At 37.9% G+C, this 72089-nt stretch overlaps 2 protein-coding genes across 4 annotated transcripts; both read left to right on the forward strand.

Moving 5' to 3' along the window:
- Positions 1-10793: 10793 nt before the first annotated feature.
- LOC131050485 (uncharacterized) lies at positions 10794-17733 on the forward strand. 2 transcript variants are annotated; one of them, XM_057984676.1, is made up of 3 exons: positions 10794-10830; positions 11020-11212; positions 15976-17733. In XM_057984676.1, the coding sequence occupies exons 2-3, from the start codon at positions 11024-11026 to the stop codon at positions 16414-16416; spliced, it is 630 nt and encodes a 209-aa protein (XP_057840659.1). In that variant the 5' UTR covers positions 10794-10830; positions 11020-11023; the 3' UTR covers positions 16417-17733. The 2 variants fall into 2 exon arrangements, 1 of the variants encoding a protein (XP_057840659.1); XR_009106957.1 differs by lacking the exons at positions 10794-10830; positions 11020-11212 and adding an exon at positions 11225-11517.
- A 6566-nt stretch (positions 17734-24299) lies between these two features.
- Positions 24300-45174, forward strand: LOC131050455 (uncharacterized). Of its 2 annotated transcripts, none has more exons than XM_057984637.2 (3): positions 24300-24607; positions 24691-24883; positions 41930-45174. In XM_057984637.2, exons 1-3 carry the CDS (start codon positions 24516-24518, stop codon positions 44933-44935), a joined length of 3291 nt encoding a protein of 1096 aa, XP_057840620.1. In that variant the 5' UTR covers positions 24300-24515; the 3' UTR covers positions 44936-45174. The 2 variants fall into 2 exon arrangements, with proteins under 2 accessions (XP_057840620.1, XP_057840621.1); XM_057984638.2 differs by having other exon boundaries at positions 24301-24607; positions 41939-45174.
- Positions 45175-72089: the final 26915 nt, after the last annotated feature.

Raw genomic sequence — 72089 nt, forward strand, 5'->3', positions numbered from 1 at the left:
GCACATTCCCGAGGTAGATAGGGATAGTCTTCTTCATGCAAGATCCTTCACGCGTGCAACACGATCTGTTCTTTGTTATACTGCTTACTCATTACACAAAGATCACCGGTTGAGCCATACAGGCTTGAAGCACTTCAACCGGAAACCCTGAAGTGGAGACTATCAACCGGTAGTCATATAACGCTTCCATGTGCCGGTTCCCATAACCATATGCCGGTTCATCTTGAACAAGCACACCACTTCACTTTGGCACAGATGCTGGTTCACAGTGTTATACTAGTTCTCACATATGCCAGTTCATACCTCTTCAACATATTGACATCAATGACAACATACAATGTCATTCTGTCCACAAACCGGTTTACATAATGCCAACAATCTCCCCCTTTGGCATTGATGGCAATATACAAAGATATCTCTCCGCTTCACATTTTCTCCCCTAATTTTTGCAGATATCTTCTCCGCTTGACATCTTCTCCCCCTTTGACAACAATGCCAAAGTGGAGGCACAAGCTTCTTGGTTCCATTATGCTACTCCCCCTGAGGAGTAGCATCCTTCAACACATCAATCCTGAAGAAAGATTTGACTATGCAATACATGACTGATGTGGAGAATATACCTTTAGTTCACCTCTTGAAGGGGAAATACCCCTAATTCACCTCTTAAGTGTGTAAATGTAGTCTTTGGAAGAGGCTTGGTGAATATGTCTGCTAACGGCTCCTTACTGGACACATGCTCCAGTGCAATCTCTTTGTCCTGAACCTTTTCCCTTAAGAAATGATACTTAATCTCAAAGTGCTTGGTTCTAGAATGTAAAACTAGATTCTTTGAAATATTGATAGCACTTGTGTTATCATAGAATATACTTACCGGTTCAGGTACAGGGATTTTGAAGCCTTTTAGTACATGCTTCATCCAAATTGTCTGAGTGCAGTTCATGAAAGTTGCAACATACTCCGCTTTCACTGTAGACTGAGAGATACAACTCTTCTTTTTACTCATCCATGAGACCAGTCTACCACCAAGGAAGAATGCACCACCGGTTGTGCTCTTCCGATCATCTACATTACCAGCCCAATCAGCATCTGTGAACACTTTCAAGTTGAAGTCCTTACTATATGGATACCACAATCCATAGTCAACAGTTCCCTTCAAATACCTAAGAATCTGCTTGACTGCAACCAAGTGGGATTCTCTTGGACTTTTCTGGAACCTTGCAGTAATGCCAACTGCATGTGCAATATCTGGTCTGCTATGTATTACATAATGCAACTTACCTATCATTGATCAGTATTCCTTCTCATTAACCAATGTAGAGTCATCCTCTTTGGATAGTTTACAACCGGTCACCATCGGTGTACCAACCGGTTTGCTATCTTCCATGCCAAAGGTCTTCAACACCTCTTTGACATATTTGGACTGAGTGATAAAGATTCCATCCTTCATCTATTGAATCTGTAGTCCAATGAAGAACTTAATCTCCCCTATGAGTGACATCTCAAACTCTTCCTTCATCTCATCGGCAAACTCATGACTTATCTTGTCATCACCACCAAAGATAATGTCATCAACAAATACCTCATAGATCAGGATCTGATCTCCTTCAGACTTCAAGTAGATATTGCTATCTTCACTTGTTCTCTCAAATCCAATCTTCACAAGATGGGAATGTAGGCGCTCATACCATGCCCTAGGTGCTTGCTTTAGACCATATAAGGCTTTATGTAGCCTACATACCATGTCATTGTCTTCAGATAGGGCAAACCCATCTGGTTGCTCAATATACACCTCCTCTTCAAGTACACCATTTAGGAATGCAGATTTTACATCCATTTGATATACTTTGAAGCGTTTAAAAGCTGCATATGCAAGAAGTATACGAACTCCTTCCAATCTGGCTATAGGAGCAAAGGTTTCTCCATAGTCTTCTCCTTCTTCTTGAGCATATCCTTTGCACACCAATCTGGCTTTATTCCTAATCACTATGCCATCATCATTCAACTTGTTTTTGAACACCCATTTGGTGCCAATGACATTTTTATGCTCTGGTTTGGTTACCAAGGACCATGTACCATTTTTCTCTATCTGGTCAAATTCCTCTTCCATTGCCTTGATCCAATCTTCATCTTTATGAGCCTCTTTGAATGATTTAGGCTCAAATTTAGAGATCATACATGAGTTTTCTTTGATCTTTCTTCTTGTAAGGATTCCTGCATCCTTATCTCCTATGATTTGCTTAGGATCATGATTCAGCTTGACATACCGAGGAATGGTCTTGACTTGTTCTTCTTGCTTTTCCTCTTCATCCTCATCTTCATCAGTATCAGCATTCATCGGTTCAGGAACACTGTTACTGGTACTTGGTTGACTGATAACCGGTTCCCAGAAGGTTGCAACCGATTCATTTACAGCTTGCTCACTGTCGGTTTCCTCAGTTTTCTCAGAGGATTCATCAACTCTTACATTGATAATTTCCATAATTCTCTGAGTCCTATTGTTGTAACACTTGAGAGCTTTACTCTTGGTGAAATATCCTAGGAATATTCCCTCATCGCATTTAGCTTCAAATTTGCCCTGATGTTCACTCCTCTTGATGTAATATTTGCTACCAAATACCCTAAAGTAGCTAACCACAGGTGTCTTACCAGTCCGATACTCATAAGGAGTTTTGTCCTTACCTTTCTTGATGAGTACCCAGTTCATTGTGTAGACTGCAATGCTCACCGCTTCTCTCCAAAAGGTGTAAGCTACCTTTCCTTGAATCAACATGGTTCTAGCTGCTTCAACCACAGTCCAGTTATTCCTCTCTGCTAGGCCATTCTGCTGTGGAGTCTGAGGGGCAGACAGTTGCCTCTTGATGCCAAATTCTTCACAATACTTATTGAATTCACTGGAAGTGAATTCCCCTCCTTGATCAGTTCTGAGACACTTGATCCTTTTACCACTTTCCTTCTCCACTAATGCTCTGAAAGCTTTGAACTTCACAAAGGCTTCAGACTTATCTTTCAAGAATGTGACCCACATCATTCTTGAGCAGTCATTAGTGAGAATCATAAGTACCTATCACCTTGCACACTTCTAGTTTTCATAAGACCACACAAATCAGTATGCACAAGATCAAGCAAGTTGTCAGTAGTGAAACATTTACCTTTAAAGGTTGAGGAAGACATTTTCCCCAATTGACACTCTCTGCACAAGGTATTATCCGGTTTGCTTAGCACCGGCAACCCTCTAACTGCCTTGATCTTACTAGCCTTCACAATGCTATTAAAGTTTACATGGCAGAGTCTCCTATGCCATATCTAGCTATCATCAAACTTAGCCATAAGACATGTACTTATATTTGCATTCAGATGAAATAGGTTACCTTTGGTCTGCATGCCGGTGGCCACCAATTCACCATCTTTTCCTTTGATTCTGCAAACTCCATTCTTGAATTCCAGAGTGAGGCCACTGTCATTCAGCTGGGCAACACTCAGAAGGTTGTGTCTGAGACCATCAACCTAGTACACATTGTCAGCACTACTCTTTCCATTTAGAGAGATGGACCCTCTGCCTTTGACCATGCATGGTGCATCATTGCCAAAGCGAACCACACCTCCATCATACTCCTCCAAGGATAGAAACTTGCTCCGGTCACCAGTCATATGGTGAAAACAACCATTGTCAATGATCCACTCATTGGAATTATCAAACTGGGAGACAAGAGCCTTCTTGTCTGACACATCTTCTTTGACAACAACAAACACAATATCTTCATTTTCTTCATCCTCTGATTCTTCATCTGTGACACCTTCATCAGCTGCCACAAAACAGCTTCTCTAGTTTCCTCCTTTGAATTTCCTAAACCTTTCTGGTTTGTCCTTGTTATCACCATTAGGACAGTTTATGCAATATGTCCTATCCGATTATAAGAAAAGAATTTCAAAGGTAGCTTACCTTTGTATTTGTCGGTTCCTTTAGGAAGCTTCCTAGCAAGGAGAGCTTCAAATGCCATCAGAATCTCCTCATCGTCCATTTCTCTGCTCTGTCTAGGTTCACCACTAGTACTAGCTTCTTTTCCTTTTCTGGATGGTATAGCAGAGGCTTTAAAAGTTGATTCAGTCTTTTGAACACTGCCATCAAAACTATTTAGCTCATAAGCTGTCAACTTGGCTATGATGGAGTCCAAGGATACCTTAGTCTTGTCTATTGATCTCAGCTCCTGAATAGCAGCAACCCTTATTGCATACACCGACAATAGGGATCTCAGGACTTTGCTTACCACAGTGGAATCTTCTATTTTTCCACTTGCACTCTTGATTTCTCCAACAACTGTTTTGATTCTTATTCCATACTGCTGAATGGTCTCACCTTCAACCATCCGCATATCTTCAAACTTCCCTCTCAGGCTTTCTTCCTTAGCCTGTTTTACATGTTCATCACCACCATAGATATTTTCAAGAGCATCCCATACCTCTTTGGGATTTACCTTGTCCTGAACATCAATAAACTCAATGTCAGATAGACTACTAATAAGGGCTTCCATGACTTGCCCATTTTCTTGTATCTCTCTCTTTTGGTCATTGGTGAGAGTACTGGTAGGGACAACATAGACATTCTCAACATAACTCCAGTGTTGAGCACCCATGCTTCTGATGAATATCTTCATCCTATCTTTCCATATACCAAAATTTTTCCTGTTAAACTTTGGACCTTCCCTCTTCATCATTTGACTGGGATCTTTACCTCAAGCGGTTAAGCTTACAACACAAAGGACCTAGAGTGCTTTGATACCAATTGATAAATCAATGATGAACGAATAGTACCAAACCAGTACTGAGAGGGGGGGTGAATCAGTATAGGAAAAATACAGACCTAAACCGGTTCAGCAACAATCACTCCAAATGACTGGCAAACAGTGACACCAGTTTGAAACAGAGTGCAACTGGTAAAACTCAGAACAACTAAAACAATCATAAACCAGTTACTCACTGAGATTTTCACTCAACTTAGAACTACACTACCATTTCACCCTTATGTATGAACAGGTACTCTATCATCATATCTTCACAATAGCTAGTTCAACATGTTTTATTGACAGGCATAAAACACATAACCATCATATGCTTAACAGGTAATAAAAAAGCATCACACGATAAAAGCATCACACATGACACACATATTTTTTCACATGGAAACTCAACTGGGAAAAACCACTGTGGGGATGAATACCCACAAGCTTGTTGTTGAACTCTTTGGAAGTCCGCTCTGTTAGAAGCCTTGTTTGGTTAAAGATATTACAAAAGGTTCTGCTAGGAACCGATCCTGTTAGAGATCACCTGGTTAAGGGATGGCTACAATACCCGGTTAAGGGTACCTTGTTAGAGGATTTCAAGAACTCAATAGCTAAAGGATTTCTAGAGCTCTCTAGCTTTCCAGATCTCAATAACTTTGAGTTACCCTGTTAAGGGATTTACAGCAAGCTGGTTAAGGCTACCCTGTTAGGGGATTTTCCAACTGTTGAGGTGGTTAGAGATCAACAGGTATTACAATGATTTGGTAACAACACTCAATGCCAATGTAGATCCACTTAAGCTCCTCTTCACCTTCTGCACTTACACTCTACAGGTATCACTTCTCTCCTCTAGTCTGGCAAGGATCTCGTATCCCTTCTCTTGGATACTCACACATAGCTTTTGCCAACAACCTCCGAAAGAATCACAACATCGACCTTATAGGACAACAGACAGGTCGGTAGCATAAACCCTAAACCCTAGAACTGTTAGGTTAAGGAATTCAAATAGTTCAATCCTGATCGTTGATCATATTGTATTAAATGCAACAGATCTTGAATAAATCTCAAGACATTCTCCATCGTTCATTATCCACCGATTTCATGGTGGCTGATAATCCATCACGCGTTTTCACCGTTTACAAACTTCGCACATTCCCGAGGTAGATAGGGATAGTCTTCTTCGTGCAAGATCCTTCACGCGCGCAACACGATATGTTCTTTGTTATACTTCTTACTCATTACACAAAGATCACTGGTTGAGCCATACAGGCTTGAAGCACTTCAACCAGAAACCCTGAAGTGGAGACTACCAACCGGTTTTCATACAACGCTTCCATGTGCTGGTTCCCATAACCATATGCCAGTTCATCTTGAACAAGCACACCACTTCACTTTGGCACAAATGCCAGTTCACAGTGTTATATCGGTTCTCACATATGCCGGTTCATACCTCTTCAACATATTGACATCAATGACAACATACAATGTCATTATGTCCACATACCGGTTCACATAATGCCAACAAATCCAACTCCACAGGATCCAGTGAGCCAAAACCGGGACACATAGAAAGAAATGTTGAAACTGCAAACAAAAAACAAAACAGAAAGGAAAATGTTTTTGGTTGATGAAAGACTGCTATGAACTGGGGATGCTCCTGCATCATGTTGACACACCTTCTAGACACCACCAAAATAGTACCACATGCAACAACACTAACCAAAATCCTAAGATCGACCCAAAAATAGAACCTTTTAGCTTACACTGATATTCCAAATTCAAACTTCAATCTGGACCAAAAACACAACATGTAGACAACCACAAATTCAATATAAAGTATCAGTAAAACCATGATGACAGTTATCAAAATCATCAGATACATTTCCAACACAAACCAAACCAAACCAAACCATCAAGAAGCCATACTATTTAGTAGAATAGTCACAAGTAGCAACATTCCACCTCCAAACCAAACTAACATCAAATCTTTGAAAACACAACATTCCATCAATATTTGCCATAAAAAACACCTTTAAATAGTTTCCATGTGTTTGTACACCATCTACACACCCTATATTGTCATAGAATCACCACAATCTTTCACATAATCTTGTTGTCACTGCACAAGCCAATATGCTTTCAACATAGAAGCACTTGAATATCAGAAAACTGAAGATGACAATCACCATACTTTGACCACACAATTGTTTGCAATATACCTTCCACATTTCAGACCAAGACACTAGATTAAAACAACATATCAGTAAACACAAATTATCCACATATTCCTGAAAACACCTTTTTTCTCCATCATAGACATTTACCAACATACTGCATACAATAGCATGTGGTCAATCATACACCTTTGTAGTTGTACACATAAAAAATAGGTTAGTTAAGAACCCAAGTGTACCAATGAGACATTAGATTGAAAGATTTAAACAAAAGCATATTAGAAACATCAAATGCAACAAATCCTTCAAGAGCATCCCATTGTCCTCTATCTCCAAGGACCTATTGAGTCTATCGATTTAGTGCTCTCAGGTTATGCACAAGACTCACTTAGATGACAACTAAGAGAATGAGATTTACAAGATGGAGTGCAATTACACTAAGATGAGAGCTACTGCAAGATATAAACAAAGCTAATATGAAGCTAAGATGATGCTAAGCGTGATACAAACAAGATGATTTAAGCTAAAATGATACTAAAATGATAAGATAAAAAAAGCTAGATGGATGCACAAGCTAGAGATAATTTAGCATTAGTATGATGCAAAAATAAGAGATGATATTCATGCATGGAGATGGCTCTATTTATAGGCTTTCCAAGGCCAAGAGTGAGATGGCATGGAATCAAGGGCTGAGATTCAATCTGGCAAATTGGATGGTGAGGATGCAAAGATCATTTATGATGGTAGATGGAAGATGAAAATTTATTGCCAAGCCATGGGTGAAGGAAGCAACATGGAGTAAATAGGCATGGAGCAAGCAAGGTCCAAGTACCTAGATGCAAGAAGCAAGGAAGATTTGAGTACCCAGGAGTGTAAGACTTGAGTACCCTAAATGCATGTGCAAAGAAGGTTCAAATACCCAAGTGTAAGGCTTAGGTAATTTGGAAGAATGAACAAGCGAAGGCTCAAATACCCAAGTGTAAGGATTGAGTACTTTGGAAGAATGAACTAGCAAAGGCTCAAATACCCAATTGTAAGGCTTCAATACTTTGGAAGCATGGAGCAAGCAAAGTTGTAAGTACCCAAGTGTAAGATTCAAGGTACCTTTGATGTGAGCATTTTGACCAAATTAATTTGTAAATTAGCTATTTACTTGTCACATGTTGATGTGTCATAATGAAGTGGAAATATGAGTGGGGATGTGGATTTGTAGGAAAATGCAAGTGGCTGAGGGTGAATAGGATTTTAGAGAAATTTAGGAAAAAGTGAATTATATAATTAAATTAGAGAATTCAACCATATAATAGAAGAATATTTAAATGACCTTTGCATCCAAATAATTAAATGAGATAGATTTATGTGTATATAGTAGTATAGTAATGCAACCCTTGTATCAAACCTTAGTCCTCAACCTAATCATCAAAACTATATTAGGCTTAGCATTGTACTAGATCATATCTAGACCAACAAGTTTAAAATCAATGACAACAAAGACATATATGTGTAACAATATATTCACTACTTCATGGTGTATAGGTCCATGCAAGATATTCATATATTACTACATAGAGTGTTTTTCACATATTATCAATATTATATTCTCTCACCTATAATTCCTTTCTTATCACACAACTTTAGTTTTCTACAATTTATACCTTTTACCTAAGGCCAACCATGGATTTATGATATAAGCTCACTAACTTCTTATTTCTATGTGAAGGAAAAAATAAATGAACAACCAAAAAGCCTTTTCCAGGCTTATTTCATACAAGAAAACAAAATCATCAACTACAAGATCTCAAAATTGAAATTGTTACAAATCTTTCCTTCAATTCATATAAGAAAATGTGTAAGACAAATATTTTATAAATATTGTAGACAAGATTGCATGTATTTAAAAATTATAAAGACAATAAAAACTACACTTCCTTATATATGTTAACTTGCACATATTATTCTATCGACATAACTATTGCATCCCTCTTGGTGCAAGTGCTAGTGAATATAATAGTTTGTATCAATAACATATCCAATCTCATCTTGAGAGTGCAGTGTAAAGTGAAGGTGGTGAAAGCAAATGTGAGTTCTCAAACCCTAACAATGACACCATCTATTTCGGTAGAGGATGAAGGAGTTGTGCAAATGAAGATGAGGAAGATGGGGTTTTTAATGCCTTTCAAACCCTTATGTTGGGTTTTTCCTTTGAGTTTCAACTAGCACAGAGGTTGTTGATGACCATGAAGGTATTGTTGTGGTCAAAGAAAATGGCGATGAGGTCGATGTTTGGTGGGGGGAAGAAGAAGATTTTCCTTCTTCTCTATCTATCTCTAGATGCTTACCATTTGATGGGGATGATGCAATGATTTTTGTTGATGACCCAAATGTTGAGGAGGATATTAAACTTTTGTATATCCTCTTGGAAGCCTATTTGAAGGTGAATAAGATTGCTGGTATGGGAAAATATTAATTACAACCTTAGAAACACATAGTTGTTATCACCAAACATATTACTTACATATGCAAAAATAAATTGATGCTGAGTTTAATTGCATTGGATCAATAATTCATAAAAATTGGGTAATTTGACCACCCTTCGATGAGCAATGTACTTTGTTTTATAGATTTATATTGGTTAAATCTAATCAACAAAAAACAACATTGGGCTTTTAGATCCACAATGAACCTTGGTGGAGACTACCCTTTTATTATAGTGGCTTGTCATTAATAGCTAGTAAGTTGATGTATAATCACTTATTTGCTAATCAAAATGGTTGTAGTGCACAATGAGGTAAATATATGACCAACAAAAGTATTATTGTTTTTTAACAATACAATTATTTCTACCCTTAACATATTGAAATTCTATTTAAAAAATATTATTTTCGATTGGAATGGTCATAATTAATTAAGAAGTTAAATAGATGGTCAACATTATTGAGTAATATTGTTCTTTATGATATACATTACTTTTACTCATAAATAAAACTAGATTTACATCAATTGAGCTAATGCATTGCACTAATTCCATTTTAGAAGTACACTGCTTGTTATATTGGTGCTATTGAATAGACTATTTGATTGTTAGATAGGTATAAATTGATTAATGCATTGCATTAGTTATATCCATATGACCCTTTTGCAAGTCTCACAAAGAAAACAAATGCATTAATTGGTTTGAATATTACATACACCACTTAATAATTAATGTGTGAAATCAATCTCCCATACTATAGAGAAGTTCACCAAAATTCTTATATTTTTTATTAAAGAATACATTACATGACATAATTTGAATTGTTAAAAATAATTTAAATAAGAAAAGTACCTCACAAAAAATGATTCCACAACATAATTTGGATCACTAAGATTATATGAAAATCTTATAAGAGAAAAATTCTTACAATTTTTATTAGGAAAATGATCTATCATATTAATCCAATCATTAAAGATGATATTATTCTAGTGTCCATAATAAATGAAAGTATGATTCTAATTGAAAGTGGATAATGGATAAATTAAGAAAAATAGTCAAGATTTAAGAGGAACTACAAATGGCTTATAGCAATATTAGACAACCCGGTATTCTTTAAGGGAGGCACCTATTTGTGCTACAAACAAAGCATACATACCATATCCCTGTAAGATTTGAACTTGTGACCCCTCTTTCAAAAACACAAATTCTCCCCACTTTTTTAATTGAATCAATGAATAATAATTTTTTATTTTAATTTAAAGGATTTCTTTTTGAAACTCCTCCATCCAATTTTGAAATTCTCCACCTTTAAATTTCTAATGAAATTTCTATAAATAGAAGTTATATGTGCACGGCTAGGTTGGCTTTGTAAGGTGGCAAGGACGGAGAAATAACGCAAAGCTAGGTAACCAAGGGTTGAATACATAAATTTTGGTATAGGCTCTGCTGGTGAAATCCCTTGAATATTAGCGCCATTGTTATCTTGTAATCTGATTTGTTACTGAGAAATAGTTTGTTCTTTCTTTGTATTTTTTTTTCTTGGTTTGAATATATAAATAAAATCCTCCATAATTTAGCTGCATTGCTCCTACAGGGATATGGGTTCTGTTCTTTGTCCTCTGCTGAATGAGATGGAGTTGCAGGAGCTTGAACACCTCGAAAATGTCAAAATAGAGCTCCTCAAACAAGATTTCGCTCGAAAATACCATGAGCAAGTTGCAGAGCTGGAACTTGTCTTCAGACCAAGGCTTTATCAATCACATTTGCATGTTATATCACAACATGACGTTTGTATGATCTATCTTCATCTGCTATGGTAGTTCTCCACTCGGTGAAATCCTCTAAATATGAACATTTATACTAAAAAAACTCCATAATTTAGCTACATTGTTCCTACAAGGTTATGGGTTCTGTTCTGTTTCCTCCGCTGAATGAGATGGAGATGGAGGAGCTTGCACACCTCGAAAATGTCAAAATAGAGCTCCTCAGACAGGATTTCACTTGGAAATACCATGAACAACTCGCGGAGTTGGAACTTGCCTTCAGATAAAGGCTTTATCAATCGCATTTGCATGCTATATCGCAATACGAGGTTCGTATGATCTTATCTTTATCTGCTATGGTACTTCTCCACTCTCTTGATGATTGACTAGGAATTACAAATTGGTCACTACCAAAATAATTTAGCCTCTCTGAGAGTGACCAAATCCCAAGATAAAAAATTATGGAAATGTCAATGCATGGTCCTTTAGGTACTGGTAAGGGTTTATAGAAACTAGTATGCCTCTATCTGGCTTGAAACTTGGCAAACTCTACATGTAGAAACAAATCTATTTATATCCTTCCTTAATTGAGGCCAAATGTTTTTTACTTATCAAGCTGTAAGTTTTGTCCCTTCCAAAGTGACACCTCACCCATTTGAATACACCTTCCTCCTAGACCCTATGGAAATATAAAGTTGGAGTTCCTTAAATAGAAATCCATCAGCCAAAACATATTTATCATAGAACTCTTTGCTTGCAACTGCAAGATTGGTAAGAGCATCAGTAAGTTTGCTGAAACAGGGATCAGCTGCATCTACTTCATCTCTTCGAATCCATGCTGCAGGGATCATTAAGTTTCGTTTTTCCATTTACATGCTGCACCACAAATGTGTAACTTCGTAAAAGGAGACCTATTTGGCATGCTTATTGGATTACTTGGCTTGATAATTGATATATTTCAGTGTTTGATTGCCTGTCAACAAAATGGATTCCCTATGCATTATGTAGTGCCTCCATTGTTTCAATATTTGAACGATAACATACAATTCTTTATCATAAGTGCCAAACCTTTTCTAGAATCATTTATCTTTTCACTATAATTGACAATTGGTTTGCCTTCTTCCACATGCCACCAATTACACTGCAGAAGCATCACATTCAATCGAAAAGATTTTGTCAAACTCCGGTAAGGAAAGTATCAGAGCTTCCATCACCTTTTCAGTTGTTCAAATTTTTTCTCATCTACTTGAGTCCAGAAAAGGACTTCCCCTTGTGCAATTGGTCAATTTATTTATCACTTATCCTATTGAAATTTCTAATAAATCTTTTTTAAAAGTTTACAAATTCATTGGAACCCTGTAGGCCATTCAGGTATAGCTTTTGTCTTCTTTGGATCCATGCTGGCTCCATTGTTGAAATCACATTTCCAAAGAAAGCTAACTTGTCTCTACAAAATTCACTTTTCATGAGATCTACAAACAATCTTTCCGTTCAAAGTGGATCAAACACAGGCTTGGAAGTGTCTCAACTGTGCTTCCATGTTTCTACTAAAAATCAAAATGTTATGAAATAAATTATAAGAGTCCTTCGTATCCTTCCCAAATCTGGTTTTGATGATAGCCACTTATAAAATCAATCTTGGAGAAGTTCTTAACTTCTTATCATTGGCTAAGTAGTTTAATATGTCATCCATTTTAGGTAATGACAAATGTATACCAGATTTTTACTGTGATCTTGTTTATGGCTCTAGAGTCCATGCACAATCTCCATTTACTCCTTTTTTACGTGAGAGGAGAGCTGGTGTACATAAGAACTCATACTTTGCCTTAGAAACTCTTTCTCTAGCAATTCTCAGATTTGCCTTTTTATTTCCTCATTTTCTTTCAGAGTTAACTAAATTGCAGGCTGATTAGGAAGTTTTGATCCCGGTCAGAATGCTTAGCTAATAATTTTTGCACCTCTTGTGGGAGTTTGATCCCCTTGCTTCTCGGAGGCATAGTAGATAACAAGCTTCTCCTTTGGTTTGTTTGCATAATTCTTTATAAATCATTGACACAAGAGATGGAGCTGACATTTCAGATGCCCCTTCTTTCCATGGTCTAAGGAGATGTCCTTTATCCACATGTTGCAATACATAAGTATTCTCCTTGCCATAAAGGATTACTTTCCAATACATATTATCAGCGACAAATTGAAGCATCTATAGCTACCATGTCAAATAGCACTTTGCCTTTATTCAGATTAATTTTGAAAGCAACAAGACAAGGTTGATCCACAAGTACACTATGATCCTTCTTTAATCAAATTTTTTTACAAGGGTTTGATTTTGGAAAATAAGCAAGATGTAAATTGTTTACCATTTTTGTACCTACCAAATTGTCAATACGTCCAACATCTACAATCACCTTGCACACTTTGTCTTTACACTTGCATTTTCTTCAGAAGAAGTTCTTTCTCTTCCAATCAGCTTCTGAGGTCTCTTGTTTCTTGCTATTGAGGCTCTTTATAGCATCAAGTTCTCTTCTATCTCTGTTCAAGTTCTTGTGTTGGAGGTTCTTGTGCCCTTTTGGGGTTTCGAGGGCAACCTTTGGTTTTATGGGCTTCATTACATACAAAACCTCCAAATGGTTTGTGGTTATGAAAGGTTCGTCCTCTTCCGTTGCCTCTAAAGCCTCCTCTTCCTTTGGAGTTGGATTTCACATCCTTAACTTCTTTAGGCTCTTCATCCTTAGCCACGTTTTGAGGAACTGTCTTTTCCCCTCGAGTATGGTCACCTTTCTTGGTCAACAATTTACCTTTACCTCGATTGGGTTTCTTCTCATCTCAGAGCATATTGGTATGCTTCATCAACAATACATGGTGTGCTCATTTTGTAGTTGAGATTGTAACCCATTGAGGGATCTGGCAACAACCGGCTGATCATCTTCTTGCAAATCCACTTGCATTTGCAATCTCAAAAAACTGCTTTGAATATTCTAACATAGACAAATCCCTTTATCTCTAGTTTTGAAGTTGTTTGAACAATTTCTGTTGATATTCTGCAGGTAAGAATTTTGATCTCAATTTTCTCAACATCTTGGGCCATGGTTTGATTTTGAATCATGTCTTCTCCTGTTATTTTGGAGGTTATTCACCATAAGTCAGCGTGAGACTTTATTGTTGTTAATTGCAAACCTTACTCTCCTTGGGTCCTCTACATCTATGTTTTCCATGTCAAATTACTTCTCTAATTCTTGTAGCCAATCAATGAACAGATTAGGATTCACATACTTTTGAAATTTGAAGCCTTAGCCTTGACTTTAATGTTGTGTTTTGAAATATCTTCTATTGACCTCTCCATCTATCTACTGCTCCGTTAGCTCCAACTAGGGTTCCCTCATTCTCTTGTTCAACTTAAGATTAATTTTGCTAAAATCAGGCTTCAATTGCTTATAATCTTCTAAGCACTTCATCTACATTAGTCTGTGTCTGTCCAGCCATCGTCCTACCTCTTCATCGCCAATTCAAATGGACTCCTCTCTGGGCCATTTTATAGGTTGCTTTGATACTTAAACTAATGTAGCTGTTTCTGGTTTTTCAGTGAGAACTTTTTGGCTGGAACTATAGAAAATGAGCAAAAAGAACTATAAAAGTAGAAATATAAAATGATTTTCTGCAACAATAATAAAACTTTTATTTATGGACCTGAATTATGGCGTACATTCTCTTACATTATTTTTCACAGGCCAGCCTTCCCTCCTCCAGCAACCCACCAAAGCTAATAAACAAGAACCCCTGTTCCAGTATGGACAATTCTCTTAAATACCCATGACAGTTGCGTTTCCCAAAAATGTCAGATGCAATCAAAGTCCTATTTTTAAATTGATGGGAAAGTGGGAAATATCAGCATTAATTTGCTTGTTATACATCATCTTGTGCACTGCAACTAAGCCCATCACATCTAGGCTAACTCATTTTCCCTTGGGAAGATCAATTAGATCAATTACTGCCTTTGGAATTTTTCCAAAAACAGTCTGGAAGGGAGACTTACCAATAGACCTATTTATGCTGTAGATGAAAGCAGACTCAGCTCTCATACCAAAAACTAATGCAGATTTTTCTGCTCTAATATGATATTTTTAGCTGCAACTATAGATTGTTAGCAATAAAACTAAAAATAGCAGAAAAATAAAACAATTTTCCACAACAATAATAAAACTTTTAGTTCTAGGCCAATTTATGACCTACATTCTCTTAGGATATCTTCCTCAGATCAACCTTTCCTTCTTCAGCAATCCACTCTTAATAAATTAAAATGCGTATTCTAAAAAAGGGTAAATTCCCATAATTAATTACCTATGACAGTTAGATTTCCCTATTTACCGAGAATGACAAATGCAATAAAAATACTATTTTTCAATTGACAAGAACGTGGAAAATATTCAGTACTAATTTATCCATTCTAGATCTTATGCTGATCCACATTAAACATGAGTAAAATTAGCATTTTCAGGTCCTGACGTATTTCAATAATAATCCTGTCTATAAAGATAAAAAATGCCTTTGATTGTTAATTTGTTTCACTGTATTTTTGAAGTAATTAATCTCTGCTTTAAAGATGTTTGTAATGTTGATGCCATTTTAATGTCAAATTTGTATTGTAACTATCAGTTCATTTTTAAATGTCAGATTCATATTGAAAACTGATCCCAGAATTACACTTAAAAACTTGCCATCAGCATATGAAGCAATTTGGACAATTTTTTTTGGTCATGTTGCTCATTAAGTGGCCTATCTATACATTACAGGTCGAACCTACTAAGAACATGGGACAGAAGAGATCGAGACCTATTGATTTGGGATCGCCTGAACAACAAAAGAGAGACATAGCTGACAATCTTGATAAGAGGAAAAAGCAGAAGACAGAAAGGGGGATGTTAAGTAAGAAGTTGCAGAAGGATAGTTCAAAATCTGTTGATTCAAAATTGCCTGAGGGACCGGGATGGTGTTCAGTTTGTGAGGTTGACTGCAACACGGAAAAGGTTCTCAAGAGACACATACTGGTGAAGAAGCATCAATCAAATATAAAAATGTTCAAACAAGGCTCAGGAACAAGGTCTATTGGTTCAAAATTGCCTGAAAGACCAGGATGGTGTTCACTTTGTGAGGTTGACTGCAACACAGAGAAAGATCTTGAGCAACACATTTTGGCAAAGAATCACCAATCGATGTCAGAAAAGTTGGGATAAGGCTTAGCAGGTGAGAGAAAAAAATTCAAAGTAGCAGAAATCTCTAACAGAGCATAAACAAAAAGAGAGAGATATAATTGACAATCTTCATGAACAAGAAAAACAGATCACGAAAGAGGATATCCCTAGCAAGGATATGTTGGAATAAGACTCAGGAGATGGAAAAGAAGTGAATTCAAAACAGCGAAAATCACAAGCAGAACATCAGCAACAAGAGAGAGGTATGATTAACAATCTTGACAAAGGAGAAAAACAGATGATTGAAGGGGGTATATGTACTATGAAGATGCAACAAGATGGTGCAACATCTCTTGATTCGGGATTGCCTGAACGATCAGGATGGTGCTCACTGTGTGAGGTCAATTGCAACACCGAGAAAGGTCTTAAGCAACACAAGTTGGCAAAGAAGCATTGATAGATGTTTAAAAAGTTGGGACAAGGCTTAGCATGTGGGAGAGAAGAAAACTCAAAGCAGCAGAAGCAACAAGAGAGATATAATTGACAATCTTCATAAACAAGAAAATCAGATCACGAAAGAGGATATCCCTAGTAAGGACCTGCAGGATGATTGTTCAAGATCTTTTGATTCAGGATTTTCTCAACAGCCAGGATGGTGTACTCTCTGTAAGGTTCAGTGCACTAGTGAAAAAAATCTTAAGCAACACATTTTGGGGAAGAAACATCAGTCAAAGGTAGTGAGTGAGTCACATCCTTGATGTCTATGGATATAGTAGTAGCTCTTCCTGCTCCGAATGTAGCGAGTGAACCACATCCTGGACTGGGAATCCTCCCTACTCCTAAAGTTCCTAGCATATATGCTGCGGTTCCACCTCCGCCAATCTATAAAGGACAAAGAGGCAAATGCTCGACACCATCTAGAACTTCTATCTCTCAACCTTTAGAGGTTCCTTCAATTCCTCCTTTTCCTAGAGCAGAGGGGAAAAACAAATCAATGTTGAGTAATACCCAACCTCATTCTACAAAAGCTTCGAAGCGTAACCAACAAAATCGTAGTGCGAGAGAACGCCGACAAAGATGTCGTGTGCCAAGGCTCGTGAGCTTGCTGCAAGAAGTGAATCTTCTCCTAGGCAGTTGAATGTTGATTTGGTCCTGCCTTCTCAGCCTTCCTTATCATCACCCATCCCTTTAGAGGAGCCTTGGCATCATTTTTGGGTTACTTCATGCTATTCAAATTTAGTTTATTTTGCAATCCATAGTTCAAACTAAGAGATTGAATATAATGTACATTATTTTTTGAGGAGTTTTGTGAGGTCTAGAGCATACTTTATGCCATTATTACGAGAATAGAGTATATTAGTTGTTTTAGGAGGATGTTGGTGCCATAAGAAAGTCAATTATAAGAAAGAACTATTATTAGGACTTCAGAATAATAATTTTTAGATTATTAACTCCTATATTTATAAGAAATATGTTTGAAAAGGTTGTTTTCACATAAAGCAATGTCATTTTTATATTTAATAAAAGCATGTGCATGCATTTTCTTGCATATAAAGCAATTTATTTTAAGAAAGTGAGTTATTCTAAAAATAGGACTTGCTTGCATCTAGATTAAAGAATGCCAACTATACATACTTGTCCATGATCACACATAGTGAGTTGAGAGAATAATCCATTATTGCGGCAAGTTTAGGGGAGAAGTTAAAGAGGGTTCTCATTGAGGTTTACCACTTTGGGCATGGGCAATTTATGTTAGTATTTTAAATTTTGATAACCCAGTGGTATCCCCAACCTTTATGGTTTGCAACTTTGTCCAATGACCTCTGCAAGCCAAGGCTCAAACGCGACGTGCAACAAGTTAAACTCGGCCGAAGTGAATCGAACCTTGGACCTACATGGGACAACCCCAAAGCCTTAGCACAACCATGCCAACTGTTTGAGCTAGCGGGCGAACCCAAAATAAATTAATTGTTATATTGGTGCTATTGAATAGATTATTTGATTGTTAGATATGTATAAATTGATTAATGCACTACATTAGTTGTTTCCCCAGGTTGTTTTGCAAGTTTGATATAGAAGATAGATGCATTAATTGGTTTTAATTTTGTTGTTTGTAACTAGGTGAAGATGGGTTTGGATTGCCTTAAGGCTTCATCCGAACCCACTTAGGACTGGGCCCTATCCTAAAGGGTAACGTGCCCCAAGGTTAAGCCCAACCCTATCCTAAAACCCCACGCCACAATAACAAACATTGGCGCCAAAATGAAAGAGGCCGACTTGCAAAATAAAAGTTAAAGATGCATATAAATAAAAGACACTTTGCAAATCAATTTCACTCATCTTCATTTTCAGCGAATTAGCTCTGCCTGAAAAGTGCGAACTTACTCTTGGAGAGTGCGAAGTTGACCAGACTTATGCAAATTAGTTCTAGAGGACAAAGACAATTTTGGTGCAGAGATTAGAAGTGCAGATCTGTCATTCAAGAAGGAATCAGATTTGTAAAGCAAGCTAAGTATTGTATTTGTGCAATAAGAGTGAATACATAATCTGACCTGTGGGTCTTTAATGCTAAGTTTTTCCTCCTTGGAGGTTTTCTCAGGGTATTTGTGTTTGTCTCTTGGTTCCTTGTTCCATTCTTGAATTCACTTGATTATAGTTTACTAAATTACAAATCTGATTAATAAACTAGGGCATAATCAAATGTTACAAATCTAATTAATAAACTAGGGCATAATCAAATGTTACAAATCTGATTATTGATCTAGGGCACGAATTTAACATGGTATCAGAGCTAAGGTTATACTAACCCTCAGATTTCAGTAAGCTCTTACCTTCAGGTTGTTGTTCGCCTTTTATTAAGAAAATGACAGGGGTGAAGTTAGAGGGCATCATCGGGTCCTCATCAAGGAGTCATTCTTTAATTCATTAAAGATTGTGGAGATTCGAGTGAAGAACCAAAGAAGGAAGTAATTGATATTTCTCCTTTCAGATTTTTCAGATCTCTGGAATGCAAAGTATATACTGTGAAGTCATTACCTTATTCAGACCTTTAGAGTTGATTTTCAGAATTGGTCTAAACCCTAGGTTGGTATATATTTCATGATTCTTAACCCTTGATGTGATCCAATCCAATTTTAATAATGATCGAATCTTTGATGGTATGGTAGATTTATTTTGCTACTAGACATGCAACTACTATTTTGTATTGCTAACAAAATCAGTTGTATTTCCACCAATCTTCAAACCCTAGCTGACTGTGCTAAGGCACATCAAGAGGAGATTGCGAATTATGGCTTTTGAAGATAGACTGTAAAGATAGGTTCTTTTGGGAAGCTTTCGGTTCCAGTGTCAGTGTTATCTAAACATCAACGGGGTATTTTAAAAATTCTTTATTAACTTTGTGATGAGAGACCTTATGATAATTGAAGGTTAAGTATTCCCGTTGAATAACTTTGTCAATTTGTTTATATGGGGTTTCTTTGTCAAGTTGTAATAATAAGGGTTTCATAATCAATATTTGCTTCTTATGGGTTTGTGTTTACTTAGTTTTGTAAAACCCCAGTTGGGTTGTGTGAAAGGAAAATGATATTCTCTTTGAATTAACCCGTGATGGGCCAATCATGTTTTGAGGTTCCCTGTGATAGGTGTTTATCCTTGTAGGTCTACAAGCAAGTTTGTGCATGTGTTATCCCGAGTTACCATCCTTATATCATCCCTGTTGCATTCGAGCTCATGTCATTAAATGTTGTGACAAATGCAATCTTATTATGTGTCAGTTATCTGTTAAAATAACTGCATGACAAGTTGCTTTCAGTTATTTGGTTACGATGATGCTCTTTCCCACATAGTAGAAGTTAGAATGTATTGTTGTAAATAGCATATGTAGGAAGAGTGAAAGATGAACAAGTCAGTGGTCTCCTTTTGTGATTAGCATTGAGATCTCTTTAGGTTGAGGTAAGCATTTTACTCGTTAATTTTTTCTACTTCCACCAAAGCTGAATGTAATTAGGATCTTGTTTAGCAAAGTATGAAGATTTTGTTCTACTTGATATTTATCAATCATATGTATGTAGTCATACTATATCTTGTGATTGGGTTTCTAAGAAATCTAAATTTCAGTTGTTCAGTTTGAAAGATGATTTGGCTTATGTATTTTGCTTGCTTGAATCTCATGCCTGTTTTCTTTTATAAGTATATAAGAATCCTTTTAGGCATGGTTATTCGGATGGGAACTAGGTTGTATCTCAGCCTCTTAGGGTTAAAGATGAAGGTTTTTTGAAAATTCACCTTGCAGAAGGTGAAAGTAAGAGAAAAGCAAGTGGCATCTTCAGGTTCCTTTATTGATTCTTATTTGATTAAGGATTAAGAGGGAGTCCCATCTTCAATAAAGACTTAGTATTAAAGAATTGACAATCATTTAAGTCTAGGGTTTTGTAAAGTTCTAACTTCCTTTCTTAAAGTATTTTGGTTTTTGATGTGATGATTTAACTCTATTCTCATCATTGGAATATAAGGAATAATTAGCGCAAGGATCTAAATTTATTGTCTTCTAGGATTAGAAATATGTCAAGGATCTAACCAAATTATTCTTTTGATATTTAGAATAATGGATTGTAAACCTTTATGAAAGCTAACATAAAGATTGAGGATGTCTGTAGCAAAGTCTGATTTTGCAGATCCATCTGAAGACAAGCAGCTGATTGGTGGATGCCTCAACTAATTCATGATCAAGGTTGAAGAATGTTGTTGCTGCCAAGCATATCTTGTTGCATTTTGAAAATCTCAAATGATTGTGAGCAGAAGACTATAACCACCTCAAAAGGCTAACTCAGATTCCGAAGTGTCTCAGACAAGGGAAGTCACTTCAATCTCCTGTTGTAACTTGAATTCCCTATGATCTCTTAGGACTACAACAAACAGTCCTCAATCACACTGAGTACTGGTGAAGCTGAATTCATTGGAGCATGAAATGTATCAAGGAAATTGTGTGGTTTCTCAAAATCTTATTGAATGGTTTCTTATAATTATTTATTATCAGAATCGTATAGAGATTTCTAAAAATTCAGTGTCTTATGGCAGGATAATCTTGCGTTGCAAATGTTCTCACCAAGTCTTTTAAAGCTTGAGTACTTCAGAAGATAGACTTGGAGCTATAGAGAACACTGCCTTGATTGAGAAGGAGTCTCAACCTCAGTGATGCATTGTGTTTCATCAACCACCCTCTGCAGGTAATGTAAGGTGGTAGTGTAATCTTCTCAAGGGAAGAGTAATTGTTACCATCCTCTGCGGGCAATGTAAGATGGTAGAAAAGATGGAATTTCATCCTATGCTTGTGTGCTGGATGGAAAGTGTACTAGATAGAAGATTATGCTTATTCATTCTTTGCTTGTGTGCAAAATGGAGGACTATGGTTTATGTAACTTCATTCTATACTTGTGAGCAAGATGAAGGATTATGATGTTACATTCTTCTCTGAGAGAAGATTGAAATGGAAGCTCTTCATCATTCTTAGGCAATGGATGGTGTATATGCGTGATAGATATCATGGAAAGAGTCCATGATGTACATGTATATACTTGTGTTTATTCATGTCTTGCAGGTGTACATGATAAAAATCTGGATTCATCCTCTATAGGCAAGGCAAGATGGATATTATAAAAGGTTCCATGATGAGTTACCATTATATGATTTGGTTACTTATTACTTATGGTTACTGGCTACTTGTTGTGATCCTCTCTAAGGAGTGCTGGCTGAGTTCATATTACATATTGCACAATGAATGTATCAGGAAAAGTACTTTGGGTATCTACTTCAACTTGGGCTCTACAGTGATCTCTTGGGCATGTAGAAAGCAATCTTTCGTAGCATTGAGCACTGCAGAAGCTGAGTACATTGCAGCATCTGTTGCATCCAGAGAAGCAATGTGGCTTCGCAAACTCCTCGTCGAATTATTTGGTCAAGCTAGTGGTCCTACCACTATTCATTGTGATAATCAAAGCTATATAAAGATGTCAATAAATCCTGTGTTCCATGACCGGTCCAAACATGTGGAAACACACTATCACTTCATTCGAGATATGGTGCAAAGAGGCACCATTCAACTAAAGTACATTAGCACAGATGAACAGGTTGCAGACATCCTTACCAAACCCTTATCCAGAGTGAAGTTCGAAAAATTCAGAAACAAACTTGGTATTGTGGAAAACAGAACCCTGATTGAGAGGGAGCTCCAATCTCAGTGACTCTATTTGCAGCACTTTGATCATTTTTTGCTTGTGTGCAAGAATGAATTGTGTCCAATCTAAGCTTGTGTGCTAGATGGAAAATTGTAATTATGTAAAGATCCACTTGTGTATTACACTTTCTATGCTTGTGTGCTAGGTGGAAGATGTAATTCTATGCTTGTGTGCTAGATCCATTATATGCTTGTGTGCTAGATGGAACTCTAAAGGTTCAGATTATGTATTCTCTTCTTCCCTAGTTAAGAGGGAGTGTTGTTTGTAACTAGGTGAAGATGGGTTCGGATTGCCTTAAGGAAACATCCGAACCCACTTTGGATTGGGCCCTATCCTAAAGGGTAACGTGCCCCAAGGTTAAGCTCAACCCTATCCTAAAACCCCACGCCACAATAACAAACATTGGCGCCAAAATGAAAGAGGCCGACTTACAAAATAAAAGTTAAAGATGCATATAAATAAAAGACACTTTGCAAATCAATTTCACTCATCTTCATTTTTAGCGAATTAGCTCTGCCTGAAAAGTGCGAACTTACTCTTGGAGAGTGCGAAGTTGACCAGACTTATGCGAATTAGTTCTAGAGGACAAAGACAATTTTGGTGTAGAGATTAGAAGTGCAGATTTGTCATTCAAGAAGGAATCAGATTTGTAAAGCAAGCTAAGTATTGTATTTGTGCAATAAGAGTGAATACATAATTTGACCTGTGGGTCTTTAATGCTGGGTTTTTCCTCCTTGGAGGTTTTCCCAAGGTATTTGTGTTTGTCTCTTGGTTCCTTGTTCCATTCTTGAATTCACTTGATTATAGTTTACTAAATTACAAATCTGATTAATAAACTAGGGCATAATCAAATGTTACAAATATGATTAATAAACTAGGACATGATTAAATGTTACAAATCTGATTAGTGATCTAGGGCACGAATTTAACAAATTTTACATACACAACTTAATAATTAGTATGTGTGAGATTAATCTCCCATAATGTAGGGATGTTCACCGAAACCCTTATATCTCAATTGGTGTAATACATTACACTAATTCTATTTTAAAAATAAATTACTTATTATATTGATGCTATTGAATAGATTGTTTGATTGTTAGGTATGTATAAATCTAATTCCATTTAAAAAAAAAGTTATATTGGTGCTATCGAATAGACTATTTGATTGTTTGACATGTATTAATTGATTAACCCACTACATTAGTTATTTCCACTGGACCCTTTTGCAAGTCTCATAAAGAAGATAAATGCATTAACTAGTTTTAATTTTACATACACCACTTAATAATTAGTATGTGTGAGATCAAACTCTCATATGGAGGAAGCTTCACCAAAATCCTTATATTTTCTATTACAGAATTAATTACATGATGTATTTTGAATTGTTAAAAATAATTTAAATGCCAAAAAAGTTTCTACAAAATGATTTCATATATCAAAGAGTATTTGATTTAATAGCAAAGTCCGTTTTGTAAACATCTAGATGATGTTAAGTTTAAATAAAAATATTTTAATCATTAAAATGATCTGAAAATCTCTAGAAAAAAGTACTATCATATCCTTTGGAATGATTAAAGGTGATAGAAACCCACCGTCCAAAATGAATGGAAGTATGAATCATTCTAATTGAAAGTGGATTATAAATAAATTAAGAAAAGTATCTAGTCAAAGCTTAACAGGAAAATTAGGTGCAGTCGTCCCTCGGAAAGATCTCGGAAAGCAAGAGATGAACACGACATTTCAATGGATATTTGAAAATCGATAACTTCAGAAAGCGAACAATTAAATGATAACTTTCTTTTCATTTAAGGAATCTTTTCATCCTTTTGTATCGACCCTTTTATTCTTTATTTTTGAAACTCCTTAAGCCAATTTTTAAATTCTGTTTAAATTTTCTCTCTAATGAATTTTCTTTTAAAAAAAGTTATCTGTGCACTGCTACGCTGGCTTCGGTGGCAAGGACTGGAAAGTGATGGGAAGCTACGTGACCAAGGGTACAGGCTCTGCTGGTGAAATCCTTTAAATATTAGCATATATACTTAGTAAACTCCATAATTTGGCTGCATTGCTCCTACAGGGCTATGGGTTCTCTTCCTTTTCCCCTGCTGAATGAGATGGAGATGGAGGAGCTTGTACGCCTCGAAAATGTCAAAATAGAGCTCCTCAGACAAGATTTCACTCGGAAATACCATGAGCAAGTTGCGGAGCTGGAAATTGCCTTCAGACAAAGGCTTTATCAATTACATTTGCAGGCTATATCACAAAATGAGGTTTGTATGATCTATCTTTATCTGCTATGGTACTTCTCCACTCTCTTGATGATTGAGTAGGAATTAGAAACTAGTCAAGGACAGATTGGCTGCTTACAGATCAAACTGGCCTAGTAGCCGAGATCTGTTTAAACAATTTCGGGTAATCCCAAATGCCAGTTGGCAACCCCAGTGTTCTCTGCAAACTAAACTGGGTCATTGTTGGAATTTTGAAAAATTCTGGCAGCTGGTACATGGCAGCCCAAAATGGGCTGCCTATCTATTATGAGTCCTGGTGGTGATATGAAATATCGATTAGAAAACTTTGGTACACAGTTTGTTTTCAAGAATTGTTTTCTAATATTAGATTTGTGGTACCTTTTAGTGGATTATTTCATTGAGACCTATCAATCAAATGTACTTAATCAGTTAGTTTGGAGGGGATTTTTTCTTCACAGGCATGAGTTGAATTACAGAACTTCATCTTAATCCGTTTGACATCTGACATACTTCATTTGTAGACCACTTATGGGTTCACCTTATTGGAATAATTTCTATGGAAGACACATCCATACAAGGCTATTAAATGATTTAGCATATAAGGCTAATGGCTTTTTAAACATAATATTTTGCTTAAAGACAAGCTTCAAGAGAGGACCACTTTTTTTTGTGCAAGTTGATGCTAGGCAAGTGGTTTTTCTTTGAGAGAGGTTGATGCTGCTATCAATGAGCTCTATAAGGGATTGGATTTCACAATTTACACTGCATAAATGAATAGTTTGGGTTTGTATAATGTTATGCTGATGCATATTTTTCTGTTCTGCGATGAATTGTTTTAGCTGCAACTATAGACAATGAGCAATAAAACTAAAACAATTCTATAGTCTGTATCTTCCCCAGACCATCCTTCCCTCCTCCAGCAACCCACCAATGCTAATAAATAAAAATCTTTACTAAAAAATGGGCAAACAGCAGACACAATAAAAATCCTATTTTTAAACTGATAGCAAACTCGGAAATATTCAGGTTAAGTTTGTCCATTATACATCATCCTCCCCATCTTTTAGAAATTCTGAGCCTCCTAGTTCGGAGGAATCCAATTTCTAATCTTTTTGAGTTCCTCTTCAGGTACCTAAGTGTTGTTGAAGTCGGGTAATCTATGCCATTTTACCAAATACGTTTTATGATTCTTGAACAGAATCAACCTTATTTTCCTTGGGAAACGTCTGGCCCATAATCCTAGCAGGTTTAAATCTTATATTTATTCATTCCCTGCATTAAAGGGATAAATATCTGCGACATTAAATATAGGACTAATGCTGAATTCTTTAGGCGAGTCTATCAAATAGACTTTCTCATTAATTTTCTTTAGTATCTTGTATGGTCTCTTTATGCGAGTAAACCTTGACCTGTTCACCCTTGGGATACATCTTTCCTCTCTAATGCACATCTGCATTTCTCTTATACTACCCATTGGTTCTCTACAGATTTTGCCTAACCTGATGTTGAACAACCTGGATATGCCTGTTGACGTGTATTTTATACACAATCATACACAGAATAAAATACCCAAAGGCATCTTATCCTCTCTTGAATAAAGTCGCTAACTGCTGAAGATTTCGCAAGAAGGATCAGTTAGGATGACTCCAATGTTCTTGTAAGTAGGGTCTCTACGTGTGGATAAGCACCAGTGGTCGTTGTGATTTGCTGTGTCCTCAAGGGGCCTTACGTTGCCGAAGATTTTGCTAAACTAAACAAGCTTTCCAAAAAATAACAAAAGGATAGGGTTGCAAGAGGTCTAATCTAGTCTAACCCTAAGAATGACTTGATGTGGACAAGACTGTTGTGACGTTTTCACACATCGCCCCATTGCAAATGGGGACCCTTGCTTTTTTTTGCTCGTTTTTCGCTCGCTTTTCGTTTTGTTTTTTTAGGGTTTTGTTAGTCAGTCAGTTGTCTGGATTTAGGGTCAAGCCTTGGGGTTTCGATTACCGTCTTTTCAGGCCAGAATCCAGTCAGTTTTGAGAGCTTTTTTGAGCTTCTTTGTAGGATGCAATTTTTGAATGGAATAAATTCGCCTGAATGATCTATTTTCAATTGGAATTTTGAGTGCAGAGTCTGAATTTTTCTAAGTGTTGATGAGGAAACATGAATTTTGTCCAATTGAGTAATTTTGACCAAATTTTGACTTTTTTGATATTTGATCCTGGGCATGGGAAATGATTTGTTTTTGCCTTGTGAAGTGTTAAAATGTGAAAAATCATGTTATTTTGGCCTGTAGGAGCAAAATCGCTCCTGTCCCTCAGTGAAGGACGGGAGCTCATTTTCAAATATCTCACTATTCCTGCAGAGTCAAGACGAATTTCAAATTGGAAGTGATAGAGAACGGCGAGATCTTTCCATTGAATATAAATTGAAGATTTTCATGAGCACCGAAACGCCTCCAGGAGGAAAATCGCTCCTGTCCCTCAGTGAAGGACCGGAGCTACAAATCAAATTTTGCCTTGTCCTTGCGAGATTTCGTTGACTTGATGATTTGAAGAGGTCCAAAGGAAGATGCTTTACCAAATGAATATAATTTGAAGTGCTAACACAAAGGAGAATGGTCCAGAATGCAAAGTTCGCTCCTGTCCCTCTCCAAGGGACCAGGGCGAAGTACCTTATAGCTCCCGTCCCTCTCCCAGGGACCAGAGCGATGTCCTTCATTGAGCAAAATCCAGGCAAAAATCAAGACAAGTTTACGTCCAAAGGCAAGGAAGAGCGTGAGATGAACTCATTGAATACAAATTGAAGATTTTCAAACGTCCACAAGGGTCCCAAAATGCCCAGTTCGCTCCTGTCCCTCAGGAAGGGACCAGAGCGATTTTTGTTATAATTAATTTTCTTGCCAAGTTGCAGACGATATCAAGGCATAGATGAACGTTGAAAACATGACAAAATCATGGATCGCTCCTGTCCCTCTCCAAGGGACCAGGGCGATGAGGTACGTCCCTTTAGTTTTCATAATTTTGGCGCCAAAGAAACATTTCAAATTTTCCTTAAATGCTAAGTTCGATAAAATTGAAAATCCTATTTAAATTAGCATTTAATATGGCGTTGATCATTTATTAATTATTTTGCCTTTATTAAAAAATCGAAATTTATAAATTAAAACGAAAGGCATTTAATTAATCATTAATTAATTAATAAAAAATCGAATTGGAGCGCTCATATATGGAGGTCGGCCTTGCTATTTAATTAAAAAATCATTTTAAAAAATTGTTTTATCTCCAAGTCGGCCTAAGGGCATGGAGAGGTGCAAGCGCTTATATATGGAGGGTGAAATTGTCATTTTCACATCATCATTTTACCTTTCTACATGCGAATTGAGGAAGACAAAGGTAGTGCGAAGTGTGTTTGAGGAAGTGCGAATATCATCCAAAGGTAGCGCTGATACTTCCAAGGTGGTGCGATATTTGAAGATCTATATTGAGCGAATTTGCCAAGATTTCAAGGTCACGCGAAGGGCGATATTTGAAGATCACGTCAAAGACGAAGGTGGCGAAATTGATTTCTTGAGGAGATCACGTTGAAGCCATCTAATTTTGATTTTGCCTAGGCGATTTCCTTGTTTTGCATTTTAGAGTTAGGCTCTCAAGAGAGGTATGGCGATATGAATTTATTGTTTTGATTTTGAACGTTGATCGTCATAGCTTAAATTTTGAATTTTGAAATTTTGAATTTCAATAAGCTCAGTCGTTTTTAGGAAATGATTAATAAAGGACTTATCATTAAGTTTCCTAAAATTTGCTCTCTAATTTATGTTATGTATTGCAAAATCATGTTTCTAATTTTGAAATGTTGTGTAGGCATCAAATGGAGATCTCATCAAGGAAAATCAAGCCGGATCAAGGACGGTCTTCGCCAGGACGATCAAGTAAGGACATGGGCAACCTCTTTCAATCCAACGTTCCAAGGCGAGGTACATCATCATCCTGCACATCAAGGACACAAGGAGTTAGGACAAGAGTTAATTAAAGATAGCCTCTCAACGACATCAAATTGAATATCTAGCAAGCTACAAGTGTCAGATGAGGTGGCATCCCAGTCATCACTCCTCCAGTCAGTGTGGTCCACCTCAGCATGTCCAGATTCAATGTACTTAACTCATGGAAGGTGGCACAAACTCCGATGTACCTACCCCGGCTATCCATTGGTCGATTTTTCTAGAAGGGACATGTGTCCAAGCAATACAATTTTATCATTGGTCGAGCATTAAATGTTATGTAATGGTTGTAACAAACCCTAATTAGGGTTTTCATTGTAAAATCTTGGCCATTGATCTTGAATTGATCTAAACCATCAAATTGTATTGTGGGTACTATATAAGCCCAGGCATTTCATTTGTAAAAAATTAGCAATAAGTTAGAGATAGTATGTAAATAGTTGGAAGAGTTAGAATATAGTTGATAGAATAGCAATTAGAGTAGAATAGGAGGACAAGGCAAGAAATTGTTGCCATTGATTGTAAACAAACTCCATTTTCATTGAAGTAATGGTGAAATATGTCGTTTTCTTGCAATTTGCATGGTTTCTTGTTGAGTCTTCAATCTTAGATGGTAGATGATTAGATGAATGGAGGAAATGTGATTGATTGATGGTGGAATTCGTATATCCATACTACTAGCAGTTTGTTGATTGCAGACTTGCCTTGTGTAGTCAACTGGAATCGTTCAGCTTAAGCTCAATTTCAATTTGTTGCCTCTTCATTGATATGCATCAACTTGGATGGTATCTATGCCTGCGGTGATGATTTGAACATCATAAAGCTTCCCTTAGAAGATCGCACTAGTCTTGTGTAGATGTTCCATTGATGTCAAAACAAGATCTAGTTAGAGTTTCATCAAAAATCAAGTCATTGCTCCTACATTCTTAGTATTAGGATTAGATCCTCTCTTCGCCCTTATCCTTTTTTCATTTTTTTTCAAATCTAAGTCAGTAAGAGCCTGTGTCCAGCAAAGCAGATCGGAAGTTCAATCATCACATGTAAGTCCCCTTGTGATCCCAGCAAATCACATTATACCACTGGAGCTTGTCCACACGTAGAGACCCTACATCAAAGAACCTTGGAGTCATCCTAACTGATCCTTCATGCGAATCTTCAGCAGTTAGAGACTTTATTCAAGAGAGGATAAGATGCCTTTAGGTATTTTATTCTGTGTATGATGGTGTACAAAATACACGTCAACAAAGACTTGGTGAGATTCTACCAACTTCAATTTTGCCATAAATTAACAACTCAATTGAAATTGATGCGATCTTCTAAGGTAACAAATGATTTTTCAATACATCAAAGATCAAAGACACTACCATGAAGGTACATATCCAAGATGCAATAATGATTGAAGATTTAAGTGATTCAAATATCTCCAGTCGACCACGCAAGGCGTTCCTACAATCAGCAAGAAGCTAGTGGTTTGGAAAGCGAATCCTACCAAAGATCAAGTCCAACACTTTGTCCTTCGAATTAACACACTACTTTGATTGAGAATGATTCAAGGAAAATGAACAACCATGAAGATAACCAAGAGAATTGCAACAAAACACCATAACTTCAATATTTCATTGATTCCAAAGTCATCATGTACAACAATTGTTTGAATTCTTTCTTCAAAACTCAATCTTGCTACAAAAGTAAATTGCTTCTAAACTCTAATCTCTCTAATACATCAATAATCTAATCTTCTTCTCCCATCTAACTCTGAAAATGAAATGAAATGAGGGTATAAATAGCATCCTCAATTACAATGAATGGTCCAGATTGAAAAGCAGATCAATGGTCAAGATCATGACACCTAAACCCTAATTAGGGTTTTATTACAAAAGTTCCCCTTTTATTGCACAACATTAAATGCATAGCCAATTATTAAATTTGGCACGAAAATCTAGGAGACATAGACCAATGACAATTAAGGCGCCATGTCATCTATAACAACCTCTCATCTAGAATCTTATTCCCTTTCCAATGCTCCTTTTTAGCATATGCAATGAATCTTGATACGATTCCCTCGATCTCCGCAATTGGAATCTCGGGAAGATTCTTCATTCTTTCTTCCAAGTGGATGACCTGATCAAATGCATCTAGAAGAGCTGCGTCCCATGTAAGTTCAAGTTCCTTAGTCTTTTCAATCAGGAGCATGGTAGCAAACATCTGGTCCTGTTGCTCATCTGTGATATTGGCGTCCTTGCAAAAGATGACCTTAATCCTATCCTCCAATTCCTGCAAATCCACATCTGTCTCGACTTCGATCCTCCTGCCAAGAATGGTACGTAGTACCTCAAATACTCTGTCCTGGATCGGGTTGATCACCTCCTCAACATGACTGCATCTAGTACTGATGTCCTCAAAGAGAACTTCCTTCATCTGGAGTAAGGTTGACCACTGAAGTAAATTGTGAGGTCCTCCATCCATAATCTTTTCCTGCGTTAAGACCTTCCTCGATGTTTGTCTAATTACTTTCAAGACAGGAATGATAACATCTTTGGTATGAGCAAAAGCGGCCACTGTTATCATCAAGTTATGGATAATCTCAAGAACCTGAATAGCTCGGTGAATGGTCTGCATCATCCTTGTTGCAAATTCTACGGCAACTGTATGAGATTTGTCCATCCAAGTACTCATACGCTGGACCATACTCCTGAATCTCTCTGCCTCACCAATTGATTGAAGGGGAAGTGCCTGTATAGGTGATCTTGCTGGATCCTGACCTCCTAAAGGCTGATTGAGATGGCTGAAATATGTTCTCCATGCACCGACCTCTCTCTCAAGCTTCCTATTCTTCTCCATTTCTTCCCTAAGCTTGTCCTTCAATGCCTCAAAGGAATCTGTGGCATCATCTAATGTCTGCTCGGCTGTGGATGGACCTAGCTCAAATGTCTCTATATCATATTCCTTTGCTAGGATCTCACCTTCGTACTTGTCTACTGTCGGTGTAGCTATCTGTAATTTTCTGGATCCAGTCTCATCTCTAATCATCTTGGACATCTTGGTAGCCTTTCTCTTCTCTGTCACTTCCTGGGAATGTCCAACAAGGCTCTCTAAATCAATCACATTGTCTTCGTCCTCGATCACAATCACCTTCGTTAATCTTTCCTTCAACCAATCTGGGATGGCTGATCTTGTCTCTTTGACCTGTATTTCCTTATGCAATATTTCTTCTTCTCTGTGAGGAGATGTTACTTCGTCATTATTCTTGTCTTCATGTAACTCATAATCTTGGAGAGATCCACTTGGCGACCCTTGAGGTACCTATCCTTCTTTATCATTCTGAACCATCGACTCCATAGACTCTTCCACTTCAAGTGTCCTTTTCTCTTGTCGAGAAGATGTACCGGATGAACGATCTCGGCTGGCCTCTTGTTTCTTCTTGGAAGATTCTCTCTTTCCAGGTCTCTCTTTCCTCTTCGAGCCTCTTGGATGGAGATCGCCCTCACTTGCACTTCGAAGGTTGCCTTCATTTGCATTTCTGGGATTAGGATTGCCTTCGCTTACACTAGCTCCACCCTCAGCTGGCTTCTCTTCCAAAGTGAAATTCATAGCTATGCCTTGCTCTCTCAACTTCTGATGCTGCACATCAACCCATCTGCGAGTACAAGACAAGACTGGAGCCATCAAAGCATCTAGATCCGCGACCTCGGGCTCATTCCAATCTAACCTTATTGATTTGCTTTCTCGATCATAGGATGACTGGAGATGTCTGCCACTGTCCTGAGCTTGGTCGGCCACTCTGTAAATCTTGCATTTCCTGATGAAATCCAAAGGCAATCTAGAATGCATCTTTCTTTTCACTTCAAGATCGTCTAAGAGGTTCATCATAAAATATTCAATCTGAAACTCATGCTTAAACTTCCTACCGACTCTTCCTCTATATATCCATGTGGATCAAAGCTTTCCCTCAAAGCAAAGAATGAAAAAGAATACAAAGCTAACTCCTTCTCTGCGTCATCCATGGCTAAAGCATTAGGGCATACCTCAACTGAATTGCCCAATACGATAGGTACCGGAACTCCATTTCCATGTCTGTGTCTGAATGCCTTCGCATAAGCTGCCAACTGTCTTGTTACCTCAAGTAACACTATTCTGTCTGTCGGATATCTCGGCAACATGTATGGAGGTGAAGGACATCCATGAACTCTGATATAAGTAAACTTCGGAAATTGGATAAACCAAGCACCGTACCTCTTTACTAGTTCCTGTGCATCTTGAGATAATCTGTTGTGAATCCCGCCTTGCAACGTCCTTGTGATGTTCATAGTGAAGGTATCATTAACTAACTTGTAGTTGCTTCCTGGCAGATGATGCAAGTGAACATAGGAATCACAAACTCTGACCTCGCCAGGTCCTCTTCCAATCACTCCTCTGTGAGGTAGTCCTGCATACTCGAAGCTCCTGATCAAGGCATAGATGACGTATGAACTCATGTGGAAGGACTTGGTAGCTTTGAGTCTCCTCAACTGTACGTCCAAGCAATGGCTAATCATTCTAGCCCAATGAATTGTTCCTTTACCCTGAACTATCACCTGGATGAAGTAGAACATCCATTTTTCAAAGTAAAAAGCTTGAGGTGCACCTGTGACTCGGTTGAGCATTGTAATCAAATCTCTGTACTCCTCCTGGAAATCAATCCTGTGTGGTGTGTTCGGTACCTTGCTCAGGCGAGGACGACTCTTGAGTAACCAGTTCTTGTTAATGATGCTTAGGCAAGCATCTGGATCATCTTCGTACATGGACCTGGCTCCTTCTATGCTCTTGTAAATCATATCTCTGTGCTCTGGAAGATGGAAAGCCTCACTTATAGCTTCCTCTTGAAGATACGCCAAAGTGTTTCCTTCCTTGGACACGATCGTTCTGGATTGAGGATCATAATGACGAGCACACTCGATCATCAACTCATGACACTGTACTGCTGGAGGGAAGCCGGCTGCCTTAATGATGCCACTTTCAATTATTCTCCGGGCGACAGGTGATGGCTTGCCAATGTAAGGGACCTCTCGAAATTTCTTTGTACTGAAGTTGCCCAAGTTGGTATCTCCAATGTTGCTCCATTTAGACACGATCTTGGTCTCCACCTCTTCGGTATTTTGATCTTCCTTCATGAAAGCAGGACGACTGGTGGATGCTCCCGCCTTCGGGGTCGCCATACCTACACAACATTTCATAATAAGAACTAGATTTTGCAATGCATAACATAGACTAGATTAAAGATTAATTTTAGGAAACTTCATGATAAGTCTTTGAGTTATCATTTCCTAAAAACGATTGAGCTACTGGAATAAAATTCAAAATTCAAAATTTAAAGCTATGACGATCAAAATTCAAAATTTAAAACAAGGGACCACATCGCCATACCTTGCTTGAGAGTTAACTCTAAAATGCAAAAAAAAGAAAATTCGCCTAGGCAACAATCGAAATTTGGTGACTTCAACGTGATCTCTCTCAAGCTATCAATTTCGCCACCTTTGGGATGCCTTTGACGTGATCTTTTAATGTCCTTGGCAAGTTCGCTCCATTTGAATACCAATCGCACTTCTCCAAAATCGCATATGGAAGATGATAAAATGATAATGTGAAAATGAAAATTTCACCCTCCTTTTATAAGCGCTCACCTCTCATTTACCTCTAGGCCGACTTTTGTAAAATATATCCAAGCGCTCCAATTTTTATAATAATAAATTAATTAATTGCCTTTATAATTAATTTTTTCGATTTTTTAAATAGGCAAAATTAATTAATTAAATATCCAAGCGCCATTTTTTATTATATAAAATAATAATTAAATGCCATCGTTTTTTAATTAATAAACTCGATTTTTTAAAAGGCAAAAATTAATTAATTAATGCTTATGCGCAATTTTTAAATGCTATCAATTGATTTATCGATTTTTTCCTAGCATTTAATAAATTTAAAAAAATTGTTTTAGCGCCAAAAATTGGGAGAAGGGAGAGATGCAAACCCTTATCGCCCTGGTCCCTGACTGAGGGACAGGAGCGAATTACCATTTTGATCTTGATTCTTGTGCCTTCGACGTTTGAAACCATCATCTCCATGTTGAAAGTGGCATGTTTACAAGGAACTTCGAACTTGAGTGACTTGATTTTGTAAATGAATGCCTCCTGGGGTGATATCGCCCTGGTCCCTTGGTGAGGGACAGGAGCGATCTTGGTGTTTTCTCCTTGATCTTGCTTCTTTAACCACCAATCTTCATTATATGGCAAGTAATGATGTTATCCTTTCGTTCCATGCTTGTTCTATTCATTTTTAACAAGGCATTTTAGATGTTTAGATGGATTTCGCCCTGGTCCCTTGGTGAGGGATAGGAGCGAACCTTGTATCCTAGCCTAAATTTGTTGCTTTGTAACCCTTGTTTCTTGTTCATTGCCTTCCAAACGATATCCTTGATCTTGTGTATCCTTGCCTCGTCAAGATTTTGAAGGAAAATGAATGATCTTGTGAAAATCGCCCTGGTCCTTGACTGAAGGACAGGAGCGATATAATCTCCTTAGCTCAATTGATCACCTTTTGACGTTAGATCTCTTTGCATATCATCTTCTTAAGATACCTTTGATACTTTGCAACCGCACATAACCTTGACTAGGCATGATTTTTGAAGGAATTGGCCAATATGGTAAATATCGCCCTGGTCCCTGACTGAGGGACAGGAGCGAATTTGGGCATCCTGGGCTCATCCTTGCTCTTGCCAACTTGCAGTCACTTTCACTATGAAGAATGAGGTCCTTTGATCTCTTTTGGCCACTTGAAACTTGATAAACCTTCAAAACTTAGGCCTTCATGAAGATTTCGCTCTGGTCCCTGGGAGAGGGACGGGAGCTACACTGAATTTCGCCCTGGTCCTTGACTGAAGGACAGGAGCGAACTTGGGCTTTTAGTGCAAAATCTTCATCATATTAACTCGTAATTGTCTTCAAAGTGCAAAACGATGTCCTTTACTCCCTTTCAAACATTTAAAATGTGAATGGCAACTTAAATTTGGCCTCATTTGAAAATTTCGCTCTGGTCCTTGCCTGAGGGACAGGAGCGAATTTAGGCATTTTAGTGCAAATCCTTTATCTTTGGCGATCTTCATAACTTCGTTCTTCGTTAAGACGCTTCAAAACGTCCCTACCACCTTACTTCTTGACTTGGAGTGATCTTAAACTTTGAAGAAAGGCAAATTAATCATCATTTCGCCCTGGTCCTTGGCTGAGGGACAGGAGCGAATTTTCATGTGCAAGCTCAATTACACTTTGCCAACCCCAAAATTTATCTTCAACGATCTTGTTGTGCATCCCTTCATTCATCTATGGCTTGGAATTCATTCAAACTTGGCGAGAAATTAACCTAAGGCAAAAATCGCTCTGGTCCCTGACTGAGGGACAGGAGCGCCTAGGCCAATTTGGAGTTCATTAGGTGTCTTGCAATCTTCAATATGTATTCAACGGGTTCATTTCACCTTCCTTTCTTGCCTCAAACCCAAAACTTGCTTGCTTTTTGCCCGAAACATGCCTCATGAGGAATTTCGCTCTGGTCCCTGGGAGAGGGACGGGAGCTACATTGAATTTCGCCTTGGTCCCTGACTGAGGGACAGGAGCGATTTTGGCATTTTGGTCCATTTCCCTTCACGAAGGCACTTCAAATTATATTCAATTGATAAAACATATCTCCTTTGATCTCTTCAAATCATCAAGTTGTTTAAATCCTGCAAGGACAAGGCAATGTTTGGTTTTGAGCTCCGGTCCTCCACTGAGGGACAGGAGCGATTTTCACTCCTGGGGCATTTCCGTGCTCATGAAATTCTTCAAATTATATTCAACGGAAAGATCATGCCTCCCTTTACTACTTCCACTCGAAAAATCATCTTGATCCTGCAGGGACAGTAAGATTTTTGAAAACGAGCTCCGGTCCTTCACTGAGGGACAAGAGCGATTTTGCTCCTACAGGCCAAAATATCATGATTTTGGGATTTTGATCACTTCACAAGGTAAAAACAAGTCATTTCCAATGCCCGGGATCAAATATCAAAATTTTCAAAATTTGGTCAAAATCACTCAATTGGACAAAATTCGCAATTTCATCATTCACACTTAGACAAATTTAGACTCTTCATTCAAAATTCCAATTGAAAATAGACCAACTCACTTAGCCTCTGGCGAATTCACTTTATTCAAAATTGCATCCTACGAAAGGAAGCTCAAAAAAACTCTCAAGACTGACTGGACTTTGGCTTGAAAACGACAAAACAGAAACCCTAAGGCTTGACCCTAAATCCAGACAACTGACAAACTACCAAAACCCTAAAAAGCAGAGCGAAAGGCGAGCAACAACGAGCAAAAAGAGGGGGTCCCCATTTAAATGGGGCGATGTGTGAAATGGTCACAACAATGCCTCACAAAGTCCACTTTATCTAGGCTAACCTATCTTCCTATAGGAAGATCAATTGGTTCAACTACTCCCTTAGGATTGTTTACAAAAACAATTTGGAAGGAAGACATACCAGTAGACCTATTTGAAGCTAGAATTGAAAGCAACTTCTGCTTGTGCCCCAAAACAAGATCCCACCACAGCATTGGATTCTCACCAACTAGGCTTCAAAGAAAATTTCCCAAACCTCTGTTTACCACCTCCATTTGCCCATCCATCTGAGGGTGTTAGGCTAAACTACATTGCAGTTTACTGTCAAGCTTTCTCTATAGAGTCCTCCAAAAATGAGAAAGAAACTTCGTATCCTGGTCACTTGAGTTGTGATAGTCTTGGGCAGTCCATGTAAGTGCACATTCTTTTTAAAAAACAAATCAGCACTCTTACTTGCATCAATATTCTTCTTACATGGAATGAAGTTGGCCATTTTAGAGTATCGTTCCAAAACAACAAAATAGAATCATTACTTCTCTGAGAATGACTCAATCCCAAGACAAAATCCATGGAAATGTCAATGCATGGTCCTTTAGGTACTGGTAAGGGTTTATAGAAACTAGTGTGCTACTATCTGGCTTTAGAAACTTGTAAAAATCTACATGTAGAAACAAATCTATTTATATCCTTCCTTGATCGAGGCCAAAAATCATCAGTTACCAAGCTATAGTTTTGTCCCTTCCAAAGTGACCCCCCAGCCATTTGAATGCACCTTCCTAATCAAATTTTCCCTCCTAGACCCTATGGAAATACAAAGTTGGAGCTCCTTAAATAGAAACCCATCAACCGATACATATTTATCATAGAAATCTTTGCTTGCAACTGCAAGATTGGTAAGAGCATCAGTGAGTTTGCTAAAATAGAGATCAGCTGCATATACTTCCTTTCATCTCGTCAAAACCCATTTGTCTTGTTAGTCATTGAAACAAGTAGGTGCCACCTTCCAGCATCTGCCACAAAATTAGTTTTGCCACTCACATGCTGCACCACAAATGTATAACTTTATGAAAAGGACACCTATTTGGCATGCTTATGGGATTACTTGGCTTGATAATTGATATATTTCAGTGTTTGATTGTTTGTCAACAAAATGGATTCCCTATGCAATGGACAATAACATACAATTCATTATCATAAGTGCGAAACCTTTTCTTAGAATCATTTAGCTTTCTACTATAATAGACAATTGGCTTGCCTACTTGATTCAACATGCCACCAATTACCACTGCAGAAACATCACATTCAATGGAAAAGATTTTGTATAACTTTGGTAAGGAAAGCATCAGAGCTTCCGTCACCTTTAAGTTGTTCAAAATTTCTCTCAGTTACTTGAGTCCAAGAAAAGGACTTCCCCTTGGTGCAATTGGTCAATTTATCACTTATCCCATTGAAATTTCTAATAAATCTCTGATGTAAGTTTACAAATTCATGAAAACCCCATAGGGCATTCAAGTATAGCATTAATCCTTTTTGTTGGGTCTATGCTCGCTCCATTTGTTGAAATCACATTTCCAAGGAAAACAAACTTGTCTCTACAAAATTCATTTTTTATGAGATTTGCAAACAATCTTTCCATTTAAAGTGGATCAAACACAGTTTGCAAGTGTCTCGACTGTGCTTCCATGTTTCTACTAAAAATCAAAATGTTATGAAATAAATTATAACAATCCTTCGTCTCCCTCCCAAATCCAGTTTTGATGATAGCCACTTTTAAAATCAATCTTGAGAAATTCTTAGCATTGGCTTAGTATTTTAATATGTCATCCATTTTAAATTTTTAGGTATAATTTACATCGGTATTTTACTGTGATCTTGTTTATGGTTCTAGAATTCATGCACATTCTCTATTTCCTCCTTTCTTGCGTGAGAGTAGAGCTGGTGTGCATAAGGACTTACACTTTGCCTTTTGAACTCTTTTTCTAACAATTCTCAGATTTGCCTTTTAATTTCCTCATTTTCTTTCAGAGTTAACTAAATTGCAGATTGATTAGGAAGTTTTGATCCTGGTCAGAATGCTTAGCAAATAATTTTTGCACCTTTTGTGGGAGTTGGATCCCCTTAGTTTCCTTTGCTTTTCAGAGGCATAATACATAACAAGCTTCTCCTTTGTGTTCTTTGCATAGTTCTTTACAACTCATTGATACAAGATATGGAGCTGACATTTCAGATGCCCATTCTTTCCATGGTCTAGGGAGATGTCTTTTGTCCACATGTTGTAATTCATAAGTGTTCTCCTTGCCATGATGGATTACTTTCCAATTTATACTGCCAACGACAAATTGAAGCATCCATTGGTTCCATGTCAAATAGCACTTTGTCTTTATTCGGATTAATTTTGAAAGTAACAAGACAAAGCTGATCCACAAGTACACTATGAACCTTATTTGATCAAAAAATCTTATAAGGGTTTGATTTTGGAAAACAAGAAAGATGTAAATTGTTTACCATTTTTGTACCTACAAAATTGTCCATACATCCAACATCTAGAATCACCTTACATACTCCATCTTTACACTTGCATTTTGTTTAGAATATGTTCTTTCTCTTTCAATCAGCTTCTGGAGTCTCTTGTTTCCTGCTATTAAGGCTCTTTATAGCTTCAAGTTTTCTCCTATCTCTGTTTCAACTTCTTGTGTTGGAGGTTCTTGTGATACAATTGCCCTTTTTGGGTTTTGAGGGCATGCTTTAGCTTTATGGGCTTCCTTACATACAAAGCCTCCAAATGGTTTGTGGTTATGAAAAGTTTGTCCTCTTCCGTTGCCTCTAAAGCCTCCTCTTCCTTTGGAGTCTGATTTCATATCCATACCTTCTTTAGGCTCTTCATCCTTGGCAAGTTTTGAGGAACTTCCTTTTCCCCTAAAGTGAGTATGTTCACCTTTCTTACTCAACAATTTATCCTTACCTCAATTGAGTTTCTTCCCAGCTCTCAGAGCGTATTGATATGCTTTGTCAACAGTAAATGGTTTGATTAGGGCAAGCTCATTTTGTACTTGAAATTGTAGCCCATTGAGTTATCTAGGAACATCCTGCTGACCAACTTCGTGCAAATCCAGTTGCATTTGCAATCACAAAAACTGTTTTGAGTATTCTAACATAGACAACTCCTGTCATCTCAAGTTTTGAAGTTGTTTGAACAATTTCTGTTGATAATCTGCAGGTAAGAATTTTGATCTCAATTGCTTCAAGTTTCAACATCTTGGGCCATGGTTTGATTTTGAATCCTGTCTTCCGTTATTTTCGAGGTTATTCACCATAAGTCAGGATGAGACTTTATTGTTGTCACCGCAAACTTTACTCTCCTTGGGTCCTCTACATCCACGTTTTCCCTGTCAAATTACTTCTCTAATTCTTGTAACCAATCAATGAACAGATCAGAATTTACATCACATTTGAAATTTGAAACCTTGGCTTTATCTTTATTCTTGTGTTTTTGAAATATCTTCTATTGACCTCTCCATCTATCTACTGCTCCATTCACTCCAAACAGGGTTCCTCATTCTTTTGTTCAACTTAAGATTAACCTTACCAGAATGAGGCTTTGATTGCTTCTAATCTTCTAAGCACTTCATCTGCTTTATTCTGTCAATGTCCAGCCATCATCCTACCTCTTCTGTCTCAATTCAAATGGACTCCTCTCTGGGCCATTTTATAGGTTGTTTTGATACTTAACTAATGCAGCTTTTTTAGTTTGGCAGTGAAAACTTTTTGCTACAACTACAGACAATTAGCAAAAAAGACTAAAAAAGTAGAAATATAAAACAGTTTTCTGCAGCAATAATTAAACTTTTAATTCTGAAGTGAATTATGGCGTACATTTTCTTACAATATCTTTCCCAGGCTAGCCTTCCCTCCTCCAGCAACCCACCACTGCTAATAAACAAGAGCCCTTGTTCTGATATGGTCGAATTCCCTTAACTAACTATGGCAGTTACATTTCCCAAAAATGTAAGACAATAAAAGTCCTATTCTTAAATTGATGGGAAAGTGGCAAATATTCAGGATTAAATTGCCTGTTATACATCTTCTAGTGCACTGAAATTAAGACTACCGCATCTAGGCTAACCCATCTTCCCTTGGGTAGATCAATTAGATCAACTACTGCCTTTGGAATTTTTCCAAAAACAGTCTGGAAGGGAAACTTACCAATAGACCTGCTGATGCTGGAATTGAAAGCAAACTCAGCTCTCATACCAAAACTAATGCAGGTTTTTCTGCTCTAATATGAAATTTTTTATTTCCAACTATAACAAGAACGTGGCATATTCAGCACTAATTTATCCATTCTACATCATATGCTGATCCACGTTGAACATGGGTGGAACTAGCATTTTCAGGCCCTGACGTATTTCAACAATAACCCAGCCCATAAAGATCAAAGATGACTCCATTTTAGATTTGTTTCACTTTATTTTTGATGTAATTAATCTCTTCTTTAAAGATGTTTGTAATGCTGTTGCCATTTTAATGTGAAATTTGTATTGTAATTATCAGTTTATTTTTTAATGTCAGATTCGTATTGAAAACTGAGTCCAGAATTACACTTAAAAACTTGCTATCGGCATATCAAGTAATTTGGACTATTTTTTTTGTATATGTTGCTCATTAAGTGGCTTCGCTAGATATTGCAGGTCAAGCCTGGTAAGAAAATGCAGCAGGAGAGTTCAAGGCCTGTTGATTTGGGATTGCCAGAACAAACAGGCTCGTGTTCCCTTTGTAAGGCGGACGACAATACAGAAAATGATCTCCAGAAGCACATTTTGGGGAAGAAGCACCAGTGCATGTTTGAAAACTGGAAACAGGGTTCTGGAGATGGAAGGGAAGGAAATTTAATGCAAAAGAAAACTCAGGACAAACAGTCACAACAAGAGATTGACATAGCTGACAATCTTCATAAGAGGAAAAAGCAGATGAAAGAAGAGAGGATGCTAAGTCAGAAGTTGCGGAAGGATAGTTCAAGGTCTGTTGATTCAAAATTGCCTGAGGGACTGGGATGGTGTTCAGTCTGTGAGGTTGACTGCAATACACAAAAGGTTCTCAAGAGACACATATTAGGCAAGAAGCATCAATCAAAGATAAAAATGTTCAAACAAGGATCAGGATCAAGGTCTATTGGTTCAAAATTGCCTGAACGACCGGGATGGTGTTCACTTTGTGAGGTTGACTGCAACACAAGAAGGGTTCTCAAAAGACACAATTTGGGGAAGAAGCATCAGTCAGCGATAAAGATGTTGGAACAAGGCTCAGAAGATGGAAAAGAAGCAAATTCAAAGCAGCAAAAATCACATGCAGAACAGAAACAACAAGAGAAAGATGTGATTAACAATCTTGACAAAGGAGAAAAGCAGATGAAGGAAGGGGGTATATGTAGTACAAAGATGCAACAGGATGATTCAACATCTCTTGATTCAGGATTGCCTGAACAATCAGGATGGTGCTCACTGTGTGAGGTCAATTGCAACACAGAGAAAGGTCTTGAGCAACACATTTTGGCAAAGAAGCACCAATCGATGTTAAAAAAGTTGGGACAAGGCTTAGCAGGTGGGAGAGAAGAAAATTCAAAGCAGCAGAAATCTCTAATAGAGCAGAAGCAACATGAGAGAGATATAATTGACAATCTTCGTAAACAAGAAAAGCAGATCACAAAAGAGGATATTTCTCATAAGGATCTGCAGAATGATTCTTCAAGATCTCTTGATTCAGGATTTCCTAAAAACCCAGGATGGTGTACACTCTGTGAGGTTGAGTGCACCAGTGAAAAAAATCTCAAGAAACACATTTTGGGGAAGAAACATCAGTCAAAGTTTAAACTGTTAAAAGAAGACTTAGGACAAGGAGACTCAAAGCTACCTCTAACAGAGATGCAGCAACAAAAGAGTGATATAATTAACACTCTTGATAAACAAGAAAAGCAGATCACAAAAGAGGGTATACCTGGTAAAAGTTTACAGCAGGATTGTTCAAGGTCTCTTGATTTAGGATTTTCTGAAGCAGTATGTTGCGCACTCTGTGAAGTTGAGTGCAACAGCAAAAGAAGTCTTGAGGAACACATTTTGGGGAAGAAGCATCAGTCAAAGTTTAAAATGTTAAAACAAGACCCAGGAAAAGCAAATACAAAGCAACCAAAATATCTAACAGAGCAGCAGCAACAAGAGAGTGACATAATTTGTAATCTTGATAAAAGAGTAAAGAAAATCAAGGATGACGTTATACCTAGTAAGGATTTGCAGCAGGATTGTTCAAGGTCTCTTGATTCAGGATTTCCTGAACAGCCAGGATGGTGTGCACTCTGTGAGGTTGAATGTACCAACCAAAAAGATCTCAAGCACCACATTTTGGGAAAGAAGCATCAGTCAAAGTTGAAGATGTTAAAACAAGACTCAGTAAAAGGAAATTCAAAGCAACAGAAATCTCTGATAGAGTGGCAGCAACATGAGAGTGATATAATTGACAATCTTGATGAACAAGAAAGGCAGCTCACAAAAGAGGGTACACCTAATAAGACTTTGCAGCAGGATTGTTTGAGTTCTCTTGATTCAGGATTTCCTGAACAACCAGGATACTGTGCACTTTGTGAGGTTGAGTGCACCAGTGAAAAAGACCGTGAGGAAAACATTTTGGATATGAAGCATCAGTCAAAGTTTAAAATGTTAAAACAAGACTTGGGAAAAGGAAATTCAAACCAACAGAAATATTTAACAGAGAAGAAGCGACAAGAGAGTGATATAATTGGCAATCTTGATAAAAGAGTAAACCAGATCAAGGAAATGGGTATACCTAGTAAGAATTTGCAGCAGGATTGTTCAAGGTCTCTTGATTCAGGATTGCCTGAACGACCAGGAAGGTGTGTACTCTGTGAGGTTCAGTGCACCAGTGAAGATGATCTGAAGAAACACATTTTGGGGAAGAAGCATCAGTCAAACTCTAAAATGTTAAAACAAGACTCAAGAACAGAAAATTCAAAGCATGAGTCAAACTCTAAAATGTTACAACAAGACTCCAGAAAAAAAAATTCAAAGCAACAGAAATCTCTAACAGAGCTGCAGCAACAAGAGACTGATATAATTGACAATCTTGATAAACAAGAAAAGCAGATCACAAAAGAGCATATACCTAGTAAGAATTTGCAGCAGGATTGTTCAACGTCTTTTCATTCAGGATGTCCTGAACAATCAAGATGGTGTGCACTCTGTGAGATAGAATGCAACAGTGAAAAAGACCTCGAGAAACACATTTTGGGGAAGAAGCATCAAGCAAAGTTAAAAATTTCAAAACAAGATCCAGAAAAAGAGAATTTGAAGCAACGTAAATCTCTTACAGAGCAACAACAAGAAGGGAGTGAGATAATTGGCAATCTTGATAAAAAAGAAAAGGTCAATGAAGAGAATATACTCAGTAAGAAGGTGCAGAAGGATTGTTCAACATCTCTTGGTTCAGGATTTCATACACAATCAGGATGGTGTGCACTTTGTGAAGTTCAGTCCAACAGTGAAAAAGATATTGAGAAACATTTTTTGGGGAAAAAACATCAGTCAAAGATTAAAATGTTAAAACAGGACTTGGGACAATTAAACTCAGATCCGCTGAAACCACATGTAGAGCAGGAACAACAGAGAGCACATAATTGACAATCTTGATAGAAGACAAAAGCAGACAAATGAATGGGGTATATTTTCCAAGAAATACTGATTTTGAATCATATCTTGATGGAAGAGGACATGCAGTGCAGTTGTCAAAATAGGAAAAATCTAAAATTTAGAACATGATAGTTCTGATTGCGCAAATCGTTTTAAGGCCCAGGATGGGCATAATAGAAATATATTTTATTACATAAAAAGTACATTTTGAAGAAATGTTTACATCCTTATTTTATACCTGCAGAAGAATAGTTTTAACTGCCATAACTATCTAACTGAAAAATATATTAAAAATGTGTTAACCCAAAAGATGAACCCATTAACATCCCCTTTTAATCGAAAGGGTTTATCATGAAACCAAGAAGTATTTGAACTGCTCAAACTTCTCTTTGCCAAGCACTTTGGTGAGAATAATATCTGGCTGATGTGGAGCTTCTTAAAAAAATCTGTTACTGTGAGAGGTTTTAAATTTGTTTGAACTAAGCTTGTTACTGTGACAGGGTTCAAACTTTTGATATTGAGTTTGTTACCTTCACGAGTCTCAAATTTAATAATGACCCTGTTCCTTTGATAGGTCTCAAATTTTGATAATGGGCTTGTTACTTTGATAGGTCTCAACTTTTGATAACGAACCAGTTACTTTGATAAGTCTCAAATTGGGACTTGTTCTGTTCATGGTGCAGTTTGAAAAAATGACCAAACTTTAGTGGCCAGTATGATTAGTCACCAACTTTTAATTTGAGACAGCGCTGCATTATCACTGAAAATAATATTTGAAATAGCAAATATTGGGTGCAATCAATACATTGAAGTGTAATGTGTCAACAATCTATAAAGTCTGCATTTGAATCTAACATATACATAGGATTCCCCCCTTTGGGGGATGAGAGAGAAAAATGCCAAAAACTTGGTCTATTTGATGGAGTAATAGTAGAGAGCATATACCATACTGAACAAGAGGCAACATCTGAATCTCTCATAGCCTCAAATAACTAGAATACATTAGTAAGGCTCAACATCATCATAAGCAGGATATCCAATATGCTTAACACAATCACATTGCTTAGTAGAATCATTCTTTACGGGAAGTAGATTCCATTCTTCATTCTTCTCAACAGTTGGTGGCTTATCAAATATACCAAGTGGCATCATAGAAAAATCAACATTAACACTAGTCAATGTAGGCTTAATAAGATCTACATTGTCACTAGAAGAATTGTGAGGAATAACATCACCATTATGAATAAGCACATTTTCATCATCAATAATGATTGAATTCTTTTATAAGATTTGGTTAAAATATCAACCTTGGATCTCCATCTGGAATGATCTATCCAACCAGATTACATTCGCCTCATAGACTTTGAAGGAGGATTTGGTAGATAACAATACTTGGCAGAATGATTATGCAAACCACATGATGTACAAGTGTGTGGGTCAAAGCAATTATTAGAAATATATAACAATACTTGGCAGAATGATTATGCAAACCAAATGATGTACAAGGGTGTAGGTCAAAGAAATTATTAGAAATATGACCTTGACGTCTACAATAGAAACAAATTTGAACATGATTGGACTATGTCCAGCCATAATCCGACCTCTTCTGTCCCAATTCAAATGGACTCCTCTCTGGGCCATTTTATAGGTTGCTTTGATACTTAAACTAATGTAGCTTTTTCTGTTTGGTAGTGAAAACTTTTTTGCTACATCTATAGACAATTAGCCAAAAAACTTAAAAAAATAGAAATATAAAACGGTTTTCTGCAACAATAATAAAACTTTTAATTCTGGTGTGGATTATGGCGTACATTCTCTTACAATATCTTTCCCAAGCTAGCCTTCCCTCCTCCAGCAACCCACCACTGCTAATAAATAAGAACACCTATTCTGAAATGGGCGAATTCCCTTTACTACCTATGACAGTTACATTTCGCAAAAATATAGTCCTATCCTTAAATTGATGGGAAAGTGGAAATTATTCAGCATTAAATTGCCCGTTATACATCATCTAGTGCACTGAAATTAAGCCCACTATATCTAGGCCAACCCATCTTCCCTTGGGTAGATCAATTAGATCAACTACTGCCTTTGGAATTTTTCCAAAAACAGTCTGGAAGGGAGACTTACTAATAGACCTGTTGATGCTGGAAATGAGGGCAAACTCAACTCTCATACCAAAATTAATGCAGATTTTTCTGCTCTAATATGAAAACTTTTAGCTCCAACTATAGACTGTTAGCAATAAAAGTAAAACTAAAAACAGTAGAAAAATAAAATAATTTTCCACAACAATAACGAAACTTTTGATAGTTCAAGGCATTGCCTAAGGGACTGGAATGGTGTTCAGTCTGTGAGGTTGACTGCAACACACAAAAGGTTCTCAAGAGACACATACTAGGTAATGTTGATGTGTTTTTTATGCACCTCAAACATAGAATAAAATACCAAGTATCTTATCCTCTCTTGAACAAAATCTTCCCAAATGCTAAACTATGTGATCAATTGGAAGATTCCAAGGTTCTGAAATGTCAAGTTTTGACTCGTGGATAAGCTCAATGGTTTGATGTGATATTGTTGGAATCACAAAGGGACTTACGTTGAATATTTGGACATTTGAATAATGTTGGAACTTGATCATCTGATATTGCAATCTTGAGATGGTTTCTTTCCTAAACTAACTTGAATTGAAAAAAAGGACAAAAGGGAAAGGGTTTAGGAAGACTAATCTACTCCTAGGAATGTAAGGGACAATGAATGATTTAGTAAAACTCAACTAAGATCTGCTTCGCCATCAACGAACAACTCCACAAAGCTAGTGTGATCTTCTAAGGTAAATTTATAGATTTTCAAATTACTACCATCAACATCAATACCATCAAGGCAATACATACCAATGGACGAACAATAATTGAAGTTAAGTTCAATTCCAATTCCAATTGACCACACAAGGCAAACTTACAATCAACAAGAAGCTAGTGGTATGGATAAACGAATTTCACCATTAATCATTCACAATTCCTTTCATTCATGTAATCAACATGAAAGCAAATAAGAAGTAGAGACCATGCAACATGTTGAATCAACATACAAAATTCACCATAACTTCAATGAAAAACAATATGTCTCTTGCAACAAGATCTTGGCAACAATCTTTCCTTCTCTCCCAATCTACTTCTACTCTAACTTCTAATCTATAGCTCTTCAACTATTAACCTTTACAAATGAGAGAACTAAGCCTTATATAAATAGCTCACTACAATGAATGACTCAGGTTGATTCAAGATCAATGGCCGAGATTACAAGATAAAACCCTAATTAGGGTTTGTTACAACCACCATTACATTGGCCAATGGGAGATGAGAGTAGGTAAGATAAATAATATTTGATGTAGAAAAATGTGTCACCTATTCTCTCCTTGAATGATTGCTGACTTGGTATCCTTTGATTAAACGAATGGTGACTGGGATGCCACCTCAGCTTGCCTTGTAGACTTAATCAATTTCCTTGAACATTCTTCGTAATGTTTGGAATTCCTTGATGTAGTTCCTGATTTCTTGATATGAAATCCTTCGTGCTTATGTCTTGAACTTGCTTTCCTTCATTTGTTCACCATTAAGGTGAAGTCTTCTTCATGTTTGATCTAGTCCACATCTTGCTTTTGGAAATCCTTGTCTTGAAGTCCTCTTCCCATCCTTGAGATGTTGATCTCCCTCATTTGTATTTGTGATGTTGTCCATGCAATATGCATGTAGAGTCACCTTGGAGCTGATCCTTCATCATTTGTTACTTTGAAGTGTTGAGTCCTTGGTATCCTTGCAAGTTGCATCCTCCTTCACCTCAAGCCTTGATGACCGTGCTTCCCTTTTTTGTAGCAGACCTGCAAAACTAACAAACACTGAATCAAATGCCTATGGGATAAACCTTGTTTCAACGTTGGTGGGAAATCGATCCTCAGTTTGCATTATCTTTGTCCATTTCTTCACTTGGTGGAAATTTGATGCCTATAGGGACTACTTTGTCACTTCCTTTGTAATTTGCACCTTAAAGTGAAATCTGACCCTCATCGGGACTGATTGTCCTAACATTTGTCCCAACTTGTGATAGGTAATTTGAATGAATGATTTAACTTAGACTCTGATTAGAAAATTGTAACACCAATTCTGGAAGATGTGAAGGTCCGGATTGAAATTTGGAAAATTCTCCTCAAGAAAATCTGGTTTTCAGACTTAATTCAAGTCTGATCACAATTTCTAAGTTTAAAGATACCCCAATAAAATTCAGAAAATGGAGTATTTGGTGTCCAAAAGTATGTTTCCAGGTCTGAATACACTTGCCACCACTCAGAAAATGACTGATTTTGAATGTCAAAATGTTGTATAAGTCTGATTTTCTGAGTACAATGTCTGAATACACTCCAAATGGCTGGAAAATGTGGAAATATTGGTGTCTTCAACACGTCCTAGGTCTGATTTCTCTCTTTTGAAGTCTGAGAACATACAAATAAGCCACACTTTAATAGCTGGAAGTGCTCACAACCAAGTCACCACATCAATATACCTTGCCATTTGCCCTTAAATGACTGAAAACTAATACGCTTGGGCACAAGTGATGGCTGAGAAAAGTCGCCCAAGTCTGAGAATAGTAGCTGGGAATGAGTTAGTACAAAATCAATGGGTCTAGAATGTTGTCTCAGATCTGAAAAACAAAGTTTGAACTAGCAATGGCATCACAATCTCCTTCAACAATGGTGCCATAACATACTTACGCAAATTTGAACTTCAATTAGCAATGGTGCACCCTCTAATGATATCACAAACCTCAACAATGGTGCCAAACACCCAGCTGGGTAAAACCGCAACCTTCACCAACAATGGCGCCACACAAAATGCTCACAAATCCTTCTTAATGGTGGGGCAATCAACCACTTCGCAAAATCACAAACCCCAATCAGCTTCCAAACTATCACATCAATGGCAACATAATAATAATAAAGTGTTGAGCTGAGTCCTTTATTCTTGTTCTTACCTTGTAAAGTCATCACACAGCCAATGTGGGATTTTCATTTAATTTCACCCAATTTACACAGTATAACCTTGGGGGAAAATCAACCCTCATCTAGACAAATTAATTCCATCACTTAATTCATTTGCATCCCCAAATTCACTCAAGGGGAAAATTGATGGCCATCTAGACAAATAAATTTGATCATTTCATGTAAAAAATACCCCCTAGTGGAAATTCACCCTTCATCGGGACTCAAAATCCCATTAAAACTTGTCAAATTCCATCAAAATATCCTCCAAGAGAAAATTGGACCCCATCTGGACATGAAAAATACTATCATTTTCCATCATTTTATCCCCAGTGGAGAATCGACCTCCATCAGGACACATAAACTTGTTCAAGTCCTTGTGTATTTATTCATTCTTACCTCATTTTGTTCCACTCCACAATGAATGTGCGATAAATATTATAAAATACCAACTTGGTGAAAAAACATGGGTTATCCGAACACTTCATTCGCCTTGAGTGGAAAAAATGATCTCCATTGAGACAACCTTAGTGGAGAATCCAAATGTATCGGGATTTTCCCCAAAAACACTTGCAAAGTTAGTCCATGAGGGAAAAAAAGCACCTCATCAGGACTGAGACCATTTTCATCATAAAATCAACCTTTATGTTCAAAACGCAGTGGAAAATCATGCTTCATCGGAACAAAGTCCATTTTTACCTTTATTGCTCAGTGGAAAAACGCCTCCCATCGAGAAAACTCACTTGTATGCCTTAATTTCATGGGGGAGAAATGTCTTCCATCAGGACTATTATGATTTTCACATTGAAAAAGCCCAGACTTATCAAATTTTGCATTTTATCTCAGTGGAAATTCTATTTCCATCGAGACTTTTAACATTTTAACTGGATTTGAGTGGGAGAAAACTAGGATCCATCGAGACTTTGTGCATTTTTGACTTGTTTTACCTCCCAGGAGTGGAAAAACGACTCCAATAGGGACTTTTAGCACCTATGCACATAAATCACACCAATTTGCAACATTTTTGACATTTTTGCTCACATTTTAAGGCAAAATTGAAACTCCCAGAATAAATCAAAATTCTAAGGCAACTTGACACTCAGGATCATTTTAACATCTTTTGCATTTTGAGATGACATCCTCTCATAAGCAAAGGCTAAAACTAGGAAACTAGGCAAAATGTCTACCCTAAAAAGCGAAAAGTGGGGGTCCCCATTTGCAATGGGGTGATGTGTGAAAACGTCACAACATGTAAGAAGCATCAATCAAAGATTAAAATGTTCAAACAAGGCTCAGGACAAGGTAGTATGGAGAAAGAAACCAGACCAAGATAATAAGAAGAGTAAAGAGGATGAATCTAGGACTATGAACTATGCACTTCATGCACAAGTTCAAGAAGAAACATGAATTTAGAGGGAGATTATCATTTAACTCTAAAGAAAAAATGAAGAATAGAAGTCATGGTTGAAATGAGAATAGTACTATAGCAGCAATGGAAGAATTTGTGATTATGATTTGATATCAGCAAACTATATATTGCAAGGTTACCATATTTTGAAGAGAAAGAGAATAAATGTCAAGATGAGGAACTACGAGAGAAATCTTCAAAAGAAACCCAAGAATAAAAGGAGCAAACTGTTTCAAGGTTCAAGGGAGTGCAGGTATCATATGAGAAACCCAATTCTATCGTGGATAATAGCAATAGAGAGGAGTATATTGCCTTGAAGGTAATAAAAGAGAAAAGAAGAGTTACCATTTGAGTAGCTAGAAATATTTCTGAATAATGAAGTGAAGGCCTAGAACACTTAAGACAATGACTAAATCTTTTCAAAAGAATAGTAAAAAGGATGAGAATAATCAAAAGAAGTATGCTTGTTGGACAAGCATGTCCTGACAAAAAATGATCATGTGAATTTGAATGGTTGTGCTTATGATTCAAGAGTCTGTATTGATGCAATGATGCCATAGAAAACAAGGATGAAAGTGTGATGAAAAAGGAAAGTCACAAAGAGGAAACATTTGCATTCATGTCAAGATAATCATGTAAGGAATCTTAAAATGAAACTCAAAGCATAAAAAGAACAATCCACTTATGCAATGGATCAACAACAAGGGAAAGTGATAAATTGGTATTTACATATTCAATAACTTAGATGGTGAAAAATTGTATGCTAATAACTCATGCAATGAATTGAAGGCAAAGTAGCCGGAAACTCCTTTGTCCCTCCCTAGGCATGCATATCCTGAATCCGTTCCCATTTCCGAAACAGATACGTATTCGATACAACTTAGATACACATCGAATATTGTACCCATACGTGCCCAAAAAACCTTGATTTCCAACCATGCTAGATATTGTGATTTGATTTTTTTAAAAATTTGACGTAAATCTTCCTAAATTTATTTATTTATTTTTATCGATAAACGACAGAGCTAGAGAAATTATATTTAAAAGTTAGAACAGTTACATGGCAAAGTCAAAAACTTTTGAGTGCTAAAAAAATTAGGGGCAGACTCCCCGAGTAAACAAAATTCTTCCACAGAAGAAGAACAGACGAGAGTGATCTTCAAAATCATAAGAAAAAGAGGCAGCCTAATGGCCTCAAAAGTCTAAAGTTTATAGCCAAATCCTTTCTAACTCCTAAAATCTGAAAGTATCAACAAAGCATTGATCTACAATATCAAAAAGATTAGAAATTTCACATCAAAAACAAAGTTCATATTTGTTTTCCATGTTTTTCATTCAGCCCTAAGCTAAAGCTCCAGCTCGAGCATGTCCTCTGCCTCTTGGATGACCTCTTCCTCTGCCTGACACGCCCGTTCGCCCACGACCTTGGCCCCTTTGTAGAGCATCACTACCACCAATTGCAACCAACAACTCATCGCAATCTAGCTTTGGCAGAAGGAAACTATTAAGTCTGGCCAAGTCTATAAATTCATCCTCCCTGTCTTTGTTTTCTAGCTCATCAACCAACAACTTCCAATCGAGGAACGTAATCGACATTGCTACAAAATCCCTATGTTGCTTTAGGGCAGGGCCTTTAAGGTCTAGAAGAAATGGGTAGTAGTTGATGGTTTCACTCGGAATTGAAAATAGAATCATGTCTCCTGGTCGAGGAATCCCAGTGTCAAGGATAATGCGGTTGAGGACAATATCCAAACCCACCAACACATCTTGCTCAAACAATTGAGTTGTCAACGCCAACACCTTCACTTTAGGAACCTGGTTGTCGAGAAGAGACACCACGAACCTTGAAGAAATATGGGAATTATCCCTCAGATATTCCCGCCTGCTCAGATGGCCATGACCAAAAATTAACTTGGCTGCCAAGACTACCAATGACTCTGAAATTCGAACGAGTCTTTTGAGCCTCAAATCCAAAATTTCTCTGAAGGATACTTGGCGGCTCATGCAAGAGAGAGAGATAGGAGTATCCACCCCAAAGAAAGAAATTGGTTTTGGGAAAACCCTCGCTATGTAGCCAAAGGGATCTCCTTCCATTTTTAGCTAAGAAACTAGAGAAATAAACTCTCTCTACAACTTTTGATAACAAGAGACCGAAAGAAACTTCATGAACAGATAGAATGACAACTAGAAACCTCAACAAGAGCAGATATAACTACCCAACATTCTCACTTCTCCCAACACTCATTAATGCAAAATGCCTTGAGTAAATAAGCCCAAAGGGAAAGGTGGCGAAACTACCTTCTTCCAAAATATGGAAATTAAATGATCAATCCTTGGAGAACTGCCAACAGGACAGCTCAACTCTCCACATCATGATGGTGGCGTCCTTTTCAAAAAGATTTGGTAGATTTTGATGACCTCATCAATGCTTCTTGAGACACGCCTATTTTGGTTCATTTAATGATGTCAGATATTGATCGCAAGCAGTTTAAAAGTCATCCGTTAAATTTTAGAGGCTCCTCTATCTTCTAGCAAAAGTCTTGTCTGAGTAGGCCATGACTAGGCAAAGAGGCATCGTAGCTTCCAACTCAGCAACTCCAACGCGATCTGCTAGAGTCTTATTTGAGTAGGCCATGACTAGGAAAAGAGGCATCACAACTTCCAACTCAACAACTCCAGTGCGATCCTTGGGCAGGAAAATGATTTGATTCAAAAAATGAAAGCCGTTAGAAAACTTAACGGGTCGCTGCATTCAAATTCGAACAAAAAATCCATACAAAGGAAGACCCCGAATGAATCAAGAGACAATTGGGGATTATATTGAATTCTATAGCCGTTTGAAAGCTTCCCTTTTTTGATCACTGGAGCAATTAATTACTGAATTCATTTGCCCACCAACTAAGAGCAGTTCCATCAGATGCAATCTTGGAAAGAGCATCCGCACCAGTGTTTGTTTCTCTATAGATGTGCTTGCAGGAGAAGTTGTCAAATGTGGGCAGGATCGCTAATATTTTATCCAATAGTTCTTGTAGCCTCCAACTTGGGGAATTTGTGGTTTTGATTGCATTGATAGTGATTGTTGAATCCCCTTCAATTGCTAAGTTCTTAATTCCTCTTTTGGAACACTCTGTGAGGCCTAGCAAAGGGGCCTTGAATTCAACAATGTTATTTATATCCGGAGGGGTGGGCACAACCATCTTGCCTTTAACTATTCCTCTATGGTCTCTCACCACACAACCAACTCCAAAAGCACCTGAGTTTCCTTTTGATGCCCCATCAAAGTTCAGTTTTAGCCAACCAATTTGGGGCGGGGTCCAAACTGCACTTCCTTTGTCATTACTCTTCTTCCCTAAAAATGGGAGAATTTTTATGCCATTCCACCTGAACCTAATTCTGCCATCCCAAGCCGTGAAGTCTTTATTCAAATTTGGAGAGAGAGCTAATATACTATTTATATTCTCAACAATAGAGGCTTCCAAGGAAGATAGGACCGACTCTAAATTTCTAGCTTTGTCATCAAAGAGTCTCCTATTATGCTCTTTCTAGATCTCCCAAACAAGGAAAGAGGGAGTAATTTCCCACAGGGAACTCAAGATGCCATCTTTTGGTCTTACTGGCCAACTTTGAAAAAGTGAAACAATGTCATTTGGGAGGGCCATTATCCAACCAAGTATGGCACATAACCACCTCCAACACTTTGTTGAAAGGACAATATAGGAGAAGATGATCTACGGATGGACCCTCAAATCCAATCTTCCTGAATCTCTCCCCTGTAAGGATTTTCTTTTTAGTTGCCAACCATGCAAAGATGCCAGCCTTGGTAATAATTTTGCTATTCCAAAAGAGCTTTTGGGGAATTCCCTGATCCTCTGAGGCACCTTGGTCTGCAAGAATATTGTATTCTTCTTTAGCTCTATATTGGCATGATTTGGATGGATTCCAAATCAGGGCATCTGCCCCCTCTCTGAAGACCAATTGCTTGTCCTTAATTATCTCAAAAAATTGGTTTAATTCATTGGAGGGGAGAGGGAGTCCCTCCAGTTTCTTCCAACTCCAGCCAAGGAAAGAGATCTTCGTTGAAAAGTCAATTTTAAAAAACTTCATTCATGCATTTTTTTATAAAAAAATTGGTATTAACAAAGCCTACACCAAATGAGAAAGACAAATGAAATGTTTTTCTATTTTAGTGACCCATTTTTTGGGTTATCTTCCAACGCAACTCTACTATTTTTTGCATATTGTAAAGTGTTAAATCAACTTATCATTATCTACATAGCAATTATGTGTCTATATTGCTTTTGAAGTAATGAAAATCTCCTTGAATAACTTGGAATTTTGTGTTAAATATATGTGTATGTGTTTTTTATGAATGACGTATCCAGCCGTATCCATATTGGGGGTCTTAAAAAATGGTTGTATCCGTATCCGATACTGTATCTGTATTTGAATCCATATCCATGTCCATGCAACTTTGATTGAAGGCTTTGAAATACCAAGAATAAGGAGTTATCATTTGAGAGAAAAGGACAAAAGAAGAAACTCCCATACAAGAGGATAGCAAGGAGCAAAAGGACAATCATTTAGTTGTTGCACATCAGAAATCTTGAAGATATGAAGACTCTAACAAAGATATCAAAAGATGATCCTCATCTAGTAGCCATGGATGAAGAATATACATAAGGAAGTGATGAGATCACTAAGTTCCTAACTTGTGAAAGTCTATGCAAATTCTTTTGAACAACCATAGAGGAAGTTTCTTAACCAAGCAAATCAGGATACAAAGGATCAAGTCATACAAGAAAGACGAGCATTAGAGCAAGGGGGAGCATTAAATAATCTTTGATATGGGGGAGCATTGAAGAATCTCCAACAAGGGGAGAAGCATATTGATATTGGATGTGAGTATAAGAATTGATGTTTGTCATGACCCATTCATGAACATAAACTTGATGCTTATCACTTTCCCATTGATGTCAAAGGAGGAGAGAAATAGAATGGAGGAGACTTAGAATATTTATATTACCATCGATGACAAAGGAGGAGATTGTTGGAAATATTGTCATTGATGTCAAGGGCACTCATGTAATATTGTTCAAATATTATCATTGATATCAAAGAGATTCATACAAAACAAGTATGAACAAAATTATTAGAATGATTGCTAGGAAGAATATTCATTGATTTCACTATGATTAAGTGAATGATTTATCAATGATAATGTGTGACTAATAAGTCTCTAATGCAGTGATTTGTAAGATTTCAATGATAACAATTCCTTGTTAAAGTGACAAAGATTAAGCTCAGTGGAAGATATTTAAGTTTAAATTAAAGATTTAAACTTATTACTTAAAGCATAGCGATTACATTTAACATGTCTCCCCAATTGAAGTAAGGAATGAAAAACAAATTCAAAAGGAGAAAACTATGTCATTAATGTCATAAGTATGGAGAACATATTGTTAGTAAAGAACAAAGGCTAAAGGTCATTTATGGACATACACAATAATTAAGCATGCATTCACATATAATCAAGGTGTTGCTATAGGGGTTTCATTGGAGGTAGTAGCTGAATTGAGAAAGTTCAAATCGTGGCCTGTGAAAGCTGTGGAGTTAATATAGAAAGAAAATGAAGAAGATTGAGGTGCTATCTGATTAGATTGATTTTTCACATGAATATCTTATTCCAGTAAAAGAGTATTTAAAAGAAGTAGTAGATTTGATAGAAAAGAACGTGAAGAGGAGACTAAGAAGATTGAAAAAATGTTATAAAGCATTGATCATATTTGAAAAAATAGTGATTCTTTTTAAGGAATTCATAAGACATTTCTTAAAAGGTGCGATTATTGGCACATAGTTACCTGAACTTCTACATTGATACTCTTTTTTATTTTCTCCATTTCTTTGTATCTTTTGATTGCTACATTGGCTAGTTTATCAACATCCTTGTTAAATATTCATTCTATTCTTGTAATATGAAATTTTTTTGCAGTTCCCGATTAAGAATCTAGCCTTTTTGGTAATAAGGCTCAAGATAATTGTCTGGATTAATAAGGTTTTAGATAATCGTCTGGATTAAGGTTGTCATACATGTAACCGAAACAACAGCTTTGTACTCTATTGTCATCAAATACAAAGCAATAGTGTTGGAAAGATTGTCATTGATGTCAAGGCATTCAGAAATGTACATTTAATAACATAATCCCACATTATTAAGATGCATATTCTCTTTCCAATTAAGTTTAGATGTTTGTTTTGAGTAGTATATGTGAGCTTGAAAAGTGAATAGAATAACATTGTTATCCTATTAATTTTGATAAGGAAAATACTAGCTAGAGCAAGTCCACATAGAAGAATAATAACTTGATGAATTCAATCAAAATTAATACTAATACTTAAAATATGTTCAATCAAGCACTTTAATGAATTATGTACTAGAAAAGTTATAATAGAAATATGGTCGTTAGGGGTCATATGGTGTCATAAGGGGTCATATGGTCTCCTACGACCCCTTAGGACTTCATATGGGAGGGAGAGAGAAGAGGGAGGATGGAGGGAGAGAGGGAAAGAGAGGGTGAGAGGGAGAGATAATTGAGAGAGAAAGAGAAAGGGGATAGGAGAGAAAGAAAGAGTGTTAGAGGGAAAGAGAGAGAGACTTGAGAGAGAAAGAGAAAGGGAGAGAGGGAAAGAATGTGAGAGAGAGAGACACTTGAGAGAGGAGAGAGAGAGAGAGAGAGAGAGAGAGAGAGAGAGAGAGAGAGAGAGAGAGAGAAGGGTAGATAGGTAAAGAATGGGAGGGAGAGAGGGAAAGAGGAAAAAGAGAGAGAGAGAGAGAGAGAGAGAGAGAGAGAGAGAGAGAGAGAGAGAGAGAGAGAGAATAATGGGAGAGAGACACCCAAGAGAGAGGGAGAGAGGAGTGAGAGTGGAGAGAATGGAAAGAATGGGATAGAGACACCTAAGAGAGAGGGAGAGAGAGATAGAGAAAGGGAAAGGGAGGGGTAGAGAGAGAGAGAGAGAGAGAGAGAGAGAGAGGAAATAATGGGAGAGAGACACCTAAGAGAGAGGGAGAGAGGAGTGAGAGTGGAGAGAATGGAAAGAATGGGAGAGAGACACCTAAGAGAGAGGGAGAGAGAGATAGAGAAAGGGAAAGGGAGGGGTAGGGAGGGAGAGAGAGAGAGAGAGAGAGAGAGAGAGAGAGAGAGAGAGAGAGAGAGAGAGAGAGAAGGGAGGGGGAGTGAGAGAGAAGGGAGAGGGAGTGAGAGAGATAGAGATAGAGGGTGAGAGAGAGAAGGGGGTTGGGAGGGAGAGAGGTAAAAAGAGTTAGAGGGAAAGAGATAGAGACCATATGGTATCCTAAGGGGTCATATGGTGTTTTACAACCCCTCAGGACACCATATGACGGTTGTAGCTATTCTGGCTCCAAAACGACATGCCTCTACATGATGCCGAAGGCATACCATTCATGTCTGAAATGTCCATGAGATTGACGCACCTGGGACCCATAGATGACATGGACGTATTTGTCGCGGTGATGATGTGGATGATGTTGCCTTTTTGTGTTTGATGGAAAAGCTTGCTCGCGGTTAACATTTTCTCGGCCAATCTCATGGTGATGTGACAGTTACATCGTGTGAGACTGTTAACATATCGCTGGCCACACGGTTTACATTTTTGGTAACCGGCTTTATTACGTCAACGAGTTGACTAACATCGACGGTCACATGTTATGGGCACAATTTTCAATTTTTTTTTTAAATGGCCACGCGGTTTACATTTTGGTAACCGACTTTATTGCGTCCACGAGTTGACTAACATTGGTGGTCATGTGTTATGAGCACAATTTTCAATTTATTTTTTAAAAATTTTGAATGAAAACTCGATTTCACGAAAATTTTGGATATATTTCGTACGGGAGCTGCATGCAGAACGTAGTGGAGGCGAAACAAAATATTCGATGGTATAAGTCCATGTTGATCGTGGAATCACAATGTCCTTGGTTGTTAAAGATGAAATGCTTGTTCTTATACACGCACATTAAAAGCCAGAAAAAAAATAAAATAACCGACGTCATGTGTGTGTGTGTGTATATTGCTTCAAATTCACATATATATATGGGTTTGGCAGGCTGCGTATATTTTGGCTCATTGTTGAAGGGCGTCTAATTGTTGAAGGCTTGATTGGGTTTGCTTTGTTTGTTTGCGGATTGGCATGTGCTAGTGTATATATATGTGTGTGTGTGTGTGTGTGTCAATATGAATCAATACACACACACACACACATATATCGAAAAAGGTGATGCAAATGATCCTCTGACCCTGCAATTCAACAAACATGTCCTCTGTAATACAGAGGAAATCAACAGATTAAAACATAGACAAAAGAAACTATGGAAATATTATGCTCTGTTTCCATTATTCTCAGCTGCTCATTAGATCAAAAAAAGAAAACCTAACCCTAGCGGTCTCGAACCCTAATGCGACGACATGCATCTATTCTGGCTCCAAAATAGACAAATATTTGACATAGGTTGAAGCTATTCTAGCTACATGGTGCAGGAGCACCCTTCAAAGGGCTCCCACCATTTGATTTTGATTGTGTTCTTGCTTCTTTAAGAAGCCATTGTATATGCAATAAGAGCCATGTGCTCAGTGGGTCTAGTTTAGGTCCTAGTTGAGGTCCTAGGGTCATAAGTCAAAGTTGAGTTTTTCTTGAAAATAGAGGGTATGTGTGCCTTTGTGGTGTTTAGGGTCCTTCTTAGCATGGAGGTGTCCTTAGGATAGCCCAATGTGGGCCTAGGAGTCAAGAAAAGCAACAATGAGAAAGTTGCTCAAAAGTTGCATGACAACTTTTCAAAAGTTGTCAAACAACTTTTCTACCTAGTGTTCAAAATCTTTAGTTTAGCGTGGAAAACCCTAATATGGGTACACAGACCAAGGAGAGGGTAGTATAAGTAGTTGAAAACCCTAAGAGAAGGGGTTGGATGTCAGTTGTTGTACGACCCAAGCAAAGTGACTTGACTGTGACTGCAATTTTGTTGCCACTAGGCACAAATGGAGTAAGACAAGATCATTAATGGATTAATTTTCGAGCAAAACTGTGTTGAGTGTCTTGTATGGTGTGTTTACTTTCATCGTGAGCACCTAGATTAGGTTTTCTTTTGTAGGTTGTGTGTGTTTGTAAATAATTTGTAAACTTGCTTCTCACTGTCTAGTTTTGGACTGGTTTGAGTCAATGGGTTCATAACTCCATTCCCCATTGTGGAACCACCATGAAACCATGGGGAATGAGAGTATAGACCCTATACATTACTTCAGAGCAAGAAAGGCCCTTGAAGATGCAGGGAGGCCATCTAAAGACCCACTCCTAGGCGAGACTGGATAGTGCCCGGCTAGGAAGGGTTAAGTTGCAGAGGTCTTGGAGAGCAAGGAAGGTCAGAGGAAGAGGCACCCTTTGGAGGAGTTGTAGAGGGGTGAATGGAGCACCATTGGTGAGAAGGAGGAGCTTCCACCAATCCAAACAAGGTGGCAAGAACATCAAACCTACACTATGACCTTGGCAGGCCTAAAAACCCTCTTTAAAACCCTTTAAAAACCTTAAAATCCACCTAGGGCAGTGTACGGACACTTGGAGGCCCAAAACTAGAAAAATCCTTGAGCCCTTGCCAAATGAATAGCAGGTATTTTGGGAAGTTTCACAAGCATGTGCATCATTTGCAAGAGGGAGCCCTAAAAGTCCAGATAGGAGGCCTAATTGGTCACAGTCCTTGTAGCCCTATTTTGTAGGTAAAAGACCAAAATAGTGAAACCAGTAAGGAGTTAGAAGTTGAAAACCTCTTAGGGGCACATGAATGCATGGATAACCATGTCCAAGACCTGTCTTATCCTTGCTAGGACCTAAGAAGGTGTGGAACAAGCCAAACCCTTATTAGCCTAAGTAAGGGTTCTTTGAGTCTCATGAGTAGGTGAGACCTTAGGAGTAAAAATTCAAATTGTTGGTGGGTGGATTGGGCAAGGTCAGGGGATTCCACAAGCAGAGGAAGTCCTAGAGACCCTAGGGTGTGGTTAGAACACCTGGTGATCCAAGGAAAGGATCCAAGAGCATAGACTAGGCTAGTCTATCCCAAACCCCATCCCGTCACTACATATAGAGGCAAACAAGAAATGCAAACAAACAATGCAAACTGTGGTGATTTTAAACAAAATCCAAACTAAAACAGGAAAAATACGAGTTATAGAGGCGGATTTCAACATACCCCAAACCACAACACGACATAGAAAATTGTAATCCCATAAATGCCCCTTCAACAATGAGCTAGAATAGATGCAGGTTGTTTCAACAAGGAGCCCTTCAACAATAATGTTTTTTTTTCATGCATTAGTCTTCCTTTTTCCACGTTAGGCAGATAAAAAAGGCACCATGTTTGCTATCGTCAAACAAACAACATGATGCAGAGCCCTCCTTGTATCCTTCTAAACACCCCAAGATGTATGACATTGATCCCCCAAACCAACAATAGGATCCTATAAAGGTAAGACTCTACAACATTAGTTCAACACCTCACAATCTCCAAGACTCATACTTACTCAAATTGGGTAATTTGCTCCAACATACACTTTGAAGCCTTTGAGGGTTACTGACCATTACCACACCTATTTTGGATCAAATTTGACTCACCTGGACCAGATCAAACACTGGTTGTAAGGATTCAACACCATTCCCTATAGCACCTTCACAATTAGGCCTATTTTCTAGTAGCCCTTTGAAACAGGTAAAGGGACCTTACGTCCAAACTTTTTGAAACACCTTGAAAAACAAGTCATGGATTCAAATACCCTTTTGGTCATTACATAATTCCCCAAAAGGAAGGGTCAAGCTCTGACAAACAGAGGTCTAAAACTGATGAAGGTCAACTGTCCTAAAGGGCTAATTAGGTCTCCATTTGTGAAGCAACTATGTCTAAATGAGAAAATCACACAATCTTGGAATCATCGCCATTTGCATTCTAGGGTAACTTTGTTGTTTAAGGACTAGGTAGCCACATAGAGATGTCTACCTAGGGTCAGTTCAAACACACACCTCCCTTGCTCCTCCTTCAAAATGATTATGGAATATTAGAATACACTGGCCATACTTGAATTTCATGCAATCCCATGAGTCTCAGTTTGATAAATTGCAAGTTATGGCCATGGAGAAGCAAAACCTAGGTAAACCCTAGTTTTCCGAGCCCCTACAGCAAAATTGGAATAACAGGAGCAAAACACACAATTTGAACCTAAAACCAAAGCCAAATCAAAGGTGACTCACTATTATAACAAAGTCACATCATTGGGAATTGATCCCAATCCATAAAATGCCGTATCCCATACCAAAACTCTAGAAATACAGGAAAAACTCAGAATTTCATTAGTTTGCAGTCATAAAAAATTTCCTCTGTACAGTCTCTCCTTGGGAATTGGATCCACAAGGTTTATATAGCACTCCATAACTACTCTCAACTGAAAACAAGAGGTTAGAGCCATTGGTGGAGTTCAAACAAACAAAAATGCAAAAAGAACATAAAAGTTGCTTATGACAACTTTTGACAAAGTTTTTAAAATGTCATTTCTCGCCTCCTAATGCCTTTGGTTAAGACTAACCCCTCCTAAAACACCCTAGAAGCACTAAAACTACTAGGATAACTATTTCCTACACACAATTGATCCCCTTTTATCCAAAATTCCTAATTGGCTTATCAAGATGCCAAAATAGGAGTTTGGTTCACAAGATGGGGTCTTTTACTACAAACACACAATGCATGATTGAAACACATGTAAAACATCCTAAAGACATGTTTGATGCCTTATCCTTCCTCCTCTGAGCTTGATTGATCAAATTGAAGGGATGCTCCTGCACCACATTAGATCAACTCCTAATTGTCAGAAAACAACAGATCAACTCCTAAACAAGAGTAGGTCATGCACAGTCAAGGAATGGTTGCATCAAACAATCAACAACTTGATTTTCAGGAGCCTGTTTGCATCAAAACACAAACCATAACTTGTAAACAAGGTCAAGACCATGCAAAAGAAGCTCAATTTGAAACAAAACATTTTACCTCACTTTCTCTTTCATGTAGCTATTAGGTGCCTGCCACATGTATTTGTATATATATTTATTCTCAGACATTTGTGTTGATGCATGTCATTGGTATGATAGGTCTGTTTTGGAGCCAGAATAGATGTGTCCCATGTATGTCGATCCATGTCATTGGTACAATCACATTTTGAAGCCAGAATAGACACGTCTGACACAAGTTGGACACACCTAATCTCACTCAAAAACTACAGAATAATCATATATGCAAATATATGTGGGAGGCTATGTGTATTGTGGCTCAACAACAGACCTATCGTAGCAACAACATGCATCGACATACATTTATAAGACATGCATACCATGCCAACTTGTTGTAGTGCTCGGACCTACGGTATGTGATGTGGAGTTGTACTCGAGTTCTCAGTTTCACTCCTCAGGGCCCATGCAAAATTATGTGGACATGCCGTAGGATGGATGTGGCATGCTTCTTGGTTACCGACGGTTTATTGTGCATAACACACACATTAAAAGCTTGTGAATGAAGGAACCACATTTGGACAACATCCTGTCAGGAATAAGAGGTTGTGGGCTGAAAAAATTGGTACAAAAAATCTGAGAAAAGACTAGGACGAAACTCAAGTTAGTTTCACAACGGGACGCCTCTACTGTGGTTGTAAAAAATAGTATGGGGGGACTAACACCCCATGTTTGTGGTAGGTTTTTAATCGTAGGTTTTGCATTTGATGGCTACTTTTGTCTAACACGACGCTGTCAGTATGTACGATTTGTCTATTTTGGAGACAGAATAGACACAACCTCTCAGACCATTGTTCATGTACGGTTTGTGATTTGATGCAGCTAATAGTGGTAAATCCAAAGGCTAAAACGTGATGCAATTTACAATTGGAGTTGGAGTTAGTCAATAACAAGGCTCGAGAATAGACAAATGCTATTGCGTGTTAGTGACATGCTATTCAATCGTAGTCATTGAATGTAAAATATTGTGTAAAAAGTGTGACTAAGATGCGTGTTAGTCGGACCATAGCATTGATTTCGAGTCAAATAGAGGTGTTTGTCCTTGAGCGCATAACAACAGTACCAAAATAGGTGGTTGATACACACAGCTCTGGCACTATGGCAAATTGACACATATAATTTAGGTGATATAAATTACTTAGTGGTAGTTTATAGAATGTTAAACTGCATTTTCATATACAAACATGTAGGTTCCTTGTATGTCTTTTGAAATGCATTTACTTCCCAATGTAGACTACCACTAACATTAGTTATCCATGTAGGTTGTTGATTTTCAAGGATTATTGAGCAGTCCCCCCAGTAAACGTCCAAATGTTCCCAGGTTCTCTCTCTCTCTCTCTCTCTCTTCTTTAATACTATTTGCACTGTAATGTCCCCTTATTAATGATCTTTGGGCTTGTGCAACTTTTTGAAAGGGGCTTGTTATATATATATATATATATATATATAGTTTGTTGTATATAATATTTTAATGCGATAGAAATGTATGTATAAATTTCAGTTCTTGATCGTGTAATATTAATGTCCTTACTTTTACTGAATTTGATAATGATGAAAATGAACAATGCAATTGGCCGATGCCTTATATTCTATGATATAGATGCACCATATTAGACAATAAGATATTATTTTCCAACCTAAATGCAGTACGATTGTTATTTATGGATCTTCGAGTCATGAAACCAGTGTTGAATATATGAACCAGAAATCTTGATTCTTGTGAACTGTGTTATAAATTTGTATATATTATGTTGATTTGCATGAGTGTTTATGTTCATCCTAGTGTATTTGTATATCTAGATTATCGATGTTCGTGATGTTTGAGAACTACATGTTTTTGATGATCCAACTCCGATTTGAAATGTTATTTGGGGTTTCGTTTCAGATGTCTCTGGTTGGCATGACAAAGTCCTCACGTGTCTATCCTTCACAGTGTTTTTTTTCTTTTGGGAACTTAAGACTACGTTTTTAATCAATAATAATATTCCCATATCAACAAAGAGATGGAGCCTTTAGAATAGATGCTCATTTAAAAAGACATGTGTCTTCCAAATAATGAATTGAAGGTCTTTGTACCCATTAATTATCGTCAAAGACTTTGTTAATGCTAATGAATCCATGTGTATTTTGTGACATAGAGTGACCATCTTAATTGTTGCACACTCGTTTTACACCGTCGATTTTACAATTAGCGCCTGCGATTGACTAACCTATTGCTAACACGCTATAGGAAAGGTCCGTTTTGGAGCTAGAATAGATGCAATTGATGTGTTAAGCGTGTTTTGCATCCTTCTTTATTAATCCTTAACAAAGTCTAGTTTTTGTGTTGTATTTTGGATGGGGAGAGCACATGAAGCCTTTTTTACTGCATTGGCGATGGATCATAGTCATTATTTCGTTGCAATTGCAACGAAATATGTTCTACGACAGAATGTCATGAATAGCTCATGGCTAAACCATTAGTTGGGTTGTACATAACACAACGACATGGTGACTTTATATTGCAATGTGGGATTAACCGGTCGTGTATTGGCTGTGTCATTTGTGGTGAATGTGTGGTGTTATTGATAGTGTGAAGATTTTCAATTGCATCTTCTTATTTTTAGTTCAATCATGTCAATTGTGCTGCAAAAAAGGTTGAGGGAAACTGTTGATCTTGATTATGGGTTAGTGGAGCTAAAGGCAGATGATCTCCTGGGAGTTGGCTGCATTCGCTTCCCAGTGACACGTGACATCGGCCTGCCTATAAGCTAAGTAGTTTTAATGGATTATGCAACATGTAGTATTCCTTGGTGTTGTCACTATTTAATGCTTGTGACTAGAGATCCAATTTGTATACCCAGGAGAGAGTTGGGATTTCTTATGCGGGACCAGTTTGGCATTCAAATATGAAAGATTCGGGAGTTGGGCTTTCACATCTGGGAGTAGTTGAGGATTCAAATCTGAAAGAGTCAGGAGTTGAGCTTTTAGATGCGCGACTAGTTGGAGATTCAAATCTGAAAGATTTAGAAGTTGGGCTTTCGCATCCAGGACTAGTTGAGGATTCAAATCTAAAAGAATCAAGAGTTGGGATTTCAGATGTGTGACTAGTTGGGGATTCAAATCTAAAAGAATTGAGAGTTGGGATTTCAAATGTGTGACTAGTTGGGGATTCAAATCTAAAATATTTAGGAGTTGGACTTTCACATCCAGGACTAGTTGGGGATTCAAATCTAAAATATTTAGGAGTTGGACTTTCACATCCAGGACTAGTTGAGGATTCAAATTTGAAAGAGTCAGGAGTTGGGCTTTTAGGTCAGGGACTAGCTGGGAATTCAAATCTGAATGAGTCATGAGTTGGGTCTCCAATTTTGAACCCATTAGTAAGTCGATTTCTCAGTAACTGCACAAGCACACTGGTAATTATTTATCATTGCATTATATTTTTTTTCCATCATTGCATGGCATGGTTGTTGGAAGTTGGGACTTATAAGTGAAAATGTAGATATATATATGGGCATAAAAAGCATCGATGATGTGTGCTATTTTATTGAACAACATTATGATAGTGGTTGTGCTAGTGAGAAATATGAGGCCATTGGCAATGTAGATGAATGTGATTATACTGATGCTCCAAGCGGTGAGAGTGAAAAAGGAGATGCTCGTAGCAAGCACGAGGTGAGCATGGAGCAAGAGACTGAACGACAACGTGATTTTGTCAGCGCTCATGAATAGGAACAAGGAGGAGGGGCGAGTAACAAGGAGGTCCACTATTAGTCATTATATATTGGATTATCTTTATAATGCTTGATTAGTGAAAAATTGAATGTGACACTTTGTCTCTATTGGCTGTGTGTAGCAATAGGTCGATCACAAAAGAGAACATATTAATGGCAGTTTACACTTTTGTCTCTTCCATTATTGTTCCAACAATGAAGGCCGTCAATTTTGGGATCTAGGGAGGCTTAATATGCATAGAGTCAGAGAACATCAAATTCCATTATTGGGGATTGCATGATGCCATCATCAACCGTGTGGTAGTGGACAACACAACGTAGATCATACGAAGAAATCGCTGATGCACTTGAAAAAGAGGGAGTCTAATATCAAATACCAAATGGGTGTATGACACAGTATGCAAAACAAATGTGTCACTGACTGGGTGTGCATGAAATATGGAAATAAAACACGTGATGAGCTTCCTACCAAAGGGAAGGAAGAGATAAAGGAAGAAATGCGAGTGTATGATAGCAGTCCGGTTAGGGAGGCAAGAAGGAAGAAGGTTTTAGAGTTACTCGAAAGAAAGAATATTGCAACAGAGGTAATTTTTAGTGATCTTATTGTTTTGTTGTTTACTAAATTCCTTTAAACATCTGAAGAATGACTTATTGAGCTATCTTATCCTGTTGCCTAGAGTTTAAGTGATAGTGCAGGCCATGGCGAGGAGGTTCTGGCATCAAAGGCTAATCATGAAACAAACGTGCCAGTGAATGAGGTTGCATCTATTTCGCTGGGGAAGCAAAAAAATAATGTTGAAGAAAAAACAAGGCCAACTTCAGATCCTAAAACAAGTGAGGGTGCATCTATTTTGTCAGGGAAGCAAAAAAAGAAGAATATTGTAGAAAAAACAAGGTGGATTTCACATCCTAAAACAAACGTGCCAATCAATGAGCCTGCATGTGATTTGTCAGGGAAGAAAGAAAAGAAGAATGTTGCAGAAAAAACAAGTTTGACTTCAGATGAGGCCACACATTTTTCATCGAAGGTGACTGTCTATTGGTTTGTCCATATGTGTGTTTTCATTGCATGGTATGCTTTGCACTCCACTCTATAGTATGTTGACTATTTCGTCCATGTCATTGTAGGCCAATTTTGATGGGGTCCATGGAGGGAGCATGGAGTGTCTCGTGGTAGTGGATGACACGGAACGTAGTGTGCCTAAAAAAGCAAGTCAAAAACCTCGGTACTCTGTTAGGTATCAGTTCATTTGGTCGAAGAAGCTAAAGCAGAAGTCGAATGAAAAATTGGGTGCATGCAGTGGCGAGAAGATTGCAAAGCAGTCTCCTAAATTGGGGCAGACGATGGACGATAGGAGCAAAGAACAGTCAATGTAGTTGCCTAATGACACCGTGTGTAGTGTTCCCCAAAAACCAAGTCCAAAATCTTGGACGTCTGGTAGGAGGAAGAAGGTGAAGGAGACAATGATTGAAAAACTGAGTGCATGCAGTGGCGAGACGATTGTAGAGTAGTCTCCTGAACTGAGCCAGAGGTTGGAGGATAGGTGCAAAGATGAATAGGTAATGCGGTGCGATTGTGCATGACATGTAGTGCTATATCATCACATGGTGTCTTATACTATAGAGTAACTTTTTTTTGTATGCAGTCGGCCACAATATTGGACAAGAAACTTCAGAAGTCTATTTGGAGGGAGAAGTTGAAGTAGAGGTTGAATGGAAATTTGAGTGCATGTAGTGGCTAGAAGATTGCAGAGGAGTCTAGTGAATTGGGGCAGACATTGGAGGATAAGAGCAGAGATGAACAGGTATTGGGCTCTTATTTTGCATAACAGGCAGTGAGAGGCAGTGTTATATTGCAAAGCATTTTTTATGTTGTTGTGGTTTGTGTCCATTATCTGTGTTCCTATTATTGCCTTAGTCGTGTAAAATTCATCGGCCTTGGTCCAATAGTGTTCTTAGGCGTATGGGTTTAATGTGTACTTACACTCCTGTACAATATGTCACGTTTTGCAGCATAATCCAATAGAAGAAAGAATTAAGAAATAGTCTGGGGGAAATGATGATGGATGTACAAATGCAGACCGTGACCGTGATGGGGGCAACGGGTCGGGAGAGACAGCTATTTCGGTAATGTTGTATTACATTGCCATGAATTGATTTGCCTATGTTTGATGGTCAGGTATAAAGAATTCTATTTAAGTGACTGCGTCCATTCGTTACTGATGCAAGCAACCGTGGAAGACAAAGAAGAGTGTGCCAAAGAAGATGCTCCTGTTGTTGTTGTTGTTGTTGGAGTTGAAGTCCACCTACTAGTGGATGCGACAGTGGTTGGGGAGGGCGTTGTTGATGGCTTGGGAAGGGTGTGATGTGTCATACTATTCCAATCCTATGAGATTGTGCTAAAGTTTGCATCGTGAAAGTCTTTGATGCAAATGCCCAGTTGGATTGCCCAGGTCCTTTTGTTGATGTCTTGTCGGATTCCCTAAGCTCATGGGTGATGTGGCCTATTGAAGACCTGGTATGTTCCCCACCTGCAGTAAGTTTTGAAGATGACAAGATCCCTTCCCCCGTCTTCTCATTCCATTGTTTATATTATTCCAATGGAATGAAATAGGCAGCACTCCTATGCTGTCATTTGCATGTGGCAGGATAAAGTTGGCGAAAGTGCCGAGCCACAAAAAGAGGATGTTAAACATGACCCTATGATTAGACAGGTAAGCTAGAGGCTATGATCACTTGGCATCACCCCTCTCGAGTTGCATAAGCACGAGATGAAGCGTAAAGCATTTTACGGTGTTGTCAACTCCATTGCGCAAGCCAGACAGTGGAGGCGATAATATTTTTTTATCTACGTTGTTGTTCCTCTTTCCTAATATTTAGAATGGATCAGCGGTACACAAATTTGAATTTTTTCTTTTTATGCATTTTTGATATGTTTTTGCAAGTCTCCAAGTCCAACCAAGACAATAGTGCTGAAACTGTGTTTTAGCATTGTTGTCACCTAGAATAGCATTTTTGTGTCTTTGTAGTGCTATTGCCTTGTGGTTATTGCGCTATTGTATAGTGTTTTTAGCGCTATCGGCTTGTGTAGCGCAGTCGTGTAGTAGTATTAGCACTAATGTATGTTTAGCGTGATTGAGTCAATGTTGTAGCGCTATCATCATGTAATGGCACTTTTGTGTAGTTTATTTAGCACTTTTGTTGTTTTAGCACTAGTGTGCAGTGGTTTTAGTGCGATTGGTAGCAGAATAGTGCTATTGTTCGAAAAATAGGTGTCCTAGTGCTAGGAAAATGATTTCTTGATGCTTGTGTTGGGTGGATGGATGGATAAAGCTATTTTGAATCATAGCAGCCCCATTGAGACTGGGTCATTATGATAAATGCATGTTTTAGTCTAGGTTTGCCATGATCGTTACCTATTGAGACTCGAAGATACTTGACCAAAGTATCTGTTGATAGTCTAGGTTTAAACTTAAGAAAGTTTGAAACAAAACAATTGATGATGATGTTGATGTGTGGGTGTAGGAGGATATTCTCGTATTACAGATGCGAAAGCCACATTCGGTCATGCAACAACTATGAGATTAGTTGACTGAGGTGGAGATTGATTGCATCACAGCGATTGGGTTATATGACATGATGTACCTGCCCATGATTCAGACGAATCACGGACTAGTGACGGCATTAGCGAAGCAATGGCACAGTGAGACCTGCACATTCCATCTGGCGATGGGAGAGATGACCGTTACACTGGAGGATGTGTGGTGGATATTGTACATCCTAATCTGAGGGGATCTGGTGACATTTGACCGAGGTTTGGGGACATCAGTTGTACAACAGATGTTCGCAAAGGATGTCTTCATTCATGATGGCTCGATCGTGTGGGAGGAGATAGTGGCTTTATATGAGCCATTACCAGTGGTATTATCAGGCATTGTTGGGGGTTTTCTTTGCCCTGATCAATGATCGCATGGACTAGCCATGGGTTGGGGCTAGGTTATTGAGTGCATGGTGATGGATGGGACCCACTATGCATGGGGACCATGCATGCTGTCACATTTATACAGGGAGTTGCATGAGGTGGTATAACGAGATACGAGCTCTCTAGGGGTCGGCATTATTTTGCTACACATCTGGACATGGGAGCACCTGCCAGTTACATGGCCGGTGTGTCTGAGATTTAGGGTGGTAGATCAGCCCTATGTGTACATGTACGGAGGTATGATGAGTCAGCCCCACTTGGGGAAGTTGGAGTGGTGGCGGTGGGCATTGGATGATTTGGATACAGTGATATGGTGGCCATATATGGAGTGTGAGCTGTGGGAGGATGATGTAGAGGCTTTGCTGTATGTATTTATGACATGGTTTTTGATTGGTAGGACATCCTACAATGTAGAGAGATAGGAACTGGGTAGAGTGATGAGGCAGTTCGATCGGAGGTAGGGATTGCCGAGAGGATCAGGGTAGTATGCACGGGCGGTGAGGGAGAGATTCTAGTGGGGGCCAGTGTTACTGTATGATCAGGCCTTAGCCGAGTTCTGGACCTTACAGGTGAGACCATGGAATATGAGGTCGGGGATTGTGGATGTAGGGGTGACTGAGGAGTACACAGAGTATCAGACCACGCATCCTATTCTACGCATTTGAGATCCAGTCGAGTCAGTACCATTATTTGAGGATGATAGGAGACAACGATGGAGGAGGAGAGGCAGAGGAATAGGAAGAGGAGGTAGAGGTGATGGAGGAGGATGAGATGGAGGTGGTGGAGGAGGTTTTAGAGGAGGTGGAGAGGGTGGGGGTGGTGGATTTGGAGGGGGGCGTGGATTTGGAGGTGGAGGTGGTGGAGGAGGATGGTTGCAAAGGAGAGGGACAAACTTA

This window comes from Cryptomeria japonica, chromosome 1 (assembly GCF_030272615.1).
Source record: "Cryptomeria japonica chromosome 1, Sugi_1.0, whole genome shotgun sequence".
Lineage (NCBI taxonomy): Eukaryota > Viridiplantae > Streptophyta > Pinopsida > Cupressales > Cupressaceae > Cryptomeria > Cryptomeria japonica.

Excerpts from the sequence above, each read along its gene's own strand:
- LOC131050485 (XM_057984676.1), top strand. The coding sequence starts at position 11,024 with ATGGGTTCTGTTCTTTGTCCTCTGCTGAATGAGATGGAGTTGCAGGAG. Across the intron at positions 11,213-15,975 it reads ATGTTATATCACAACATGAC|GTCGAACCTACTAAGAACAT; the intron begins GTTTGTATGATC and ends TATACATTACAG.
- LOC131050455 (XM_057984637.2), top strand. The coding sequence starts at position 24,516 with ATGAATTTTCTTTTAAAAAAAGTTATCTGTGCACTGCTACGCTGGCTT. Across the intron at positions 24,608-24,690 it reads GGGAAGCTACGTGACCAAGG|GGCTATGGGTTCTCTTCCTT; the intron begins GTACAGGCTCTG and ends TTGCTCCTACAG. Across the intron at positions 24,884-41,929 it reads AGGCTATATCACAAAATGAG|ATATTGCAGGTCAAGCCTGG; the intron begins GTTTGTATGATC and ends TGGCTTCGCTAG.